Here is a 70,676-nt window from a genome sequence, read left to right on the forward strand (position 1 = left end):
TCTCAACTTGTGAATTTTCCCTTTGCTGGAGGGAGGTTTATCCCTGTTTTGTTGTAACTTTGAAACTAAGGCTCGAGGGGGTTCCTCTGTGTTTTGTTCATCTTTTGTTACCCTGTAAAGTTATCTTCCAACCTGATTTTACAGAGGGGATTTTTACCCTTTTTTTAAAAAAAAAAATTCTTCTTTTAAGAACTGATTGATTTTTTTTCAGTGTCCAAAGATCCAGGGATTTGGGTCTGTGTTCACTTTGTACCAATTGGTTAGGATATTGTTCTCAAGCCTCATAGAATCATAGAATATCAGGGTTGGAAGGGACCCCAGAAGGTCATCTAGTCCAACCCCCTGCTCGAAGCAGGACCAATTCCCAGTTAAATCATCCCAGCCAGGGCTTTGTCAAGCCTGACCTTAAAAACCTCTAAGGAAGGAGATTCTACCACCTCCCTAGGTAACGCATTCCAGTGTTTCACCACCCTCTTAGTGAAAAAGTTTTTCCTAATATCCAATCTAAACCTCCCCCATTGCAACTTGAGACCATTACTCCTCGTTCTGTCATCCGCTACCATTGAGAACAGTCTAGAGCCATCCTCTTTGGAACCCCCTTTCAGGTAGTTGAAAGCAGCTATCAAATCCCCCCTCATTCTTCTCTTCTGCAGACTAAACAATCCCAGCTCCCTCAGCCTCTCTTCATAAGTCATGTGCTCTAGACCCCTAATCATTTTTGTTGCCCTTCGCTGGACTCTCTCCAATTTATCCACATCCTTCTTGTAGCGTGGGGCCCAAAACTGGACACAGTACTCCAGATGAGGCCTCACCAGTGTCGAATAGAGGGGAACGATCACGTCCCTCGATCTGCTCGCTATGCCCCTACTTATACATCCCAAAATGCCATTGGCCTTCTTGGCAACAAGGGCACACTGCTGACTCATATCCAGCTTCTCGTCCACTGTCACCCCTAGGTCCTTTTCCGCAGAACTGCTGCCTAGCCATTCGGTCCCTAGTCTGTAGCGGTGCATTGGATTCTTCCATCCTAAGTGCAGGACCCTGCACTTATCCTTATTGAACCTCATCAGATTTCTTTTGGCCCAATCCTCCAATTTGTCTAGGTCCTTCTGTATCCTATCCCTCCCCTCCAGCGTATCTACCACTCCTCCCAGTTTAGTATCATCCGCAAATTTGCTGAGAGTGCAATCCACACCATCCTCCAGATCATTTATGAAGATATTGAACAAAACCGGCCCCAGGACCGACCCCTGGGGCACTCCACTTGACACCGGCTGCCAACTAGACATGGAGCCATTGATCACTACCCGTTGAGCCCGACAATCTAGCCAGCTTTCTACCCACCTTATAGTGCATTCATCCAGCCCATACTTCCTTAACTTGCTGACAAGAATACTGTGGGAGACCGTGTCAAAAGCTTTGCTAAAGTCAAGAAACAATACATCCACTGCTTTCCCTTCATCCACAGAACCAGTAATCTCATCATAAAAGGCGATTAGATTAGTCAGGCATGACCTTCCCTTTCCCTCCTCAGGAAAGGGGGTGTAAGGGCTTGGGGGGGGGGGATATTTTGGGGGAACAGGAACTCCAAGTGGTCCTTTCCCTGATTCTTTGTCTAAATCACTTGGTGGTGGCAGCATACGGTTCAAGGACAAGGTGGAATTTGTGCCTTGGGAAAGTTTTTAACCTAAGCTAGTAAAAATAAGCTTAGGGGGTCTTGCATGTGGGTCCCCACATCTGTACCCCAGAGTTCAGAGTGGGGAAGGAACCCTGACAGGTGTTAATCATAGAATAATAGAATATCAGGGTTGGAAGGGACCTCAGGAGGTCATCTAGTCCAACCCCCTGCTCAAAGCAGGACCAATCCCCGACTAAACGGGACATTTCAACTTGAATGGTCCCCTGAAATGTGTGTGAACTATTTATGATAAACTATCTGTTCCACCTTGTACTTAGCTGTGACACCGAGTACATTTCCCAGACTGAAGAAGAGTTCTGTGTAAGCATGAAAGCTTGTCTCTCCCACCAGCAGAAGTTGGACCAATCAAAGATAACACCTCACCCACCTTTTCTCTCTCTCTCTCTCTCAAAAAAAAATGTTCTGTTGTTTTCAGTTTTCTGCCAAAACCTTTGGAGGTGGTTTGCACTGTGCTCCTTTCTACTCAGCTGAGGAAAGAGAGAGGGGCCCAGACTCACAATCCCTGGCCCGCCCATGCGCACACACCTCCTCTCCACCCTGCAAGACTCTCACTTCCCTGTTAACCCGCTGTTCCTGGGGGGAGAGGAGCTCCTAGATACATAGATTTTAAGGTGAAAAAAATCCATTCTGATCATTTTAGTCATATTTCCCGCATAGCAGAGGCTGGAGCTTTCCAGCCAGCGACTCCCCTCTCAGGCCCATCGCCCTAGGGGGCTGGTGAAGATACCCTTTGGGGGATCTCAGCGAAATGGTCAGGCCCCACTTTCCGGTGTCGGGGTCGCTGTCTCTATCCCAGCCTGGTGCGGAGATGAGGCCCCAGCAAGTAGGGGAGGGAGGTTGGAAAGCCAGCCTGCCCCACGCTCACCCCACAGCAGCGTCCTGTGGGGCTGGGCCCGGCACCCTGCTCTGGCCTGTTGGCTCTCCCCACTCTCAGATTTGCTGGGCAGCTCCTTCCAATGAGTGGGGGCTCAGACCTCCGACCACCCCAAGGGGACAAGGAAGGGGAGGGCTAAGGAGAGGGAAAAAGGTCCCCAGCCCCACATACGGTGAAGGTAGGATGCTGGTGCCAGGGTAAAGGGGTGAGGGGCCCTGTGGGGGGTTCCGGGGTGAGCCCCAGGGGACCGGAGCGACTGAAGAAGGGAGAGGGGGGTTGGTGTAGCCAGGAGCTGGGGGCATTCGGGCTGATGGGTAGGGTAGATGGACCTGGGTGTTGGGGGCCACAAAAGGGCCCTGGGGTGAGTCGGGGAGCTGGAGCAGTGGCAGGAGGGGCTGGGGTGAAGACAGAGGGAGGGGTGGGGAAGGAAGTGGTTTGAGGATGGTGGGGGATGGGGGCGTAGGTTTTCAGAGGTGGGTTTATTAGGCAATGGGGCTGGGGGGAGGATGAGCAGCGGTGGCGGGAGGTCTGGGTGAGGGTGAGGGGGTGCTGTCAGGGTGATGTTTTCTGGGGGTGTATAGTTGGAGGGGTGTGCCATGAGGTGAATATATGTGGGAGAAGGGGGTTGGTGTAGTGTGTTGGGTGGGGGATGTGGCAGAAGGAGGTTTTGTGGGGTTTGGGTTTCTCCGGGGGGGGGTGTGGATGTGTTTATTTGGGGATGGGGTAAAAGGGGGTCCGATGGATTTAAACAGGAGCTGTGGGGAGGGTTGGGGGTTATATGGGGGTCTATGGCGGGGTATTGGCTGGGGACTGCAGGAAGGTATTGGGGGGTCAATGCAGAGGGTTGGTTGGGGGGCTATGGGAGAGGGTTGAGGGGCACTGTGGGAAGGGATAAATTGGGGGGGTCTATGATGGGGGTTTGGACAGGGAAAGGGAAGGGCGGTGGGTGGGAGCACAGGGAGCTGAGTGGCAGTGCCGATGGCAGCAGCTGGCTGTCTCTGTCTCCCTCCCTCCTCTGCAGCCCCTTCCCCCTCTCCTCCCCTCCCTCCATCTTACTCCCCACACCGGGGACAGGCCTGGCATGCTGGGCACGCTCAGGATGGACTCTGCCCGCAGCACCACACCGGGCCAAGGGGACTCTCCCTGCATGTCCTCCTGCTGGGCAGCCAGCGAGCTCTCACCAAGCGGGAGGCTCGCTCAGATCTGGCAGGGGGTAAACCCTCTTTAGCCCGAGCCCACCCCTGGCAACACCCATGGCTTGTCCCGGAGCTAGAGAGGATCTTTTAGAAGGAGGCATCCAGCCCTGATTTAAAGACTGCAAATGACCCAGAATCCACCACAGCCCTGGACAAACTGTTCCAATGGCCAATTGCCCTCACTGTTAAAAATGTGCCCCTTCTTTCTCACCCAAATTTGTCTCCCTTCTGCTGCCAGTCATTGGCTCTCATTTTGCCTTTGTCTAGGAGACTGAAGAGTCCCTGGCAACCATCAACACCCTCCCTGTAGGTACTTCTAGTCAACTCTTTGTGGAAGCTTTGCTCACCGTCTCCCTGTTAAGTTACATAGTTTGAGGTTCTTGAGTCTTTCACTGTAAGGTTGGTTTTCCAGATCCCCAAATCGTTCTTGGAGCACAGGTCAGCACCACCATGTTGTGCGACGGACACTTGACAAAATTACTGGACTTGGTGACAGACATTGCAGTAAGGGTTATGTCTTTCAGTCATTCAACCCAGATTCCAATTGCCATGGACATCACAATTTTTACTACGGACACGTTGCCTACCCCTGTCTTGGAGCAACTCTGAACCATTTACCAAGGGATGTGGTGGAGTTGCCGTCATCTGGAGACTTTACAGGAAGGCTGGAGTCTCCTTCTAAAAGCTACGCTCCAAGTAGGGTCGTAATTGATTGACTTTAAATAATGAACACGCCTTTAGAGCAGGGGGACTGGATCCAGGGTCTCCCATGTGCTGGGGGAGTGCTGTACCCCCTGAGGCTCAGAGTTACGGGGCAGCTGTGTCTGATTCAAAGAGAGGGGCTGAGAGCCCCAGTCAGAAGGATGCACCTCCCTCCAGCCAGGATTTAGGTGCTGAACTTTGTGAGGGGGCGGGTTTGGGACACACTCCTGTGCTTAGCATTACCCAGGGGCTACCTTAGGCGCCTGCCTGCAGAGCACGCTGGCTTTTGTGACTCCCAGTCTTAGCCCTGTCGCTCCCCATTCATTGTCCAGGGAGCCTGAGTACCTATCTCAGGCATTGTGAACCCCAAGGATGTCCTTGCCGCTGACAAGCTTGGAGTTGCTCCACTCTAAGTTCCTGTGTGAATCACAGAAACGCAGGGTGGGAAGGAACCTTGAGAGGTCCTCACTGCCTGGGGCAAGATGACCCCAGTGCCTTGCTATTGACACAACCTAAATCAGTGGTTTTCAACCTGGGATCCGCACACTATGTCTAAGGTTTCCAAAGGGGTTTGCACCTCCATTCAAAATTTTTTAGAGGTCCGCAAATGAAAAAACGCTTGAAAACCACTGACCTAAATGATTCTGTATTGGAACGGGTATTGACAGCACTGAGATGGGATGTGAGAGTGGTCTGCGGCTTTAATGACAGGTAGGGAAAGTACAGGGTTAGTTGGTATCGTGCATGCAACAGCGAAGGGGTTGTTGTGACACAGGGGCCCCTTGGTGCCAACTGGCAAAGAGTTTGCTGTTTACAAGCAACTCCTGTCTCAGAACTGACAAACTCACTACAACTAATACATCACTTCATGGTGTTTATCCATAAACACAGCATCCAAGGTGTCTACTGCAAGCTTGTAACGTACCGATACTCAGTTATTGCGAGGTGCACATATAGGGAATAATGTAGCTATACTAAACGTTTTGCCCTTATGGTCTTGGAGTAAGAGTTAGTCAGCAGGGAATCGTGTCTCGGTGATGGCCCATTTAACTGGGAGGGAGTTGTCATTCCTCCCTGGCTCATCTTTTATGTAATGTATCGCTCAATTGTCTACCAATCCAGAACAATCAACGGAAGCCAAAGACACTATAAACATCAAAACCCCGTGGAAGCAAAAAAGACGAAATGACAGCGAGGGGACGGCCCTGTCTGGGAATAAAGACAAAAGACTGATTCGGTACATGACAGGAGAAAGAGCCTGCACTCGTTCACTGAGGAGGTACCTGGCCGAGCAGGGGTGCTTTATGAAAGACCAGGTCCTAGCTCCGTGGGGCTGGCAATCCCTGGGACAGACTGAACTTTGGGGTGAGAATCTACTTTATTAGGTAGGAAAGGTGACCATTAATAAGCTTAGGCCCTAGTTTGTGCTTTACGATTTTGTTTTGTATGTAGCCATTTGCTTCTGTCACTCACTCTTGTTTCTGTGTGAATCTCTGTTCTTTCTTAAATAAATTCCCTTTTGTTTTACTGTGACTGAACTCAAGTGCTGTGTGACAGAGGACCCGGGGCGGAAAGATGAAACTAAGGAACCCAGCGATCGGGGTGGATGCCAGAAGGGGACACTTTGAAGGGACTCAGGAGCTGGAGGGCATCAACTGTGAGCCTGCAGGGCTGGTGGAGACCAAAGGCGAACGTCTGAGCGGCCAGTTGTGTCTGGAGCTCTCACTCAGCCAGCACAGGCAGGACTCCCAAGGTGACTCCCAGCCCTGGGCACCCCGAGAAGCATCATAGTTGTAAAAGTCTGGTTATATTTTACAGGGCCTGGCTCAGCACTGAGGGCCAGGCAGCTGTAGATATACCCGTCCATTGCCGTGACAAGGCAGAGAGGCAGCGTGTGTATTATGGTCATGGGGGCAGGGCAGTACGCAGTGAGGACAGATTTAAGGTGACACGGGCTTTTACCTTACCCGAAGTTTGAGTTTTGCTGAACGCAATGGTATGGAAGGGCTCAAGCTTTCCCCTCAGCCATACGGTTGCTCTGTGATTCCCCAGTGTTCCTCCCCATACTTTGGTTATAGTGAAGTGGCTTTCAACCTTTATTCATTTGCAGGCCCCTAAAAAATTTCCAAGGAAGGTTTGCACCCCTGTGGAAATCTTACACAGACGACAGACCCCAAAGGGGTCTGTGGACCACAGGCTGAAAGCCACTGGTTTAGTGCAATAGCAGTGCCTCGCAATGTTTGCAGTTGCTACCAGGACTGCTATGGCAAGTTTTAAGACAATCTGCATAAGCATGTGAATTTTAGAGCACTTGGAGTCATCCACTTAACAAAAAGGGCTACCCAACCTTGGCTAGGGCGGAGCTGCCCTGGCACTCCATTACTGTATGAAGCAGGGGGAGAATGAAGGGGAGAGGATCCATCCATCTATCTGCAGCAGATTGGGCTCAGAGAGGTGGGAAGTGGCCCACTCATCTCCCCGAGAGGTTCTCAGCTGAAAGAGAACACCCAGGAGGGCTCAATACAGCCTGAAAGCACAGCTCTGAGGCACCTGAACTGCCCCCATTCACTTCAGAGGGGGTTCCTCTCCCCCCACCCCAGGGCTGGAGAGTTTCTGGTGTGTCAAGCAACCCCCTTCTCAGCAGTGTGTCCTCGGTGCATGCCCCAAGCCTGCCTGTTCTCAGCTCCCCCATCCAGAGGGGCAAGGGCTCCCCAGATCCTGGCCCACAGAAAGGCAAGCTCCATCTGAACCTGATTCAGGTAGGAGGAGACTAGAAGAAGGGGTCAGACCCCCATAGGCAGGCAGGCAGGCAGGCAGGCAGGCAGGCAGGCAGGCAGGGCCCTTCCCCCCACCCCAAAAAATACTGCAGAGCTGTATGGGGACCATAAATTGGAGTGATCAGAACATCTCTGTAAATGCGCATGAGCTAGCCCTGACCTTAGTACAGACACACACAGACTTTCACTGCCATTCAGCTGGTTGTGGACATCCAAATCCCCTGGGCACTTTTGAAATCTCAGCCTGATCTCCCTGGGAAGGGAGTGACTCAATGCAGGGACACCTCCTCCTGGCTCGGTCTGGGAATGAGTTCTCACCCCATCTGGTGTCCTCTTCCTTTAGTTGCTTATATTGCTACCCCTCCCTATAACTCAGGTTGCTCCCTTCTTGTGACAGCCCTCCGGCCAGATCACTATGTTGTACCCCAGGGTAACGCAGTTCCAGCCAACAAGCTGTCCATCTGCCTTCTCAGGCAGCTTCTGTCCCAACGCCAGGTCCTGGGCCACTTTGCCGGTGGGGGGACCCAGGTACCCTCTGACTAGCACGCTAGGCCTGCTCAGTCTCAGACCCGGTTGCTGCAACCCAGCACTCTATCTCCTTGCCTTCCTCTGGGTTCACCCCTGGAGCTTCCTGCACACCCCTTAGCTACTTCACTCCTCTAGATCTCTTGTCAGACTCCCTGGCTCAGGGCACAACTCCAGGGCTTCTTTATCCCCCTAGATCTCCTCCTTGTCCCAGGCCAACTCCCTTTCTCTCCAAGGAACAACTGCAGACATCCTGCCTCCCAGCAGCTCGTTCCTGCATGGGCTTCCTGGCTTGATGATGCTCGCCCAGCTCTTCCCACAGCTGGGCTTCACCTGCCATTAGGCCCTATCAAGCCCTGGTTTCCCTCCAGGTGCAGCATCAAAGGTTAATTGGCCCCTCCCAGCCCACATTAACCATTCAGGGCTTGTGTGGGGTGGACACCCCATCACACCCACATACCCAGTGCAATTTTCTTGAGCTCAAAGTCCTTACAAAGAAAGAGAGGCATGGCTAACCCCCTTTTGCAGATGGGGAAACCGAGGCACAGAAGAGTCATGTGATTTGCTCAGGGTCACCCAGTTGGTCAGTGCTAGGCATGGAAATAGACAGCAGGCTCCCAGCTCCCCAGCCACTGCCTCCCAGGATATAAACACCAAGTTAGTGAAGAAAATGATAGAGCCCAGGATTGTCAAAGGGGCTCACGGGGGCCAGCTGAAATTCCAGGGGAGCTGGGCCTCTAAATCCCTCTCAAAGCCCTTTGAAAGTCCAACCCTAAGAGAGGGGAGATTACGTCAATGTTTGGTTTTTTGTTTATTGTTTTTGCATGTGTTTATTCTCCTTGGCATGAGACAGGAGAGATTCTCTTGCCATGAGCACCCTGACAGTGCTATGAACCAAGGTGAATGGAGCATTAACTCATAGAGATACATGTGTGATTAATTCAAAAGCTGATGTGGGAACATGCGGGTTTTTGGGGGGTTTCCCCAAGGTCAGACTGGCAGAGAGCCTGGGGGGTTTTCACCTTCCTCTGCAGTGTGGGGCAGGGGTCACTTGCTGGCTTGAACTAGTGTAAATGGTGGATTGTCTGTCACTTGAGGCCTTTAAATCAAGATTTGAGGACTTCAGTAAGTCAGCCAGAGGTTGGGGGTCTATTCCAGGAGTAGGTGGGTGAGGTTCTGTGGCCTGCGATGTGCAGGAGGGCAGACCAGATGATCATGATGGTCCCTACTAGCCTTAAAGTCAAAGTGATCTCCGGGGGGAAGACAGAGGCAGCACCCAGCAGAGCCCCGCTCAGCTGCAAGGGGTGCTGCAGGAGGCGATGGTGACCTTCTGTACAGCCTGGATCCATTTCATTTGAAACACATTAATTTCACTGACGCTCTGCTTAGGACAAAAATATTTAAAAAAACAAACAAAAAAAACCAGACAAACCCAAAAGGCTGCTTCATTCTGTGCTCATTAAAACCATTCCTGTTAGCAAAGCTCCTTCTAAAAAGAACTCTCTCCCATGAGCCTTGCAGCGTCTGTGAGTGTACCGAGACCGACAGGAGGACACACCGGTCATTACAACTTCGCATGTCTTAATGAGCACTCTGAGAAGGGCTCAGCCCAGCACAGGGCTGGGCCCGGCCTGGAGAGCTGACAACCCTCTCGAGGAATTACGGGCCAGCAGCAGAAACAAAAAGTTACTCGTTGCTTTAATGGGTCCCGCCGCGGGCCATTAGAATGGCAACACTGCCGGGAAATACCAGTCTCGGTGGCAGTCTCGTGGGGGCTGATTAGAACAGAAAGTCAGAGGCATTGATTAAAGTTAGACAAAGGAAGGGACAGGTCCGTTCCTATGGCAGATAGCCCCGATGGGTAAAGCCAAAGGAGTCAAGCCGTTCATTCCCAGTGCCCGTGACAGGTGATCCCCCCCCTTCATAAATTCCATCAGACCCTCAGGTAGTGAGGGAATGTGAAGGGCTTGGGGGGGGGGGCTGCAGTGAAACAGACATGTAAACAAACCTCAGTTTCCCACGAGGTTAGCAAAGGCGTCACGGCCCAGGGGCAGTGAGCAAAAGGCAATTCCGGGTTTCTAGGCCTCAGTGACTGACGGGCATTGCTGTCCTGCCCGCAACCCCTACCTCTGCCGATGTCCTCGGTCCTAACCCACAGCCCCCTTCTCCCCCACCCCGTTCCATCTCTGGGCTCACACACACACAGCTGTGCTGCTGCCCCTCATTCCCGACCCGCAGCCCCCTGCGGTCCCAGCCCTGACTCCCTGACAGCTCTGCTGACGGATCTCAGCCCTGACTGACAATACCCCTGTTGGGCCCATCCTAACGCTGCCCATACATCACAGCAAGGAGCTGTCATTGCTGCCCTGCCCCGAACACACAGCACTGACTGTTCCCATCCGTCCTGACCCTCTGCGATCCAAGTTCACCCCCCACCAGAGCTCTGTCAATGCACCACAGTTGTGACTGGCAGCTCTCCTCCTGCAGCGCTCCTGCCCTGTCTGCAGCACGCAGGCGAAGGAGCCTGGCCCAGGCCCTGCATCCTCAGAGCTCTGGTATTTCTGTGGAGTTCTGAGCTCCGGCAGCCCCTGCCAGGCCAGGCCCTGGCCAGAACTGAGCTGTCCCCATGCGTCACAAAGCAGCTTGCACTTCTCCCCCCTCACCCACCCCCTCTCAGAGAACAAGTGTCCTTCCTTCCAAGAGGGCACAGAAGGGAAATACGCATCCCGCCCCACACCCGAGCGAGAGGACAGCAGGGATGCATGCACCTGCACCCACACACTGAGCAGGTCTCCTTCCCTCCAGCAGGGGACAACAACAAAACACACACACACAAATACACAGGAGATCCCACAGCCTCACACACACATACTGTCCCAGATCCACAGGATCCGTGCTGCGCCCCCAGCTTTGGAACAGTCCCTTGGCGGATCCCCTTCGATGGGCCAGACCCCCAAAGGGTCTCACTCTCCCTTCAGGGGAGGCCACGTGGCCTCACCACCTCCTGGACTGACCCTCTGTGGCTCCGGCCCCCCTGCTTCATCCCGTGAGCTCTGTCCAGTGGAGCCAGACTCCTGAGAGAGACGTGTCCACTGTGCAGGGACCCGGGCGCCTCCCCCAGGATTCGCAGTGACACTCGGGCAGCGTGTGCAAACCAGCCGGGTTTATTAGTCACGTGGACACAGCCTAGGAAGCTCTTAGGTTAGCACAGAGAAATGAAGGTGAAAACGTCGTCTGTTCTGGTCAGCTCCGGGCCCCGCCCAGCCGGAGTGAACCCCATGTCCAGGCTGTGTCTGTGTGTCTGTCAAACCTCTGTAGTCAGTTCCCAGGAGAGAGAGCATCCGGAAGTCACCTCTGACCCCCCAGCTCACCCCTTCCCAGTCCTCCGTTCTCCAGCTGGCAGGTGGGTGTCTTGGCTCAGCTTCCCTGCGAGAAGGGGGGAAATCCAGGCAGCGCTGGCATTGTCTCGCTGGCCCCCTTGTTCATTTGGGTCAGTTTCAACCAGTTCCTTAACGACTCTTCATGCCACCCAAACAGGGAGCTGACATGCACACTCCTCTGTCTTTTAGCCTTTCCTGAAAACACACGGAGTCCTTTTCCCCGCACTGGGTAACCATGTGCCATAGAGGGGAAACCGAGGCACATAGTGAGATCGTAAAAATATTACCAAAAATTCCCCCTTCCTCACATATACACACACACAGAGCAATATATCACCAAAAATGTTAAACTTCTGCTACAGTTCTGGGTCTTCATAGTGTGAATCAGAATTCACCTTCCGTGACTTAAGTGGGGCTAATGCATTGGGGCACCTGAGACCCTGATTTGTCTCCAGACGTCAGTTTCTAACCTTGGTCTCACTGGTGTAAGTCTGGAGAAGAACAAGAATTCATAAGAATAGTTTGGAGCATGTGATGGGGATTCAGAGACCTTAGCTTTAATATTGGAGCTGGCCCTGACTGTCTTTGCGACCTCAGCCAAATCACTTAGGGAAAAGTTTTCAAACTCAGGTGCCTAAAGTTAGCCAGCAAAAATCCCTACTAATCAAAGTGGCCAGACTTGTAGGTGTGTTGGGCACCTGCAATTCTCAGTCACCTGTCTGGGAGCCAGGGCTGCCCAGCAATCCTGAAAAACACACCCAGACTAAAACAGAGACGTTAAGGCTAAGATTTTCAAACTGCCTAAGGGATCTGGATGCCCAATTTCTCTTCATTTCTAGGGGAGTTAGGCATCTAACCTCTTTAAGCACTTGTGAAAATTCCACAAAGCACCTAAATACCTTTAAAAACCTGTCCCTCTGGATACTAGGATTAGATGCTTTTGAAAGTGTGACCCATCTCCTCTCTGTGCCTCAGTTTCACCAAATGGGGCTGAGGTCTACGGTTGTGCCAGATGAGAGCGAAGTTTGGCACTTTGAAAGCAGCTTTATAGAAGCTAGATGTCCAAATCCCATTGAAATTCAGTCAGATTTAGGTGCCTAATTCCAGCCTAATAATTATTAACTTTAGGTCCCCCAATTTGAAAATGTTGGCCACAAATCAGTCTTCCTAAAGCTGTTCATTTGGCAAAAGCAGAGGTTGCAATTTTCATTGAGGAGCAGGACGCTTAGTGCTAAACGATTGTTTTGAACAGCCACGGATCAGTTTCGCTAGGAGACTCATAGGTTCCCAGCTGTTCCAAGGCCGGAAGGGACCCCTGAAATATAGTCTGTTCTGGGCATAGCACAGGCCAGAGACCCTCACCCACGGACCCCAGCGTGGCGGTGACGGCTGAGCGTGTGTTGGAAGCATTGGACTGGCCCTCGGAACTCCCAGCTCAGTTCCTGGCTTTGCCCCAGACGCCCTGTGTGGCACTGAGCGCGTCTCTTAGGTTGATGTTTTCAAACTAAATGTGATGGGAATTGTGTGTCCAAATCACCTTGTCAGGATTGGAAAATATCAACATTAAACTCTGGCTGCAGCTGAGGATCTGGCCCACAACCAGTCGCCGCTCCATTGGAGTCACTGGGCAGATCCCCAGGTGGTGTGACCCGGCCGTAGCTCCACTGGACTCACCTCATCCCTGCGTGTGCTCAGACACGACCGTGCTCAGAGGCATTTACCTACCGAGATGGACAGTGGGGGCAAAACCTGTCCCCGCTGAGATCAAAGGCCAACCTCCCACTGGCCCTGTCTCACCAGGACTGGGGCCTACATGCGTTCCCTGCTGGTGACTTAATACAAAGGCAAATCTCGGCGGGTGCCTGGGGCGCTGTGATCCCATCCACAGTCCAAGCGCCCCAACCAGCCCTTGCTGCTTAGGAGTTCTGACTGACAAATGGGAAGCATTTGGAAGCGATCCGGTAAAGAGAAAAGATGGAGAATACCGCAGATGTCCATGAAATTCTGGCTGCTTCATGCGGTCGCCAGAGGGCAGCAAAGGATAAGGAATGAGAGGGAAGCAGCATTATAGGGACTGGACGGGAGGGGGTGACTCCCTGGTCTCTTCTGGCCTTGGAAACTATGGGACCATCTCATCTTCCCTCGTGTGTAACACAGGCCCTAGCACTGGTCGCATTCTGGGCTGTATTAACAGGAGGGTCGTATGTAAGACGCGGGAGGTAACCGTCCTGCTCTACTCGGCCCTGGCGAGGCCGCAGCTGGGGTACTGTGTCCGGCTCTTGGCACCACACTTAAGGAAAGATGTGGACACATTGGAGACAGTCCAGAGGAGAGCAACAAAAATGACCAAAGAGTTAGAAAACCTGACCTGTGAGGAAAGGTTAAAATACTGGGCATGTTTCGCCTTGAGACCCGAAGACTGAAGGGGACCCCACAACAGGCTTCCAATAAGCGAAGGGCTGTTCTGAAGAGGATGGTGATCCATTTTTCTCCATTGCCACTGAAGGGAGGAGAAGCAGCAATGGGCTTAATCTGCAGCCAGGGAGATTCAGGTTGGATATTAGGAAAAACTCTCTCTCTCTCTCTCTCTCTCAGGGTAATCGAGCTCTGGACCAGGCTTCCAAGGGAGGTTGTGGAATCCCCGTCACTGGAGGTTTTTAAAACCAGGTTGGACAAACACCTGTCAGGGATGGTCTAGGTTTACTCTCGCTGACTCAAAGATTAAAGGATTTATTCCAAGAGGAGGTGTGAAATATACATTTGATAAGTGAAGTTTCTTGCTCGTAACTATTTCTGCTTCAGTAACTGACCAAGATGTTACCCTTCATGTATCTACCCTAGGTATTATACCGCACCCAGCACTGTCGTATCTGACTCCCAAGTATTTTTCGAGTTATCCTCATAGCACAGCTGTAAGTGGGAATATCATCATCACCCTCATCCCTATTTTTCAAAGGGGAAACTGAGGCACAAAGCAATGAAGTGACTTACCCAAGGTCACGCTATGATAAGCTGATAGAGCTGAGAATTGAACTCAGCACCCATGTTCCCCAAATCAGTGCATCACTGGGATGCTCTCTGCAGGCCAGTCTTAGATATCGCATCCCATCAATATTTTGGGGACCACACTGTATTAAGTTTATGTATCATTTTGGGCCAGGAATTGTACATAACTCCATGGGGGAGGATTATGCCAGCTCCTCCAGGAACCAAAAATACCAGGGGAGGGGTGAGTAAAGCAAAGCAACTCACCATCTATGTCTACACTGCACCCTATGCCCGGGCTCTGACTCATGTCTGAGCCCAAGGCCCCCTCCTGCGTGCACACAGGTCAGTCTGACTCAGCGCAGGAAGCACTCAGGGCCAGGGTCCTAGGATGCTGCTCGGGGGATGGGTCAGAGCCCGACTCCCACTGGGACTCGGGTCCAAGCCCTGTCATTGTGCAGTGTGGACGCGGGTCAAGCCACAGACCCAAGTCAGAAGGTCTGCACAGTGCAGTATGGACATGTTAGCACAGCTAACCCAGACCCAGGTCCAGCACTGTAAACCCAGGCTTCCAATGCAGCGTGGACACTCAAGCACGGGCTTGGAAACACCGAGTCCACAAGCCTGGGTTTACAATGCAGTGTAGACACCCCACCGCAGACTGATCCGCTCAACAGAAGTTCCACGCCCTCAGCGGGGTTCGCACACATTGGGTCAAGCTAGCTTTTCCAGAAACGAGGAAACAAAGAAAGGACTTCTGCTCTGAAAGGATGAGCTTGAACTGACTCGGACCCATCTGCGGACAGGACCTTGTGGGCTGGCGGAAGCGTTGGAAAGACTCTGACCCGCTGGGGCCCCATAGGACTGACGGGTGACTCCTGCTATGCTCAGTGTGTTTACATCGGTTTCTTCTCTTTATTATGGTTTCTCTGTGATGCTTTTACCACAGTAGAAGCCAGAAGTCCTGAGTCCCAGTCCCCCCTACTCAACCCACTAGGCCACATTTGCCTCCAGGAACCAAAACAGAACCCGGGAACGCCATGGGCCAGTCCCCTGCTCTAGTCGCTAGCATGCCAAGCCCAGCAAGAGCCAAGGAGAGGACCTAGGACCCAGGACCAGATGGGCACGGATGGGGCATTACAGGCTGGAGGGGTCATATATTAATGGGTGTGCTACAGTACGTGAGGCTGTTTATGGTCACATACATGTGAGTACAAATGGTCGTATGCTTTTATTTTGTTATTGTGTGTGGATTTTCTATCTATCTAAAGGCTCAGGTATACAGACTGGCTCTGCTTCAAAGTCCACTGGAGTTAGCTAGAAGCTGGGATATCGAAAGGCGCCAAAGGGAGCTAGGCAATCAGCTTCTACCAACGGAGTTTATCTAAAGACCACTGGAAAGACTCACGCCGGCTGGAGTTTCAGAGAGAGCTGGGGACCCAGCTCCCATTGAAAAAAGCCTTTCCTCTGACTTCATTGGGTTTGGAACAGGATAGTAGGTTGGGATTTTCAAAGAGGACAAATCCCCTGGAACTGGGTGCCTCAACCACTTCTTCCAAAATCCCAGCCACAGGGTTTAATTTGCAAAAGCCTCGTAACATGGGCTGAAATACTGTGCCCGTTGAAGTCAAAGACAAAACAGCCTCTGATTTCAATGGGCCAGGGTGTCACCGCTGGTATTGAAGTTCCCCTATTCATAGCGGGAAGTGAGAACTAAGATCTCTGAATTCCGTCTGGCCTTTGGGGAAATCTCAGTCCCAGGGCAGCATTCCTTCAGGCCTTAAGGCAATTAATCCATTACCTGGTATCTTAATCCTTCCCTGGAGTCGCTGCGCAATGTGGCTGTAAATTGAATTTGTTGAGTTGCCTTCTCAGACACGGAAAGGCTGAAATAGGGACACCACCCAGCACAGAGTCATATGGTGAAAGCTGTTCAAAGGGGGTCAGTGCTGGCTAACATGAAGTGGGAAAACTGTTTGCTTCTTCCTTATGTTCCTGCAGTTTCTTGATGCAAATAGCACTTTCTTTCCAGGGAATTAACCAGCTGAGGTCTTTCATCGTTTGCTTGAGTCCCAGGATGTCCTGAGAAGGGCCCGGTGCTGCCCAGGATGGACACAGCGTGAGCATTAACCGTCGAGATGGACGGTCAGGTTTTGAAGCATTTCTTCCTGTGGTAGAGAATTCAGCAGCTGGTGAATGGGGAGGGATTCACAACACGCAGCACGGGGCAAACTTCCTCCATCTTTCAGCCTTCACCACGGAATTGCACTTGCCAACACAGCACTGTTCAGCTGGAAAATGTCTGACCAGCTCTAGTCTGGACCTAGGCAGAGAGGAAATGAAGAATTAAGCCAATCACTGTGCTCGTGTTTGCGTTCAGGATTGTCTAGCAAAGAGAAAACTGCCATTACGACAAAAGGAGGTCGTGTTTGGACAAGCAAAGATCCGGTTGGTCTGGCTGGCTGTCCAGTAGCTGAACTCCGTGCAGATGGGACTAGGTTGACACTGGATGGCTCATGCAGGGCGAGGTCAGCGCAGCCACCTCTGGGGTGGGTGCCGGGGGCTGTTTACAGAGGGACCCCTCAGTCATTTGTAAAAAGCGAAGAAATGTGAGACATTGATGCAGGTGATCCCGAGGACTCCCCCACAATGCAGAGAGGAGGCGGCGGCTGTGAGCAGCGTAGGGGTTACTCAACAGTGGGTCAGAGTGGGGTGAAGCTGGGGGGCAGCCATCGCTCCTCTTCAGCCAGCAGGAGGCAGATGCATCCGAATTGGTGGCAGTGGTGGGATCCCAGCTGGGGGTTTGCTCCGGGCTGGGCACAGGCCGGCCAAGTGGGTCTGCACCCAGTGTCCCCTGCTGGCTCTCGGGCTCCCAGTTGGATGCCCAGGGTAGTTTGGGGAGCGGGTGCGGGGATCCCGGAGGGGGCTCAGAGCCCGAAGATGGCAGGACAAATGCTGCAGCCCAGCAGGGCGTTGGCAGCTTCCAGGGACTCGCTCAGCCGGGCCCCTGAAATGAGAGGGGGGCACTGGAGAGACACCAGCCCGGGGAACGAGGGGAGGGCCTGGGGGCAAAGGGAACAGAGCTCACAGCATGTGGGGGACTGGCGTGGGGGTTGGGAACCTGGGAAGTAAAGGTGCTGGGGGGCGGGGCATGGAAACCCCAGAAGGGTGCTGGGATTGGGAGAGGCTGGGGATGGGGGCTCTCGAGGGCTGGGCTGTGGGGCCCCCGGGGGCAGGAATCTCAGGAATGGGGGCCCTGGGACCCATGGGGCACAGGCTCTCAGGGCCCTGAAGGGGGCTGGGCTATGGGACATGGGGGGCAGGCTCATGGCTCTGGGTCGTGGGGACAGGGGCGTGAGCATGGAGGTTCCTGGGGCCCAGGCTTAGGGGCCCCATGGGGCAGGGGCTCTCAGGGTCGAGACCCTGGACCCTGTCCCTGTCCCTGCCCCCCAACCCCCAGGCCCCCTCTCACCTGCTCAGTCCCGCACCCAGCCCACAGCCTTGGCCTCCAGCAGCTCGACTCGTCGCACTGCCCCACAGCCTGGCCGTGCAGCCAGACCATGGCCAGCACCGTGGCCCAGATGCTGCGGGTCACGTCCTGTGGGGGGGCAGGATAGAGACAGCCTGAGTCAGCGCCCAGCCTGGCCCCCTCCCCTGACCTCCATCCCTCACCCAGCCTTCCCCCTTCCCTTGGGACCCCCCCACCCCGACTCAGAGGGTTCCTATCGCCCCCGCTCCAGCACTGTGGACCCTCTACCCAGAGCCATGTCCAGGGAGTAGAGAGATGGCCTGAGACAGGGCCCAACCTGGGCGCCTCCATCTGGCCCTGGGCCCGTCGATCAAATGCTCCGATCCCGTTAGGGGGTTCCCAGCCCCCCAATCTGGGCCCGTCTCGCCCACTGGGCTCCAGGTTCAGGGGTCCTTTAATCCAGTCACCCTCAGACTACCCCCCGCCCCCGACTGGGTCACCCCCAATCTCATCTGGGAGCAGAGAACAGGCCCAACCCATGGCACCTGCCCCTGATCTCTCCCCTCTCCTCTGCACCCCTCACTGGGTATCCTCCCCTCGGCGTCAGTCTCACTCACCCTCAGCACAGCAGCCAGCCGGGGGTCCAGGTTCCACGAGACGTCGGCATTTTGCAGAGACACCAGCCTCAGCAAGGGAGACTCCTCCGGTGCCCGCTCTGGGGAGAGACACAGGAAGATGGGGCTGGCAGAGGGTGGTGGGTACAGAACAGCGACATGGCCTGTCCAGGCTGGGGGACAGCCAACAACCTTAACTGTCACCCTCTGTGTGGCCTTAACTCTGTCCCTCCATGGGTGTCCTTAACCTGCTCCTCTGCACACTTTACCTCAAAACAGACATCCTTAACTCTGCCCCTTCTTGCACCCATGGGATGACAACTAATTTTCAATCGGAGATGGGCACCCAACTCCCTGTGACTGTTCCTGCCCAGCCATTAATTCCACGACCCCACGGTGTTTCTCAAACACAGTCTGTCCCCGGGACCATCCCCCACTACAACCTGCGATACAGACCTACGGCCGGAGAGAGACACAAGAGTCTAAAGGGGTAGCGGGGGATGGGATGTTACAGTCTATATGATATTATAGCCATGCATGGGCCAGGGTTAGGGGCAGAGTTAAAGTTATCCGGGCTACAGTCACTTTGTATTTCCAGACTCTCCAAATGCAGGTTTTAAGGTAACCTTCACTTTAAAATTTCTGCCTTTCGTGGGTGTCTTCATTTATAAACCAGAAGGTGCTAAGAAAGACTTTTGCCCCTGAACTCGCCTGTACAAACCTCCAAGCTCAGACCCAGCTTCACAAGGTTTTTTTGCCTGGGAATTTCCCTCTGGCTTTATTTCAGAGAAAACTGCTCAGAGACATTCCTGTTACGAAAAACTACTGACCCCACCCCCCCGCCGCCCCACACACACCCCCTTAGCTCACTGACACAAACTCACACCCCAAATTCCACCTTCACAGAGTTTTTTGCCTGGGGGTTTCCTTATTTTTTTATTCCTTTTCTTTCGAGATAATTTGCTTCACGATACTAAAAGAAACAGCCAAGAATTCCCCCTCCCTCAGCGACACAAAGGTTTTTCACCCAGGAATTTCCTTCATTTTCTATGTCGTTTTTCAAGACTTGCACGGCTCCGTGACCTTCAGGGCACATGGGTCTCTAACCCGATGAAGCGTCACCCTGGCGTTTGCCCACCCCCGGAGTCCTGACTCCCAGCCCCCTTCACCGTTCTGGGGTGCCGTCTCCGGTGGGGCCCCCTGATTGCAGGACTGTCTGCCCTTGTGTTGGCCCCCCCGGCTGAGCTTTGGGAGGCCACGGAGCCAGGACAGGCGCTTGCGAGGGAGGTGATGGCCGGCGCTGGACTTCGGGAGCTGCAGGCAGGCGTGGCCGTGGTACTCACGTACCGCAGCCAAGTCACAGGACAAGCGCCCGAAGACGCTGCGCTGGTTCGGTTCGTCCAGGCACACTCCGCTCGCTGGCCGCTCGCAGATGGGGTCTATCCAGACCCAGTCTATCACCTCCATACATTCCATGATGAAATCGAAATTTAGGAAGCAGATGGACAGACACAGAGACAGACGGACACGAAAACAGACCCAGAGAAGCAAAGGGAGGGAAGAGAATTCCGCCCCACCGCCCCCTGGCACTTAGAGCCAACGCACCGCTGGGACCCCTCCTCCATACCCCCCAACCCCTTTCCCCGAGCTGGGACCCCCCCACACCCAGCCCCATCCTCCTCTCCCCACAGCTCCATCACAGCCAGGATCTCCCAGCTCCTGCCCCTTCCTCCCTGGCTGTGACCCCCAGATCCAGTCCCCACAGCCCCATTCTTCTCCCCTCAGCCAGGACCCCTCCTCCAGCCCCAGGGGATGCAGGGGTGGGTGCTGCGCTCCATGGATGAGGGCAGGATGCTGGGGGGCGAGAGGCCCCTATTAGCCAGGTCTGCTCATGACAGCAATGTGCCCGCCCCTCCTGTCCCTGCGTCTGTCTGGGTCGGTCGGTCTGTCTGACTGGGTCTGTTTCTCTCTCTGCGTCTCTCCGTCCTGTCCCCGTCTGGGTCTGTCGGCTGATTTTCGATCTCTGTCCCTGTCTGACTCTGGCTCTCCGCATGCCTGTCTGCCTCTGTCCGTCTGTCTGGCACAGGTCCCACTCTTCCGGCTGGGGGGGTGGGGGGACACCCCCGTGGGCTACTCCCAGTCTCACCCTGCCAACGCACCTGCTCGCCCCATGTCCCGGAGGTATGGGGATTGGGGTCACCGTTGCCCTGGAGCAGGGAGGGGACAGCACAGCCCCCGGGAGTCAGGGGGGCAGGGAGAGGAGCAAAGGGACATTACCCCATAAACATGACGCCCCACGCATGCCCCTTCTGGGTCCCCCCCTCTTACACTGGGATCCCCCCGTGTGGGATCCCTCCCTGAATTGCCCCCCTCCTTGGCGCCAAGTTCCCCCCACCTCCCCCAGTGCCAGGTTCCCCCTCCCACCCGAGTTCCCCTCACATGCTGGGTCCCCCCTGGCGCCAGGAGCCCCAGTCCCTTCGGGGGTTACCTGCCAGCGGGACATCCCGTCTCACCAGCGGCCCCTGCACCAGCTGCCCCCGCTCCATGTCCACCCCCACGTAGGCCGTGAGGGAGCAGACGACCCCCGAGCTCAGGCTGGCCTCCAGTGCCCGGCGCCCGTCCCCCTCCGACCCCACGCCCACGGCCACCTCCAGCTCCAGCAGCAGCGACTTGGCTGCCAGCCGGTGAACGGGCAGCCTGTGCCAGGGAGAGAGATTCATGGGGTCATCCCTGGACGCTTGGGTTCCAGCCGCTGCGGGGAGGGGTGCAGGGTCTAGCGGGATGGGGGGGGTGCCAGGACTCCTGGGTTCTATCCTGGCCCCGGGAAGGGAGTGCGGTCTAGTGGTCACAGAAGGGGGGCTGGTCCCATCCTGTCTCTGTTCTGCTGGGGTGAGGACGTGGGGGGGGCAGGACCCAGCTGCCTGGGGTGGGGGATGGGAGCCAGGGAAGCATTGCTGTCACCTGTCTCCATCCTGTGGCTGCAGGGAGAACTGCAGCGTCTCCTTGTAGGTCTGGTCCTGGATGCGGTACTGCAGGGTGATGCCCCCCATGGGAATGTCTGGGGGCTGCGGGGAAAGAAAGGTGGTCAGAGGTGGAATGCAAGGGGGGAGAAGATGCCCTGGGACCCCTCAGACCCAGCTTACAGAACAAAGGGGGCAAATACACCCAATTAACACCACTTGGGGGGCTGGCTTAGTAAGCCCAATGACCGTCATTAGGGTCCAGAGATAACAATCCCCATTGAGCTCAATGGGGCTGGGGTAGCACAGAGACTTCCAGCCCAGGGGCCATCATCAGAGGTCAGAGTTATCAATCCCCACTTAGGTCTTGTCTACACTACTTTGGTAGAACTACATTGCTCGGGGGGCATGAAAAATCCACACCCATGAGCGGCGTAGTTACACCGACCTTAGCCCCCCGTGCAGACAGTGCTACGTCGGCAGGAGATGAACATTTGTTAGTGTAGACCTGCCCTGAGATCAACGCAGCCAGGCGAGTACAGAGACCTGCAGCCCAATGGCCATCGTTAGGCGTCAGATTTATCAATTCCCATTCAGATCAATGGGGCTGGGGTAACACAGAGATCCCTGGCCCAATGGCCATCGTTAGGGGGTCAGAGTTAACAATCCCAACTGAAATCAGTGGGGCTTGGGTAGCACAGAGACCCCAGACCCAATGGCCATCGTTAGGGGTCAGAGTTAACTCTCCCCATTCAGAACAATGGGGCTGGGGTAGCACAGGGAGCTCCAGCCAATGGCCATCGTTAGGGGTCAGAGTTATCGCCCAGGAGGGGACTGTGGGGCTCCTGCCTCAGTCACTGACCCCGAGCCCTGGGGGCATCCTAGTGTGGGGACCTCACTCTCTCACCTGGGGCTGCCTGCGGAGCTGGGCATAGACGAGGCACCGCTGCCCAGCAAAGATCACCTCGGGGTCCCAGTGCAGCGGCTCCACCTGGATCCCAGGGGGCAGATCCCAGCTCAGTGAGATCCCGGTCACCGCCGGCTGCAGGGCCCGCTTCAGAGACTGCGGCACCTGGCGGGGGACCGGGACACACAGGGTGGGCCAGGATGCCTGGGTCCTGTCCCCAGCTCTGGAGGGGAGTGGGGTCTAGTAGGCTCGAGTGGAGGAGCTGGGAGCCAGGACTGCTGGGTTCTCACCTTGGGCTGCATGCGGTCCTGGCTGGTGATGAACTCGGCGCTGCCCCCCACTGCCTGGGCGATGCCTTTGATCAGATGCCCCCATCCCCGATGCCGAAAGAGAAGCACCTGCTGGGGGGCAGAGACCGGAGGGGGAGGGGCAGAGCTGGTGGGGCCCATCCAGTGCTGGGGGGGCAGAGCAGTTGGAGAGGGGCCAGTAGGGCTGGCTGGACTTGGGGGGCTTCCCATGCTGGCGGGGCTGGGAGGCAGGGTGAGGCAAAGGGTTGGGCAGATGCTGGGCACTATGGTGGTGGGGATCCACATGATGGGAATGCTAATGGGGGCAGGGCTGGGGGGGGTTAGGCACCCCCAGTTACCTGTGGGTCCCCCGGTGACGCTGCACCTCTGCGATGATGTCCTGGGTGTTCTCTACCTCCCCGTCCGTAAACACGAACAGCTGAGGGGGGGAGAGACTCTGTCAGAGCCGGGGAGCCCAACACCCCCGGAGACACCCCCTCCCTGTTGGGAATGGGAGCAGCCCCCTGGAGAGTCTGCCCCACTGACCCTCCCAGAGATCTCCCCTGAGGGGCTGAAAGACGGGGACTGCTGACCTCCCCTATCTCTGTAATCCCCAACCCCGAGGCATGACCCTAACCCCCACCCATCACCTGTTCACCAGCCCCTAGAGACAAGAACCCACCGACTCCTGTGGGCACTTTTCCAGGAGCTCCCTCCTGACCCCCCCACGAGTGACCTCCCTGCCCCTCCGGGCTGCAGGGCACCCCCCAGAGCTGGACACAGCATAAAGCACTGCCCCCTCCCAGCTCTATACAGAGGTATCCCCCAAGGTTGCTACCTGCCACGCCCTGCTCACACCCCCAGGGGCACTGGCCCCCCATCTGGCCCAGAGCCCCAGGCCCACTCCGAGCAACCCCATGGCCCCGCTCGGCTGCCCCCCAGGGCCCCCAGCCCCTCTGTGATCCCCTCTCCCAGGGTCTCCCCCTTGAACAGCCTCCGAGGGGAGCAGGGCCGGGGGGAGGGAGGGCTGGCAAGGAGGGGCCTGTAATGGCGTATGGCCCACAGCGACAGCTGGGAGCAAACACCCCATGGGTGGCAGCGGGGCACTGGGAGTGGGGGGACGCTCAGAGTTACTGCAGAGAATCCTTCCCAGAGGGCTGGCTGGGGGGGTCTCGCCCCCATCCTCTGGGCAAGCTGACCCCCACGTGTGGGGTGGGGAAGGGATTTTCCCCTGGCTCAGACTGGCACAGACCCGAGGGGGTTGGTCTCCCTCAGCAGCCTGGGGCACTCACTGGTTTGAACCGGAGCAACTGGGGGGCATCGCTGAGATCTGACGCCTGTAACTCAGGGTTTGGGGGTGCCGGTGACTCAGCCTGAGGGCGGGGCTGTCCCCGCGGGGAGCGAGGGGCTGAGCAGTGTCACGGGGGGGGGGGGGGGTGGCGGGCGAGGAGCTGGGGCCTGATGAGATGATCATGATGGTCCCTTCTGTCCTGAAAGTCTGTGAGTCTGTCCCTGCAGGCCTGCATCCCTCTCTGAGACCCCCCACGTCACCCCTCGGCCCCACAATCACTCTCCAAGCCCTCCCCAGGATGCCCCTCCGGCTGGCCCCGGCGCCCCGGCACCTGGCGTGGGTGCCCGTCCCGGCAGGGGCTGCGGTAAATGGCTCGTAGCGGCTCCAAGATCTCGGTGCCCCCCAGGTTAGCCTGGAGCAGCTGGAGGCGCTGCAGGGACTCGGCCTTGGTCTGCTGGGTATTCTCCACGCTTTGCCTGCGGGGGGCGCCGACAGGTCTGGGGCTGGGACAGCCGGAGCCAGGGACACCCTGCCCCCAGCCAGCCCTGCCCCCTCACCCACCGACACCCCTGTCCCCCAACCAGCCCTGCCCCCTAACCCACCGACACCCCTGTCCCCTAACCAGCCCTGCCCCCTAACCCACCGACACCCCCGGCCCCCTAACCAGCTCTGCCCCCCAACCCACCGACACCCCCGGCCCCCTAACCAGCTCTGCACCCCAACCCACCGACACCCCCGGCCCCCTAACCAGCTCTGCCCCCCAACCCACTGACACCCCCGGCCCCCTAACCAGCCCTGCCCCCAACCCACAGACACACCCTGCCCCCTAACCAGCCCTGCCCCCAACCCACAGACACGCCCTGCCCCCAACCAGCCCTGCCCCCAACCCACAGACACACCCTGCCCCCTAACCAGCCCTGCCCCCAACAAACAGACATGCCCTCACCCCTAACCAGCCCTGACCCCAACCCACAGACACACCCTGCCACCTAACCAGCCCTGCCCCCTAACCAAGAGACACCCTCTGTCCGCTAACCAGCCTTGCCCCCTAACCCAGCCAGCCCCCTCCCTGCCCTTCGGACTCACGGGTAGAAGGACTCGAACTCAGACCCAAAGCCATAGATTTTGAAATAACAGCCCAGGGACAAACTCTTCACCGGGAGGACCAGGGTCTCCTGGGGACAGACAGACGGATGGAGAGTCAGCCCCACGGGCCCAGCCAGCCTGGGCTGCTCCCCCAGCACGGCCCCACGGGCCCATCTAGTGCAGCCTCCCGCCTGGCCGTCCCTTGGCGCTGTTGAGGCGCTGGCGGGACAGGTCTCTGCGTCCGTGGGGCAGGCCGTGCTGCCGGAGCGGCCCAGCAGGAGGACGAACTCCCCGGCTGGCTCTGGGCCGGCACCGCCTCGGGCACTCTGGGCAGCAGGGTCATCATCACGGCCGGGTCGCCCATCAGGCAGCCTGCGGGGAGATGGGGGCCAGCCCCCAAATGGGCTGGGCATGGGGTCGAGCCCCTGTGAGCCGCCCCCTCAGAGCCCCATGACTGCCTCCAGAGACCCACCCCCCACTGCTCGATCCCCCACCCCCTCAATCACCCAAAGAGTCTGGCCCATGCTCCCCCTTTCGGGACCCACCCCGCGCCCTACACCACATCTCTCACCCCCTGCGACCTTCCCCCTGCCCACAGCCCCATTCCCTGGAACCCACCCCTCAGCCCAGAACCCTCCCCCTGCCCCACCCCCAGCACCCTCCTCCCAGCAGGGATGGCTGGGACCCAGGAGTCCGGGTGAGCCCTTTCCTGGGCAGTGGTTAGGTTCCTGGCTGTATAGCTCAGGGGGGTGAGGGGGCAGTTGGAGAGCACGTGGTCGATGCCGTGGGGCGACTGCAGCATGGCGCTTAGGCTCAGGGTGTAGGGCAGCTCCCCCTGGAACCTCCTGGGTGATGTTCTCCCCATCCCACCCTGCAGAGAGAGACACACGGGTAAGGGCCAGGGGGCTGGGAGAGTGGGGGGAAGATGGGGGGTATGAGTTATTGGGGGGGTATTGGGCTGGGATATCAGGGGATTTGGGGATGGCTGGGGTGGGTCATATACCCTGGGGCGGGGACTGCAGACCCTGGGGGCGGGGGGGGGCACTTACCGCAGGGAACACAGTAGTGGCCTATGGAGCATTATGGGGGCTATGTGGGTCTTTCACTGTGGGATACGTAGAAGGGGCTATGGAGGTTTCAGGGGGTACAGGCTGCGGGGTCACTCACCGTGGGGTGTGTAGCTGGGGTTCTGGGGGCTATGTGGTACAGGGAGCTATGCGGGATTTAGGGCACCTAAAGGTCTGGTCTCAACATGGGGCATGTAAAAGGGGTGCAGCATGGCTGGAAGCGCACAGCTGGGGTACAGGGGAGTATGGGGGGGATCTGTGGGTCTCACCATGGGGTGCATAGCGGGGACAGGCGGATCTGTGGGTCTCACCATAGGGCGTGTGCGGGGGGGGGGGTCTGTTGGTGTCACAGTGATGGGGGTAGGGGATCTGTGGGTCTCACAGTGGGGCATGTAGCAGAGGCGCAGGGGGATCTGTGGGTCTCAGTGTGGGGCGTGTAGCGAGGGTGCAGCACGGTCAGCAGCACGTGGCGGGCGGCCCCGTCATGCTCCAGCGGCAGCTTCCAGGTGCAGCTCAGGGTCAGCATCGCCTCCTCCCCGGGGGGCAAATTCTCCAGGGAGCAGCTGAACACATCGCCCCCGGCCCCCTCCTGCTGCAGCAGGAACGAGCTCTGCCCCCCGGCCAGTGCGTCCCCGTACAGCTCCTGTGCCTGCCAGGAGAGACGGGGTCACTCCGAGATCCCCGTCCCCCAAGATTCCCTGCCCCCCCGACCAGCACATCCCTGTACAGCTCATGCACCTGCCGGGAGAGATGGGGTCACCCCGAAACCCCCCCAGACCGCCACCCTCCTCTCTCCCCCCTGGGACACCCGCCCCCAGCACCTGTCTCTTCTCCTGGAGCTGGGCTTGGATCCAGGCCCCCCGCAGCCGGGCCTGGAAGGCGTCGACAGCCACCTCGGTGTTCACGGGGAATTTGAATACAGCCTCCATGGGCCCAGGCTCCTCCTTCCTGCAGAGTAGCTGGGAGCCCACGTCCGCCACAAAGCCTCGGATCAACACCGACACCGAGCTGCGGTGCAGGGGCACTGGGGGGAGGGGGACGTCAGCCACAGACCCCCCACGGGCACTGGGGGGAGGAGCCACTTCAGCCATGGGGCCACCCTCCCCCTCACGGCACCGTCCCCCGCAGCCCTGACTCACCCGGCTCCTTGGAGCTGGTCAGGAGGCCGCAGCTCAACATCTCGGCTCCGGGGTCGGGGATCTGTGTGAGGGGAAGGTGGGGGGGGTGAGATATGGGGTTCCCATGGAAACTGATGGGCACAGGGTGCCCTGACCCCCCCCCCACACACACACACACACTCGGCGATGGCTCTGAGACCCCAGCCCCACCCCTCTGCTCAGCCAGGTCCTGTGGCAGGGAGTCCCACAGGCCCAAGCTCCTGAGATCAGTCACGGCTCTGCCCCAACTGCGCCAGCCCCCGGCAGGGAGGGGCAGGCAGGGACTGGGGTACAGCTGGCAGTTGGGGGATGGAGAGAGAAACATAGGGGGGTGTATGGGGATGGATGGACAGATGGAAGGAAGAGGAGGTGCAGGGGTCAGACGGACAGACGGAATGAAGGGGGATGGGGAACTCGTGCGTTAGAATGAGGGGGCTGGGAGCCAGGACTGCTGGGTTTTATCCCCAGCCCCTGGGGGGCCCCTGGAACAGTGACAGGGGTTGCAGGGGACCCGGCTCGGTCACTGGGGGGTTGTTAACCCAGCTAGGCCCTTCTCCTGCTGTCGCCCTGCAGAGAAGCAGACGGCTGTGGAGCAGGCTCCAGCTCCTGGCCCTTCTTGGCAGGGACACGGCCCTGCTATTTACTCAGCTTTCACCCCAGGATGGAGCAGTCGCCATAGACCCCCTGCCCCAACAGGGGTGAAATCCAGCCCTTGGCTGCACCCAGGGGCTCCCGGCGTTTTTGCTCCACGCCCCCGAGCCGTTCGGCCTGGGCCTTGGATTTGCTGCCTTACGACGGGGTAAGAGGACGGCAGCCGGTTGATTTCTCCCGCAGCAGAAATCTGGCTCTGAGGCGCGCAGGGAGTCTCCGCGGAGGAGCGGGGAGCTGAGGGTGGGATGGGGGCCAGGAATGCCAGAGCTGCCGTGAGCGAGAGGGGCTCCCAAGCCCACTCTCCGAGCCTCGTTTCTGCTCCCCACCACTCCAGCCGCCTGGAGAATTCCCAGCTGGAAGGTGGGACGGGGAGACTGGGATCACCTGGCGGGGGGGGGGGGGGATGGGAACGTAGGCAGATTTCTAGACAAACCTCCCGCCCGGCTTCACACATGGCCCAGGATGGAGAACCCACCCGAGCCCCCGGGGAGTTGGGCCAGCAGCTAATTCTCCCCCTCCCCGCCAGACAGCTGAGCCTCCCTCCTCGCCTGAATTCATCTGCCTGCAACTCCCAGCCACAGGACAGGCCACGTTCCCCCCGCAGGTATTTACCGCCTCTCTGGGCTGAGCTCCGTAGGCTGGGAAAGGGCTGAGGCCAGGGCAGGGCTCCAGCGGGGCGCGGGGGCGGGTTGGTTGTTCCCGGCACTGAACTCTGATGCCTAATTCCCCGCCCGGAGGAAGGGAGTCGGCGTGAAACTTCGGCCAAGTCACAGGCGGCGGCTCCTGCTGCAGCAGCTGCTTCTTGGGGTGCGACGGAGCCGCAGGGCGGGGTGGGGGGGGTGGGGCGCTCCGACCCCTCACGGGACCCAGCGGACCCCAGGAGCCTGTGGGGAGCAGGTCAGGGCCGGTGCCCCCCGGTGCAAAAGGGGAGGGCTGAGATTTGTGTCCTCACACCGGCCGGGCGCCACGGGGATGGCCCCTGGGAAACCCACGCAGGGAGAAGCGCGGGAAGGGAGGGTGGATCGGGGGGGGGGGCGGAGCAGAAACGTTTCGGGGTCACCTCCCTCCAAACACCCCCAAACCCGCCCCGGCACGCAGGGCCCCACAGCCAGGGCGGGGAGACTCTGCAGGGGCGAAGCCCTGAGTCGGGGGATGGGCCCAGACCAGGGGGTGGGGGGCCCTGGACACGGAGGGGAAGGGGGGGCGGGGGCCAGGCCCCCCAGGGGAGGGGGCTCGACTGGGGCCCGATCCGCACCCCCGGGACCTCCTCGCTCGGTCTCTGAGCAGCGAAGCCCTGAGCCAGGCTGGGAGGGACAGTGACCCCGCGAGCCCCGCCCCCCGCCAGGGAGCGTCTGCAAACGCCTCACCCCCCAGCCAAGCCAGCCAGGGAGCGTCTGCAAACGCCTCGCCCCCACCCAACCCAGCCAGGGAGCGTCTGCAAACGCCTCACCCCCCAGCCAATCCAGCCAGGGAGCGTCTGCCAGCTCTCCGTCCCCAGCTTCTATAACCCAGGGACCGTCTGCACAGTTCAACGCCCCCGCCGGGAGGCAGGGAGTGTCTGCAAACTCTTCGCTCCACACATCCTGCCATGTCCCCCCATTGAACTGGGGCTGGGGAGGGGGGGTCTCCAAACTGCCCCTTGCTCCTTCCTGCCCCTTTATGGTGCAAAAAGCAGGGAGGATTGTGGATGCAAATGTTTCAACTCCAAGATACTCCTTTCCCATCAGGGTATTCACCCCACACTCTCCATCCAGGGGGCAGTGGTGGAAGAAGGGGGAGAACCCATCAGTTGACAGTCACACCTGCCTCTCAGTAGCGAGAAGGCATCCGAGAGACATGAGGAAGCTCGGCCGGATGTGGGGAAGGCAAGGGGGAGTTTTTCCACCCACCGCGTTTCCTCTGGGGTCTCTGCAGATCCTGCTTTTAATGTCCCGCTGGATGGTGCTGGATCTGCCCCCCCGGCCCTGAGTCCTCTGTAGGTGGGAGCCCAGAGCTGGGGCAGAGAGAGGCCCCCCCTCCACACACAGCCCCACACCCACGGGCCTCTGGCCTGGGGGACTCATTGTAATGGGGAGGTGAGAAGTCAGTCTCCATGGCCCCTCCAGACCTCGCTCTCTCTGCTGAGGCTGCCAATGAGGTAACGCCCAGGGGGATGGGGGCATCTTCTCTCCTACGGCCTGAGCTGGGACCCACCAAATGGACCCCACAAGCAGGCGTCAGCTGAGGTCACTCTTCCACCCCCACAGAAGTAGCTCTGGACCGTAGCTGCTGCTGGGGCAGGTTCATAGGAGGCGCCTGTGAACGGGGCAGCCAGACCCACCCAGGGGATGACACGGGGGGCACCCAGGGATCCCCCTTCCTTGCAGTTCCAAACATCACAGTGTGAGAGGAGGGGGATCCCCACCCCCCACTCCCTGTTACCCTCTCACCCTCGCTGCGAGCCTCTCAGCAAGGAGAGGAGAGGTTGTTACCTGCGGGGGACACTGGCCTGGGGAGAATCTGGAGAGAGAAGAGAAGAGAAGGGGTGAGAGCTCCAGGGAGGGGATGGGGGTGCAGAGGGCAGGAGGGATGCTGGGAGGGGGGGATCTACAGACAGACAGAGGGAAGCGGACCGAGGGAGGTCACTTACCCAGCACAAGCAGAAGGAGAGTTCGTGCCATCCTGAGCTGGTTGCTCTGGGGTGGGAGCTGGGTTCTCAACTCAGCCACCGGCCCCGTCTGGGTGCAGGGAGGGGGACGGGCCCTTCCCCTCTGATGGAGGCAGAGGAAGTCACAGCCTTAGGCGCAGTCACCGCTCAGCTCAGAGGGCCATTGCACTGTAACTGCAGTCCTCTTACTTTAAAGTGTAATGTGTATCCCTCTTTTGTATTTATATAGGGCTCATGTTGAAGGAGATTTTTGTCCACCCACTCTGTTCCTGTGAGACACTAGGGCAAATTCTCCAAAGTCAAGTGAGTTACACCAGATGTGAATTTGGTCCAATGTCCCTTTGTAACATCATTACCCAAGCTTGTATCCCAACTTGATAATCACTCCATAGGAAGGCTAAATAAGTCTTTAATTTAAGTACTCAGATCCTCAAACCATGAGCCTGGGATTTATATTGCATATTACACAAAAAGCGCACAATAAAAATCATATCGTATGAGGTGATCAGGTCCCTCATTCACATTAATTGCTCTGTTTCTGTGTCTTGCTATCACTGTACGCTGAGTTGAGTACGTTGTGAAATCAGTAACTTGAATTATTCTTTTATCCTTGTGAACCATCAAATGATATTTCCTGAATTGTTTCAGGTGCTCTGAAGGTCCAGTGAAGCATAATCTAGAAATTCCATTTGAAACATCCATGTTTGCGAAGAGAAACCAAAGCTACCAGTAAAATTCTATTCAAGTATCAGGGGAAATGAAGGTGTATTAACTGGATGGAGATCACAGTTAACAAAAATTATCTCTCTCTGTCTCCCCATACACATCTATCTATCTAATCTAATTTATTGTACTATCTAGCTATTCCAACAATAAATAAATCCAGACTGATCAAGTGCATAGTGTCTCACAAAAGTAGAATTCACAGAATAAACTAAATTGGTTGAGAACGATTTGTGGACATAATCTTCCTTGTACGTATCACTTTCATAACCTTTCACATTTTGAAAACAGCCTCCACCAGGCCCAAAGTGATAGCTATCCAGAAAAGCACCACATTTCGGAGGCACTTCACTATTCTAACGCCTGTGAGTGCATGGAAACGTTAGAATTTACACTCACGAAACTCAATGGGCTCAAGATTCAATGGAAACATGGACACTGCTTATGTGAATCAGTGAGTGACCACTTACAATGATCTTTATGTGAATATTAGGTAAATCAGATGGCACAAAATCTTCACCAGTTCCATGTTATTTTATGAAGCGATATTAATTGTACATAGCACATCCTCATGTTTTAAGTACATTTGGTAGACCGGATGCTAATCTGCTGTAAATTGGCAGTTGAAGGTCTGGCCCTAGACAGCAGGCAAGCCTCAAAGGGTTTGAATGTTGGGTTAAGATAAAATTCTGGACAAGGTAGGGTGAAATCCTGGCCCCACTGAAATTAAGTTCTGTCGTTGACGTCAGTGGGGCTAGGATCTTCTTATGATTTTTAATGTCTGTCTCACAATATTTGTCGTTTTTCTTCAAATCTCAACTGCTTGAATCAACAGATCAGCTTTCATATTTTCTTTTACATAATCATTATCCCTCTCTCTTCGGTAGTTCTTTTCACCCATAGATCACAAAGCACTATATAAAGGAGGTGAGAATCATTATCCCCAGTTTACAGATGTGGAAACTGAGACACAGAGAGAAGCCATTTGTTAGGGGACTTATTCTTTCACCCACTTACTTCCCTGGTCCTTCTCGCATGAACAGAGAGCAAAAATACCCGAAGTCCAAAGGTGCAAACAATTCGATGTTTATTGGGGTGAACTTCCAGCAAGCATGATTCCAGTTTCCTTCCTTAGTGTCCCTCTTCCCAGCTCTGATACCACAGAGCCTTACACCTGTGTCCCTGTTCCCGTTCCTGCCCTTAGCTAAACATGATTCCAATTTCCCCATCCCCATTCCCTGTTCCCATTTCCCCCTGCCCACACACCCACCCACCCACTCACTTCCTGATTGACTGCAGACTATACAGCCCCCTAACACCATTACTTGCCCAAAGTCACCCACCAAGCCAATGGCAGAGCCAGGAATAGAACTAAGAACAGGAGTACTTGTGGCACCTTAGAGACTAACCAATTTATTTGAGCATAAGCTTTCGTGAGCTACAGCTCACTTCATTCTCCTAGGTTTCAGAGTAACAGCCATGTTAGTCTGTATTCGTAAAAAGAAAAAAGAAAAGGAGTACTTGTGGCACCTTAGAGACTAACCAGTTTATTTGAGCATGAGCTTTCGTGAGCTACAGCTCACTTCATCGGATGCATAGCATATCGTGGAAACTGCAGAAGACATTATATACACACAGAGACCATGAAACAAAACTTCCTCCCACCCCACTCTCCTGCTGGTAACAGCTTATCTAAAGTGATCATCAAGTAGGGCCATTTCCAGCACAAATCCAGGTTCTCACCCTTCCCCCCCCACACACACATACAAACTCACTCTCCTGCTGGTAATAGCCCATCCCTCTTTGAAACCTCTCTTTATAATGCGCATGATAATCAAGGTGGGTCATTTCCAGCACTAATCCAGGTTTTCTCACCCCCCCACACACACACCCCCCTCCAAAAACCACACACACAAACTCACTCTCCTGCTGGCAATAGCTCATCTTACAATGTGCACAGCAATAATCCAAGTTTAACCAGAACGTCTTGGGGGGGGTTTGTAGGAAAAAAACAAGGGGAGATAGGCTACCTTGCATAATGACTTAGCCACTCCCAGTCTCTATTCAAGCCCAAATTAATAGTATCCAATTTGCAAATGAATTCCAATTCAGCAGTTTCTCGCTGGAGTCTGGATTTGAAGTTTTTTTGCTTTAAGATAGCGACCCTCGTGTCTGTGATTGCGTGACCAGAGAGATTGAAGTGTTCTCCGACTGGTTTATGAATGTTATAATTCTTAACATCTGATTTGTGTCCATTTATTCTTTTACGTAGAGACTGTCCAGTTTGACCAATGTACATGGCAGAGGGGCATTGCTGGCACATGATGGCATATATCACATTGGTGGATGTGCAGGTGAACGAGCCTCTGATAGTGTGGCTGATGTTGTTAGGCCCTGTGATGGTGTCCCCCGAATAGATATGTGGGCACAGTTGGCAACGGGCTTTGTTGCAAGGATAGGTTCCTGGGTTAGTGGTTCTGTTGTGTGGTATGTGGTTGTTGGTGAGTATTCGCTTCAGGTTGGGGGGCTGTCTGTAGGCAAGGACTGGCCTTTCTCCCAAGATTTGTGAGAGTGTTGGGTCATCCTTCAGGATAGGTTGTAGATCCTTAATAATGCGTTGGAGGGGTTTTAGTTGGGGGCTGAAGGTGACGGCTAGTGGCGTTCTGTTATTTTCTTTGTTAGGCCTGTCCTGTAGTAGGTGACTTCTGGGAACTCTTCTGGCTCTATCAATCTGTTTCTTCACTTCCGCAGGTGGGTATTGTAGTTGTAAGAATGCTTGATAGAGATCTTGTAGGTGTTTGTCTCTGTCTGAGGGGTTGGAAGAAATGCGGTTGTATCGCAGAGCTTGGCTGTAGACGATGGATCGTGTGGTGTGGTCAGGGTGAAAGCTGGAGGCATGTAGGTAGGAATAGCGGTCAGTAGGTTTCCGGTATAGGGTGGTGTTGATGTGACCATCGTTTATTAGCACTGTAGTGTCCAGGAAGTGGATCTCTTGTGTGGACTGGACCAGGCTGAGGTTGATGGTGGGATGGAAATTGTTGAAATCATGGTGGAATTCCTCAAGGGCTTCTTTTCCATGGGTCCAGATGATGAAGATGTCATCAATATAGCGCAAGTAAAGTAGGGGCGTTAGGGGACGAGAGCTGAGGAAGCGTTGTTCTAAATCAGCCATAAAAATGTTGGCATACTGTGGGGCCATGCGGGTACCCATAGCAGTGCCGCTGATCTGAAGGTATACATTGTCCCCAAATGTAAAATAGTTATGGGTAAGGACAAAGTCACAAAGTTCAGCCACCAGGTTAGCCGTGACATTATCGGGGATAGTGTTCTTGATGGCTTGTAGTCCATCTTTGTGTGGAATGTTGGTGTAGAGGGCTTCTACATCCATAGTGGAAAACCTGGATTAGTGCTGGAAATGACCCACCTTGATTATCATGCGCATTATAAAGAGAGGTTTCAAAGAGGGATGGGCTATTACCAGCAGGAGAGTGAGTTTGTATGTATGTGTGTGGGGGGGGAAGGGTGAGAAAACCTGGATTTGTGCTGGAAATGGCCCTACTTGATGATCACTTTAGATAAGCTGTTACCAGCAGGAGAGTGGGGTGGGAGGAAGTTTTGTTTCATGGTCTCTGTGTGTATATAATGTCTTCTGCAGTTTCCACGATATGCTATGCATCCGATGAAGTGAGCTGTAGCTCACGAAAGCTCATGCTCAAATAAACTGGTTAGTCTCTAAGGTGCCACAAGTACTCCTTTTCTTTTTTCTTTTTTCATTCTCCTAGTTGCAGTCCAGTCCTCTTGCCACCAGGGCACGCTCATGGTTACAGAGAAAAGCATACAAACATGAAGTGCACCCTACAGACTCAAAAACCAGACAGCAAATCAAAAGAACCCAACATTTATTATTTAAAGCCAATCTCATGATTTCTAACGACGTCTCCTCTCCTTGCTGAGATGCTCGCAGCGAGGGTGAGGGGGTATCAGGGAGTGGGGGGTGGGGATCCCCATCCTCTCACACTGTGATTTTAAAGGTGAATCAGGACTAAGATTCTGGAGTCAGTTTTGACATCATCAAAATTTTGCAAGCTATTCTCACATATTTTCAGTCCAAACCAGCAGAATCCTTGTGAAATCAATCTTTCCAAAAATTTGGAATGCCCGTGTACTAAAAACAAAGCAAAAAAGAAGCCTACAAAAATACCCATCTGGGTTTTTACCCAGTCTGGAACTGGAACTTTATTCGGAATCCCCTTCAAAATCCACTGGGGTCTTGATTTGAGGTTCCTGTGGGTTTATCTTACCTCGGTTTGGAAGGGTTAAATTTTTATCAGTAAATGTCAGGAAATGCCAGTTTCGCCATGCAGAACGTCAACCGACCAAAAAAAAAAAAAAAGGTCCAAAAAACCAGTTGTCATTAAATAATTATTCTCTGACCCACCTTGTTGTGTGACACGCCACAGTAATTTCCCACAAGTGTGAAAATAGAAATAGACAATATTTTTTTTAAAAATGCTTACAAATAAACCTTGATATTCTCTGTCAAAATTATAAAAAATAAAAATTGAATTCTGCCAAGCCTATCGATATCTCTATCCTCTCCACAGGCCAGGCTTTAATATAAATAAATAATTGGCACATGTGCAATTTGTTTCATTTTAAATTAAATACAAAGTAAGAGGATAATAATGCATAAGGGCTGGATTTTGAAAGGTATTTAGGTGCTTAGTGGGGTTTTTAAAAGTATCTAGGCCCTTAAAACTCATAGAAAATCCCATTAGGCACCTAAATACATTTAACGATCTGGCTGTAAATGTTCAAGGATGTGAGACACTAAGGACCAGATTGTAAAAGGTATTTAGTCACCTAACTCACATTGATATCCATTAGAGTTAGGCATCTAATTACCTTTAGACTTCTGGCCCTCAGGGATTATTGCTGTTTTTTCAGTACCCTATCAACTTTGGTATATCTTCCATGTGCAGACTCATTTTTCTTTCACCACATTTTCTGTGACAGCCAATGACCTCCAGCACATTCTGAAAAACATTGCTTCCCTGAATACATGTCTCAGGGCTTCTTTTACCTCTGGGTTCCTCAGTGTGTAGATGAAAGGGTTCAACAGGGGTGTGACAATAGTATTCAAGACGGTGACTATTTTGGTCAATTCCAATGAGTTCTGCATGGAAGGGCTGACATGTAGGAAAATGGTCGAACTGTACCAGATAATCACAACTGTGAGATGGGAAGAGCAAGTTAAAAAGGCCCTTCTCCATTCCTTATCTGATGGGATTGTCAGTACAGTGGAGATGATGTAAAGGTAGGAGAGCAGGGTTATGACACAAGAGCCCAGGATGACGATGAAGGAGATGATAAAGGCCACCAGATCAATAAGGTAGGTATATGTGCAGGAAAGAACTATCCACGGTGCTATGTCCCCAGAAAAGTGATGGATGACACTAGGGCACAGAAGGACAACCTGGTGATCAGAAATGCTGGGACAGAAATAGCCAGGAAACCACACAACCAAGAGCCAACAGCCAGCTGAGCAGTCAAGGTGCTGTTCGTGGTGGAGCTGTAGAGCAAAGAATAGCATATAGCCACATAGCAGTCGTAGGCCATGAGAGCCAAGAGAAAATCTCTGTGCATCCTAGGGAGAAAACAAAATACATCCGTAGGACACAGCTGACGAAGAAGATGGATTTGCTTTGGGAAACAAGGTTGGCAAGCATCTTTGGGATACAAGTTGTGGTCTACCATACCTCCAGGAAGGAGAAATTGCAGAGAAGGAAGTACATTGGGGTGCGAAGGTGATGGCTGGTTGCCACTAGGACTATGATCGCCACATTTCCTGTGACAAGGAAGAGCACAAAGAGCGAGATCTGCAAATATTGGGTCCCAGGGAATCCCAGAAGAATAAATTCCTTCACCCTGGTGTGATAGCCCTTTTCCAGTGCGGTCAGCTGTTTTACCTGCCAAAACAAATGAAGACATGAAATTAAACAGATTAAACACAACCGTGGCTTTGTGGGATACAGATGATTTTGATGCACAGAAAGAGCAGATAATTAAAAGAGGCAGGAAATAATGGTTTAAGGCTGAAAATATCCTATTGCTATTACATTTCTGGAGCCTTCCTGCTCACAGGGTGAATTTAAGCTTGTCCTAAATTTTCCTGTGGAAACTTTTTTCCAGTGGAAAGTGGCTTTTGGACCAAAAAGAAGCTTTCAGGATAGAAATTCCATTTTCAGGTGTTCCTTGAAAAACACAATTTTTAATTTTTGTCACTGAAACATGTTTTTTCCACGGTCAGCATCCAAAGCCCAAGATTGATTTTATTTTAATTGATATTTTTGTTGTTTTAAATTGAAAATGTTCAAATAAAAAGTTGTTTTCTGGGTGTGTGTGAGGAGTGGGGGTTGTCCTTTTGACAAAACCCTGAAAAATGTCAACAGAAAAAAGAACATTTTTCCTGTAAATTATTCAGGATTCAGGAGCCAAATCAGTTTCAAATGAGACCTATGGGTGTTAGGCATTCAGCACAATCTGAGATTCCTTTAGAAGTGAACAAAACCCCATCGTCTCTTTTGAAAATCCCTGCTAAATAGGGTGAGCTTTTCAAAAGTTCTCAGTATAGGCCTATTTCTGCTCCTGAGGAAGGAAGTCAATAGGATTTTTGTCATTGAGTCAGTGGGAGCAGACTTAGGTCAATACTGAACACATGAGATTTGTACCTGTCAATTTCCTTCCTACCATGCAAGAGGACATTTAATTCTTTTTGCGCAGAAAGTCTCAGGTTCTAAGCCTGCTGAAGTCCCAAGCTGGAGTGGGGATGTTATACAAAGTTGCAGTTCAGAGGACAGCTACTCAATTTTGGAGCATAAATAACCATTTACATCTATAAACCAGCATTCATTTTGGGTGGTTGAAAATGAGTCAGTTGCAACCTCCTTTGACCAATTGATACTGAGGTGTGCAAGGCCATGCAATGCGCCAATTACAGCAAAGCTCAGGGCCAGAGAGGACCAAAGAACAAAGGAAGCAATTTCCCTAAAAAAAAATCACAAAAAAGTCATCCCTTTTTAATCAGAATTTTAAATTCTGATGAAGAATTTCATCAAAACTGTGAATTTCAAACATTTTTGACCAGCTGTGCCAGGAGTCTGCAATTCTTCTCCCCGTTTAGTCAGTTGAACATACTTCTCAACCAGAACCGTTAATAGAACCCAGGAGCCCTGATTCTCAGCCCCTGCTCTGCTCCAACCACGATCCTAACTTCCCTCAAAGAATGGGAATAGAACCCAAGTGTACTGATTCCTGTTCCTTTGATACAACAGCTATTCTATGCATCCCTAAAAGAGCTCGGCAAAGAATCCAGGTACCCTCACTCCCACACAACAGACCGCAAGCCCCACAAATACAGCAAAACTGTAATATGCCGAGTTTTTAAAACACCTTCTGAAAAAAATGTCAGGTTCCCAGTGCTGGCCAAAAGTTTCCTTCACAGATGGATTAATGCTGAGGTCTCAAATTTGAGGCATTCAGAATTAGAAGCCACTTTTGAAAAAGTTGTCCCTAACTTGAAATCTACCAATGACTTTTACAGTGAATGTTCTGAATTTTTGTTTGATTGCTTGTTTTGGGTGTTCTGATTTTTCATTTTTCATAACCTAAATTGAGTCCCCCTCCCTATTTGGATTTGAATTTGCAAAGGATCCAAAGGGAGTTATGAAATGTAATGGAGTTGAAAATCCCAGCCTTAAATATTTTGTATCAAAGTCTAATCAACGCAGGCAATCAACAATTATATTTTCTCCCTCTTCAATATAAACCATTTATTTTGTTATGAATAATATCCTATGAATAACATCTAATGCCCTGATTCTGCAAACAGTTAATACATAAATAAACTTGCACATATAGACATATATAAAATAAAAATGCCTAAATTTACTCACATGAATGATTTCTTTGAAGTCAAGGGTTCCACTCACATGAGTAAAGTGAGGAAAATAAGTAACATTTTTAAACATTTTTAAACAATGGAACTTACTGCAACTCATCATTCAGCAAATCTTCTCACTGGGCAAACCTTCAGCTGGTGTGAATTATCAATAGACAGGGCTGATGAGAGAGGGAAGGTGGAACAATTGTACTGAGGTCCTGAGCTCAGTGCCCCTGCAAAACTATCTATTTAGGGTGAAATGGGAGGGGGAAAACATAATTTACCGGGCCTCCAAATTTCTCTCAGCAGACCTCTCAATGGAGCTACGATTATTTAGACCAACTGCGGATCTGGCTCTTTGTATTCAGTCTCCACTGATGGAAAGAGCTGAACCTAGCAAAATTTCCAGAACAGTTAAAACACCTGATTGACAAAATCTACTTGCCTGCCCTTTATCATGATGAAAATGATGAAAACAGCCATGATATTCTATTTTCTCCATAAAAAGAAGGACTCATCTCAGCTGAATGGTAGAGTTAATCTTTTCAAGACTTCCCTCCTACTTTCAAGACTTTCAAGACTTTCCTTCTACCAACGAGACCTTATTGGCTTGCAGGGAACTGTATGCCTTTCACTGTAAATTATGTTAAAAATATTGAATTCCTTTAAAAAAATGCCTCGTTTGTAAGGTAGTGAACTGTAAGCACTCAGAACAAAGTTGGACACTAAGAACACGATTGATTAGATAGATAGGATAGGATTAAAGTTCAAAATGATCTGGACAAACTGGAGAAATGGCCTGAAGTAAATAGGATGAAATTCTGTGAAGACAAATGCAAAGTACTCCACTTAGGGAGGAACAATCAGTTGCACATATACACAATGGGAAATGACTGCCCAGGGAGGAGTACTGTGGAAAGGGATCTTGGGGCCATAGTGGGTCAGAAGCTAAACATGAGTCAATAGTGTAACACTGTTTCAAAACAAAAAGCAAACATCATTCTGGGATGTATTAACAGGAGTGTTGTAAGCAAGACACAAGAAGTAATTCTTCTGCTCTATTCCGCGCTGATTAGGCCTCAACTGGCGTATTGTGTCCAGTTCTGGGCACCACATTTCAGGAAAGATGTGGACAAATTGGAGAAAGTCCAGAGAAGAACAACAAAAACGATTAAAGGTCTAGAAAACATGACCTATGAGGGAAGATTGAGGGGGGAGGGGGGAGAGGGAAAGGGCTTGTTTAGCCTGGAGAGGAGAAGACTGAGGGGGGACATGATAACAGTTTTCAAGTACATGAAAGGTTGTTACAAGGAGGAGGGAGGTAAATTGTTCTCATTAACCTGTGAAGATAGAACAAGAAGTAACGGGCTTAAATTGCAACAAGGGCAGTTTAGGTTGGACATTAGGAAAAACTTCTGAATTGTCAGGGTAGTTAAGCACAGGAATAAATTTTCTAGGGAAGTTGTGGAATCCCTATCTTTGGAGATTTTTAAGAGCAGGTTAGACAAACACTGTCAGGGATGGTCTAGATAATACCCTTTTAACAAAGTTAGAATAATTTTCTAACCTCAGATCAAGTTCGGTGGTTGCTTCAGATATTGATGGAAAATACAAGGTCTCTGGGAGAGGAAGAGTTATTTTGTAGATTTGGAAACTCCCTTATGATTAGTTCTCCACAGAATGTTTACATCCTTTCTGAGGTCATATGAAAAAGTCACACATGAGCTACTTTCTGAGGAACAGTTTATGATCCCGTGGGTGGCTGTCACAGTTGCTATCATGCATTATATTTGTTCTTGTTCACATTTGCTTGTACTAACAGAAGAAACTTCCAGTATGGGCAGGCTGTTCCCATAACTGCTTCTGCATGTGGCCTCTTACAGCTCTTTCTGAAGGACGAGCATTTGGTGAGGATTACCATACACTCGAGACTGAGACAGTCAGGTTTATTCATTCAAACCTTTCTTTGAACCAAATGCAAGGCCCTGCATGTTACAATTACCATAAAAGCAATGAATGGCAGATATACAGAAAAAGATATTGCCCAATTACCTTCTCTTGGGGGCGTAGTCACTGTCGATTTTTCCTACGAGGATCTGACTATTCCCTTACACTCTAGCATATTTATACCTTTACACGTTATCTGACTGTCCAACCAACATTAAGCATTGTGTCTTACCTTACCCATAGTATATACATGTGCAGGCTTCAGTTTCCAAACTTTTTCTGTCCAGGCTACTTTCGTGTCATCCTGTCCCTTTTCCAATTGGTTTATTTACTTGGATGGTACCACTCAAATATAGGGACTTTTCTGTTTTTCACAATACAGGGACTTTTTGCAATACCTTTTATGTATTGTACTGATTAACTTCCTTTTATCTATGTCCTTCAACACAGTACAAAACACCTTTGTCTTACCCAGCCGCTGTAAGCATTCTTTAAACAAGTCTCTCCACAGGGTTGAATTTCGCAAGCAACACTCATTTCAAGCAAAGACTTGACTGAAGGCAGTGAGCTTAGCATAAGTATTACCCTGGCCTGTCCACATTTCTTCACCAGACTAGACCCATGTGTAGGACTCTTCCAACACCAGGCACTGGTCACTGTTACAGATGCTTTCCTTAGACTCCAACAACAGGGTGCAAACTGGTGACAAATGCAATGTTGATATTTCTCCACCACAATGTGGGCAAAGACTTACTAATTCATACCATACAGGTCATCAACTCACTATATCAGCTGTAGATTTCTATCAACCTATGTCTTTGGTCCTGTGTCCCATGCTGAGATGAGGAATCGAATTCAGCCGGTGCACTACTGAAGACCTCCTCAAGTGATACTGTGAGAGTTAGGTGTAAGGTAAGTACTTCTCTGCACAGGATGATTTTCACCCTCAGGCGTACGGAATCTGTCCACTGGCTCTGAACTGGAACAAATCACAATTTCTGTATTCTACCCACAAACACACATGCTCTCATCTTTGCAGCTCATTTACATTTAGGAGCTCTGACCTATCATTTAGAATGGGGTGTCCATGCTGCCAAGTCTAGCGATGTCATCATGAATCTCTCATGGAGTTGAGGGCCATAAAGTCACAGATCCTGATTCTCTTCTCACATGCATTACACTATTATGGGGAGTAGCTTCTGCCTCAATTAAGTCCATGCCAAAGTGGACTGGTATTTTCAAATGTGCCTAAAGGAATTTAGGTGCCCAAATCTCATTAATTTAAATGGGAGTTGGAAACCTAACTCCCTTAGTCGCCTTTGAAAATCCCAGCCTAAATCTCTGGAAGGGGAAGGGAGATCAGGTGCATAATTTCAGCAATTATTTTACCCCTGACTTAAATTTTATTCAGTCCTTAGCCCAGCAAATTCCCATTGTATTTACCGGGATGATGCCTGATATTGCTCAGTAATTTTCACACCCATGTGGATGGCAAATGCTCTGAGCAGTTCAGGATTTCATGAGCACAATGACAACCCGGTGGAACTGAATAGCTAAGCAGTAGGGCTGAGATCCTCCAAGGTATAAAAGTGCTAAAGAGACAAACAGGTGCCTAGCAGGATTTTCGAAAGCACCTTGGTGTCTAACTTCCATTGAAGTCCCTAGAATTCAAACTATACTACATTCAAGCACACTAGGGAGCCTTAGGGTAAAATTTCCTAAAGCACCTAGGTGACTTAGGAGCTTAAGTCTCAATGGCTCTTTAGTCAATTAGCTGCACTTGAAAATTTAACTGTCAATCCTATTTTCAAAAGTGATTTAGGGCCAGATTAGTTGAGGTGTTTAGGCACCTAGTGGGATTTTTAGAAGCATCTCGGTACCTAAAAATCCTTGATTGCAATGGGTATTAGACACCTAGCTGCTTTGAAAAATCCCACTACGCACCTAAAAGACTTTAAGAATTTGCTCCATAATCCCTTAGGCAGCTTTTGAAATCTCAGCTGTAGCCTGGTCTGGTAGATGGGATATAAGGAGTTGGAGTTTGTCCCAGCTCTGTCACTCATTTACTGTGTGAAAGTCAGATTAACTGTCTGTGCCTCAGTTTCCCCATATGTAAATGAATGAAATAATACCACTCACCCACCTTGGTAAAATGGTTTGAAATCTACAGGTGAAAAAGCACCATGAATTTCTTCCCAAGTCTACTAGAGTGAATGAATAGAATAACTTTGACTTCCTCTGTCATTGGATTAGGCCCTTTGTAACTATGAAGTTTAGGGTATTAGAAGGCAGGAGATCCTGGTCTCTGTTCCGAGCTTTTCCCCTGACTTCCGATGCATCCCTAAGCAAGATCCTTTACCCCTCTGCCCTAATTTCTCCTCATATGGCAGAGGATTGATAATGATTAATTATTTACTACAGAGGGGCATTGGGCCCATTCCAAACAACACTGAAGTTATGGCTACAAAGGGAGTTCTTTTCAACCTGTTGTAGAATAAAATAGCTTATGACTGGACAGTGATTTGAAGATGTAAAGAGGTTTATAAGTACAAGGTATTATTATCTTTGCCAGACTAGCTCAGATTAGCATAAGGAGGATAATCATTATGGGTGCGATTTTTAAAAGAATCTGTGGGAATCAGGCATTTACATTCCACTGAATCACAATGAGATTTGAATTTTTAATTGCTTTGAACTCCTTTGAAAATCCCTTTGCACAGTGACAATCAATCGTTTATCCTTGAGGGCAAAGTCTTATTTCTGTCTCAGCTGAGCATGGAATTTGCCTCTAAGGTCCGGCACTGCAAAATCAGGTACATTTATTTTGGTTTATAATTTCTTCTTTTGTAAAATGGGGACAATGACCCTGACTCCGGTTGTAAAATGCGTTGAGATCTACTGAAGAAAAGCATTGCACAAAAGCTAGGGATTATACTTAATGAGCATTGACAATTAAGCACTGTCTGCTACATAATTCTGTATGAAATTCTTGTTCTGGTCTCACTTATACATTAATATGTCATGGATAGGCTTGGCAGCATTTTATTTTTATTATTTATAATTTTGATGGGTACTGTCACTGTTTATTTTTAAGCATTTTCTCCACTTTTTATTTATTTCAGTGTTCATAGTTGTACAAAATTATGGGGGTGGGGCGTGGGAGATTGTCAGACAAATGATAGTTAACACTGAGATTCAAAAAGTGAAAGCTCTATAAACCATTAAAACACAAATTGTCAACATCACGTGTTAAACTATAGAAAGTAAATATCCTTAATTCAACAGATCATACCTGTTTTTACTGTTCATTCACTAATCCATTTGTAAGCCAAATTCAAAAGTCTAAATCACTGGATTTTGACTCTAATAAGTTCTCCCGCAGTATTTTTCTTACTTTGCCTATCTGTAAATTTTGAGTATTATCGATGGAAATACATTTTCATCAGTTTGTGTGTGTGTGTGGTGAAATCGACATTTACCAACATTCACCAATACAAATCTAATCCTTCCAAGCCTAGTCATGACGTCTGTTCCTTGGTTGTTAGAATTTGATCCTGGGCAAAAAGTAAAATCAGTTTTCATGTTCGATACAAAGGGGGAGATTGTCAAAGGATTTTCAATGGGAGTTGCCCTCTTTGCCTCTGAAAATCTTCACCAAAGACAAAAATCATGATCCTGGGCTCAGAAGAAGACACATAAATAACCCCAGCGTTCCAAAGGTGTGTATTGGGAAGGGTAGCTGAGTTCTGAAATGAGCTGGAGAATGGAAAATGAGGGAGGATCTAGGAGAAAAGATTAGGAGTTCAAGTTTGGCAATGTTGCGCTGGAACTAGAGATTAGGATTCTCTTCCTTGGAATATACCAATGTAAAATGTTCATCGTAGAGCCTTTGAGGAACAAAGACAAATCCTGACTGCCGCAGAGCACAGCAGAGATTCATGAAGGAGAAAATAGCAGAGGACAAGACTGACCCATTTACCTTAATATTAGAAGAAAGGAAATTTTCAGGGAAACTGGGATATTTTTCTTCCTATTCTTCTTCATGCTAAATTCCATAGATCTGTTAAAATGGGATTTGTATATCAGTGATTCTCCAGAGTGCAAGTCAAGATCATCCCTTAAATATGGACATCCAGAATCAAGGGAAATTCTACATGCCGTGTGTCCATAACCTAATGGAGTTCAATGGGTATTGGGTCCCAAACTCTCTTAGGCCCCTTTGAAAATCCCAGCTAACAGCATGGAGGGACTTTTGACAAGGAATAGCACTGGCTGAAGATTGAATGAACAATTAGTAGATCAAAAGTGCCATCAACATTTCCAATGTCAATGGGAAAAATGATGAAATGATCAGGATCCCCTTCCCTTCCCTTGCCCTGTTTCTTGACAAATTCTAGTTGTAAGTCGTAGCTGATTGAGGCTTAGGGAGATAGGGGAGGTGGTAATAATTATTCAGGCACTAGGATTCTGACTTGAACATTCAAGGAACATCCAATAATGCATTTTAACTGTTCAACTCCATGAGCATCTCTTGTGACCTACAGAATTCAAGACTGGGGTAGAGATGGAAAACTGATTTGGTGTGTTGGTTTTCACCCTCTGAGTCCTGGATTTCCCTATTGCTGCTATTTGCATACAGAAGGAAGCGTCCACTCCCATGGATGATGAGATTGTTTCTCATCAGGAGGACTGAGAAGAACAGAATTCAATACAAAGTATCCTTTGTTTCTCCAGATGTTAGAAAATCTGTGGACCAAATGAATTTGGTCACTGTGTGGGGTGAGGTAAAATTTTCAACAGCAGCTAAGGGCCAGATTTTTAAAGGTATTTAAGCACCTAGTGGGATTTTCAAAAGGCTCTAGGTGGCTAAAACCCACTCAAATCCACTAGTACCTCAGGAGGATGTTAAACAGAAGCTACTAAAGTTAGACATTTTTAAATCAGCAGATCCAGATAACCCGCATCCAGGAGTGTAAAAAATGCTAGCTGAGGAGCTCACTGGGCCTTTACTGTTGAAACGCTGGAAGAAAGCTCATGTTGTGCCAATATTGAAAAAGGGTAAATGGGAGGACCAAGGTAATTATAGGCCTGTCAGGCAAGATAACGGAGTGGCTGATTGTGAGGTGATTGACATAAGCTGGGACCGTATAGATCATTGTTGCAACTAAAGTCCTGTAGTGGCACCAAATCTTGTATAAAGGGAGTCAACTAAGGTGTCAAAGACAAGGTTATGGTTTGCTGGTTCTGATTATGCTGTCTATTTGTGTGTATTATTTCTGTAGGTAAAGTTATGAATATTGGCTCTATACTGTCTGTAGTTCAAACTTATGCTACGCTTCTCCGTGACACCCCAGACAAGTTGGTGTCAGCTCTGCCTAGCCTGCTTGATGACCCATTAAGGACCACCAGATATACAATTGACCCATTGAGAGAAGGCAGACATGCCTTGGGACTCAGCAAGGTATGCAGGGACCTGCCTATGGACAGAACTCTGAGGTGTTTCCAGGCCAGGTGATGGACAGCTTGTCTTTGGCACAAAGAAAGAAAGACCACATGGCAAGAGGCTGTAAAAAGCTGCTGCAGCTCCTCCATCTTGTCTTCAATCCTGCTTCATCCCTCTGGAGGGACTTTGCTACACTGAAGCTTTGAACCAAAGACTGAAAGACCCATCCCAGCGGTGGATGTTCTCCAGAGACTTGATTTGAACCTGCAGTTTATTCTCTCACTGCTGCAAGCCTGAACCAAGAGCTTTGCCATCACTGTATGTCATTGATTCCATTTAACCGATTCTAGCTCTCGTCTATATCTTTTCTTTTTATGAATAAACGTTTAGATTTTAGATTCTAAAGGATTGGCAACAGCGTGATTTGTGGGTCAGATCTGATTTGTATATTGACCTGGGTCTGGGGCTTGGTCCTTTGGGATCGAGAGAACCTTTTTCCTTTTACTGGGGTCTTGGTTTTCATCACCATTTGTCCCCATAACGAGTGGCACTGGTGGTGATACTGGGAAACTGGGGTGTCCAAGGGAATTGCTTGTGTGACCTGTGGTTAGCCAGTGGGGTAAAAGCAAAGTCTTCTCTGTCTGGCTGGTGTGGTTTGCCTTGGTGTGCACAGAAACCCCAGCCTGGGGCTGCAACTGCCCTGCTTGAAGCAATTTGTCCTGAATGGGCACTCTCCGTTGGGTCCCGCCAGAGCCAGCATCGTTACACTGATAAGGGACTCAATTAATAAAGAAATACAGTAATATAATTAATGTCATTTAACATGGGTTTATGGTAAATAGATCCTGTCAAACTAACTTGGTATCATTTTTGATGACATTACAATTGTGATCGGTAAAGGCAATAGTGCTGATATAATAGACTTCTCTATGGCATTTGACTTGGTACTGCCTGACATTTTGACTAAACAACTAGAAGGATACAAAAATAACATGGCACACAATATTTTCGAAGATATTTAGGTGTCTAAAGATGCAGATAGTTGTTTAGTGGGCTTTTCCAAAGCACTTCAGCAGATGAGGCACCAAAATCCCATTGATTTCAGCGGTAGCTACAAATACTTTTGAAAATCTGTCCCTTAAAATCTCTCGAGAGGTCTCATCAACAGCCCATTGGCATCAATGAACATCTTTCAACTGAATTAAATGGCCTTTCAATCAGGCCCTATGTGGACATTACTTTTAGCAATTCACATTTAGGCCCCCATCCTGAGATCCTTACTCAAGTGCTAAATTATATTATTTTGAGTCGTCCAGTTGACTCTAATGGGACTACTCACACTAGGAAAGAAAGCTTGTGCATAAAGCGTGTGCAGGATCAAGACCTTAGTGACACTGGATCTGCACTCAGAAGTTTGTTCTAAGTTTAAATTTGTAGCAACTCCAGAGTTTTCATTAGCTGTGATGTATGACTGGTTGGCCAACTCACACGACATTGTGTCTGTTCCCTGATTCAATAGCTGAAAAATTATTAAACAGCAGACTAAAGAACAACATGCAGGAAATACAGAATGATGAACAACGATGGTGGATTTTTTTTTTAATTAGTGAAGAATTTCAAAAAATCAAACTTATTTCCCTTTTTAAGGGTTCTAAGTTTGGGGGTCCTACATGTTGGTAAATGGAAACAAGTCAATAACGTTTTTTACAAAGTTTTCCATTTAAATGTTGTCAAAAATTGAAATGAAAAATTTAATTAAAAAAAGAAAACAAAAATTCACTAAATCAACAGTTCTTTACAAAAAATTTCATTTTTGAAAATGGTCATTTTTCAACAAAAAGGAATTACAAGGGAGAAAGTAGTTCAATTAATGGTGATCAATATGTTTTCACAGACTGTTTTTTATCAAATGAACTTGATTTAACTGTGACATTTCTGATTGATAAAGGCAATGGTGTTTATGTAATAGACTTGCATTTTTCTAAAGGTTTGATTCAGGGTAACATCACACTATTTAAAAAAATAACACTACACAAAAACAACAGTAAATTGATTAAAAACTGGCTAACTGATAGTTCTCAAAACATAATTGTTCATAGAATCATAGAATATCAGAGTTGGAAGGGACCTCTGGAGGTCATCTAGTCCAACCCCCTGCCCAGAGCAGGACCAATCCCCAACTAAATCATCCCAGCCAGGGATTTGTCAAGCCTGACCTAAAAACCTTCTAAGGAAGGGGATTCCACCACCTCCCTAGGTAACGCATTCCAGTGTTTCACCACCCTCCTAGTGAAAACGTTTTTCCTAATATCCAACCTAAATCTCCCCCACTGCAATTTGAGACCATTACTCCTTGTCCTGTCATCTGCTATCACTGAGCATAGTCTAGATCCATCCTCTTTGGATCCACCTTTCAGGTAGTTAAAAGCAGATATCAAATCCCCCCTCATTCTTCTCTTCCGTAGACTAAACAATCCCAGTTCCCTCAGCCTCTCCTCATAAGTCATGTGTTCCAGACCCCTAATCATTTTTGTTGCCCTTCGCTGGACTCTCTCCAGTTTTTCCACATCCGTCTTATAGTGTGGGGCCCAAAACTGGACACAGTACTCCAGATGTCACCAATGTCGAATAGAGGGGAACGATCACGTCCCTCGATCTGCTGGCAATGCCCCTCCTTATACACCCCAAAATGCCATTGGCCTTCTTGGCAACATCGGCACACTGTTGACTCATATCCAGCTTCTTGTCCACTGTCACCCCTAGGTCCTTTTCCGCAGAACTGCTGCCTAGCCATTCGGTCCCTAGTCTGTAGCGGTGCATTGGATTCTTCTGTCCTAAGTGCAGGACTCTGAAACTTGTATTTAGCTGTGACACCTTTCCCAGACCCGAAGAAGAGCTCTGCGTAAGCTTGGAAATTTGTCTCTCCCAACAACAGAAATTGGGCCAATACAAGATGTTACTTCACCCATTGCTCGGAAAACCCCATCAAGGAGATGACATATGGGCACGCCCAATAAAGGAGAAAACACTGACAACACTGTCTACCCAAACACTCAGCATCTCCCCAGGCAGAGGAACCAGAATGGAGATGGGTGGGGGCAGGGGGCCATGGCCCCATCACTTTTTAAAGTGGGAGGAGTATGTTCTCCCACTTTTTACTGGCCTTAAGGGTGAGCGATGGTGGGGAGGGGGCAGAAAGGAGCAAGCATGGGGAAGGGCCTTGGGGGGGAGAGGCGGCACGAGGGTGAGGCCTTGGGGGAAGAGGCCGTGTGGGGGTGGGGCCTTGGTTCAGGTGTCGGTGGCCCCCCCACTTCTAGGGAGCTTCCAGCGCTGGACAAACTCATCAGGAAGAAGTACATGGGGGTGTGAAGGTGGTGGTCAAGAGCTATGGCTGTGATGATGAGAAGATTCCCTGTCAGGGCTGCCAGGTTAAACAAAAAAACCCGTAAAATAAAATTTAAAAAATCTAAGAAAGAAGCAAGAACCAAACAACTGCACTGATACCACAATCATAATTTTTACCCTGAGGGGAAGGGAAAAAAAGGAATGGAGTCTCTGGCTCCTTAGGGTCTACTAGGGGCTTTGCTATGGCTCCTGATTTTATGTGGAAGGTGCTCAGATAGCATGGTGATGGGTACAGTGTGGGATCCTATGATAGATAGATAGATTAGATTAGATAGAACGAACTCCTGCAAGTCCTTCTTACATGGGATTATGGTTGGCACCTGACACAGGGTAGGACTCTGCACTTAAATAGGTCACCTGTCTCTTTGTCATGTGCTAAAATGAAGACTTCCAGACCCACCAGCCATGACCCCGCCCTTCCCCCGCATCACTTCCAGACTCCCTATACAGCAAAAGACTTGTTCCATGCAGCAGGGCCTTTAGGTGAAAGGCAACAAAAATCAAAGGCCCCAGACTTCAGTCTTGATTCCTCTGAGGGATTTCTCTTCTTTCTTCAGCAAAGTAACATGCACCTTTCTCAGGTAGGAGAGCTGCCATGAACAAAGAGCGATAGACTGCTATTGAGCAAGCCCAGGCTTCTGAAGTCACCATGTCAATATTTACCCAGATAGCAAAACACAGAGTTCATGATCTGATACTGCCAGATCCCACTCTGTCACACCAGCAAACAGAAACCCAAAAGCCATCATACCCCAAGCAAAGTTTTGACCCCCAAAAAGGAGAAGAACCAGAGACTCCATGAAGTCCACTGGGTACTTTCTAATGGCTACTGATTTTATGTGGAAGGTACTCAGATAACATGGTGAGGGGTGGCAATATAAAAGCATGAGATCGATAGATTTTCATCTTACTTATACTGGTATAAACCTGGAAGAACTCCACTGACTTAGTGGAGTTAGTGTGGATTTACCACTATACATACAGCATTTTGCATAAAAAAATCACACACCATATTCTTATGGGGACAGTAAAGTCATCAGTTGATTGTATTTGCTAAAAAAACACAGATAAAACCATGTTCATCAGAGAAACGCAGGCATTTTATTCTTGTTGAATAACCTCCACCCAGTCAGTTTCCTCAGGGAAGCTTTGATTTCCTTGTTCCTTATGCTGTAGATGATTGGATTCATCACTGGCGGCAGCACGGAATAGAGAACAGCCACCACGAGATCCAGAGCTGACGGAGAGCTGGAGATGGGTTTCATGTAGGCAAAGACACCAGTGGAAAGAAACATGGAAATTACAATGAGGTGAGGAAGGCATGTGGAGAAGGTTTTATGTCGGCCCTGCTCAGAGGGGATTCTCAATACCGTGGTCAAGATCTGAACATATGTCACAATTATAAAAACAAAGCAACTTAGGGTTAAACACATACCAAATGCAATAACCCCAACTTCACTGAAGTATGAGTTAGAGCAGGCGAGCTTGAATAGCTGGGGGATTTCACAGAAGAACTGATCCACCATGTTGCCTCGACAGAAGGTTATCGAAAACGTGTTCCCGGTCTGCAATGAAGAATAGAGAATTACACTGATCCAGGCACTGGCTGCCATTTGGACACAAGCTCTCCTGTTCATTATAGTCTCATAGTGCAGTGGTTTGCAGATGGCAATGTATCGATCGTACGCCATGATGGTGAGTAAGGCGAAGTCGGCTACAACAAAGAAGATGAGAAAAAAGACTTGGGCGACACATCCAGAATAGGAAATGGACCTGGTGTTCATAAGGGAATTGGCCATAGATTTGGGGATGGTGACAGAGATGGAGCCGAGGTCTAGGATGGACAAACTCATCAGGAAGAAGTACATGGGGGTGTGAAGGTGGTGGTCAAGAGCTATGGCTGTGATGATGAGAAGATTCCCTGTCAGGGCTGCCAGGTAAAGCACTAGAAACACCATGAAGTGCAAAATCTGCAGCTCTCGAACATCAGAGAATCCCAGGAGAAGGAACTCGGTCACGGTGGTTCGGTTGGACATTCTCTTTCTTGGTTTATCGTGTGATGGCTGTGGAGGGAAGGACAAGAGCAATGTTCAGGGTTATAGTGAAAGAGGGAATGACTCTGATTCCCCTCTCCAGGATTTCTCATGGTGTGAATGTCAAAGGTGCACAGCACTTGTCACTTCCATTGACTGGTGTAGTGAGAGCTCCTCATCGCTCACAACCAGAGCACGACTCTGGTGCGTTATCATGGGAGTGTAAATTGGCATCGCTCCCTTAAAGTCACTGGAGCTGGGTCAGTTTACACCATCTGAGGATCTGGCCCAAGATGTGGCTTGATCAAATGCAGGATGAAAGATGGAACAAAGTACAACCCAAATCCAACAATTTGAGCCAAAATTATGCCCCTATTGCTACAGACAGCAGGCTCACAACTTGGCCAACTCAACTCAACTACTAAAATGCCAGCACAGTCTGATTCCCACTTAACTGAGAAATACAGCACAGAATCACCCAGCTTCCCGCATGGCAGCTTTTCTGTGATGATTCCACCCCAACATCCCACATACCGCCTGATGCCTACTTACACGTTGATTTATGGCACCAGATCCCAGCTGCACTCCCATTGCTGGGTGATGGTGGGCTGGTCGCATTGCTCAGTTCCTGCTAGGTTGTGTGGTTCCCCTCTGTGACTTTATTTCTGTGCTGTGTGAGTCAGGAGACTTCGGTTCTAGTCTTGCCTCTGTCACTTTGTGACCATGGAGCAGTCACTGTTGCCTCTCTTTCCTCCCCTTCCCTTTGTCTGTCTTGTGTACTTTGAATGTGAACTCTTTTGGGGATGGATTGTGTCTTCCTATGTGCATGTTCTGTGCACATGTTGACAGTATTTTTGTTTAGCAGGCAGCGGTGTGGGACAGAGGCTATGATGGTAGAAGTGGAGATCTGGGTTCTAGTTCCATCAACCTCCTGCCTGTCCTTGGGTAGGATAAAGAGAGACAGGCTTTGTCTGGGAGCTTCGACTCTCAGGGCTTTAGTTTAGAGAGGTTAGTATGTTTAAAACACATTCTCTGGGCGACCAACTTTGCTACTTACTCAGTTTTATTATCCTGCAGCTACCCCTTTGAAACAGACAAACACGGTTGCAATAGAGGGAATGGGGTTGGAAATTATGGTGTTATTGGACAATATTCATGTTCCCCACCCTGGCGAAAAGCTAAGTTTCCAGGTAGGAGTAGTCAGACAGTTTCTACTTTATTTCAAAGGAAAATTCAGTTTTCAGTTGAATATATTTTCATGGAAAGTCTCTGATATGCATCAAAATGAAAATTTTTTTTGATTATGCCTAAAAATTTTCAGGTTCCAACAGTTTTCGGCTGAAACTGTTTGGTTCTCACAACCTCAATGAAAAGTTATTTTTTTCTGGTGGAAAAAAAAATCTGATCATCTCTATATATCTGCATAATTTGATCGTAAAAGGCTTAAAGAGTTCTAATTGCAATTCATATTTCTGATATTAAATTTGCCCCATATATTAATACTCTAACATATTTAATTGAAATAGAAAACTTACTTTGTTGGTCTTTATTCCAATTGGCGATGCATTTGATCCGACTGTGTTAGGAATCATTGGTCATTATCTATCTATCTAATCTATCTATTCACCCACTGCCAGGATTGTTTGGTTCTCTCTCTCTCTCTCTCTCATGCCCCCATCACTGTAGTATCCACCAGCTGTTGTCGCATCCCTTCGCTGGATGTCCTGAGTTGCAGGGATCTCTCTGCAGTTCCTAGCACAGATGGGCGCTCCCTGCTTCCCTCCTAGGGCAGGCTTGGGTGAAAGGTGATGGACTAAATGGGATCAGGGACTGAAAGACAGTCCCAGCTCTCGAGCTGATCCTGGTTTGTGCCGGCTTCAAACAAGGTCACAGCCCAAGATATCCCTGCTCTGGGGCTAAATAGCTGAATCTGGTCTCCAGGGCTGTGAGCCCAGCTCTGCTCTCACCTCAGGAGCAAACCATCCTGACAACCTGCCCTAGCTGACCCTAACCCCCCTAGAGGGGGAATAGCACCTGCCCTGCATCTCACATGATGACAGCATCTCTTGAAGGACCTTTAGCTAAAAACAAGGCAGGGCTGGATCACAAAGGGGGTCCCCACAGGATGGCAAAATAAAACATATATTTGTAGCACAGACATGGGATCTACAATAGCTAAGAGCCTCTTGGCACCAGAGTCTCAGTTGGCCTGGAACAGCCTGTTCCTTCATTAACTCCACATAGTCACCTCTAGGGGAGCAGAGATGTTTTTCTCCTTCATTGCACCAGCAGCTCTTGGGATGCAGCCACCAGAGGAACCCACAGCTCAGGCTGCCCTGGCTGCTTGAAGTTCCTCACTAAGAGACAAACACTAAAAACTAAGGACCAGGTCCTGGGCTGGTGTAAATTGATACACTTCCATTGACTTCAGAGTAGCGTGGGCTATTTACACCACTTGGGGATCTGACTCATTGACTTCCAGGGAGCTACATCCATTTACACCAGTTGGGGATCTGGCCCATGACGTAGTTTCCAACCCATATCCTTTGCCTGTGAAACTGAACCAAAGAAGAGTCAAACATTCGTAACCAGGCTCCTCTTTCCTAGCTCTTTGTCCACTGGGATGAATTACAAGTATAACTTGTAAGGGTGACAGAGCGATTCATTCCCACTTGGGACAGAACTGGGGACAGTGTCGTGGAGATTTTCTGCATCTGATCTTTAACTTTTATTGGGATGAATAGCCCAGGTCTTTTCCTTTCTTTCTTTCTTTCTTTCTTTCTTTCTTTCTTTCTTTCTTTCTTTCTTTCTTTCTTTCTTTCTTTCTTTCTTTCTTTCTTTCTTTCTTTCTTTCTCAGTAGTAACATTGTTTTCCTTCCGGCAGACAACATTAAAATAAAAGGCTCCTTTGGCTGCAGATGCACTGTTTAAAAATGTGTAATTTACACGAGACATTCATGTCAGAGAAACTGATGAAATACAAAGAGCCAGAGAGTAGAAATCAGCCCGAGACCTATTGGAATCAATGGTTCCGATCCTCAGCAAGTTCAAATCAGGGTAGCTCCACTGGAGTGAATGGGTCAGTGCCCCAGTTTCTGTAAATCACCTCAAGCTCCTTGGACTCAAAGGGTCCAGATCCCCAAACAGCTGTTGTGTAAATCAGCCCCAGCCCCACTGAAGTCAACTAGACCAGTTCCTCAGCCAATGTAAATTGGCAGAGTGCTATGGAACTCGGCCAAGTTACATGAGCTAAATATCTGTGCCGTGATGTCGAGTTTTTTGTTTGTTCCTGTCTCTGAGATTCTCATTGCTGAACATCACAACCCCATCTCAATGCTCCTGGAATATTCCAATAGCAGGGTTCATAGAAACCTGCAAGATGGGTACCCAACCAGTAAATGAACTGATGAATATTATTACCATCACAGCAACGCCCTTCTAGTTAAGGTTGCACCATGACTTCTGTTTAAAAGTCCTCCTTTCTTTAAAAAAAAAAAAAAGGAAAAAACAGAAGACAAGCTTAGTCAGATTCTTTTGAAATGTAATGTGCCTTAGGAGGGTGCAGGGTAGGATTAGTGACCTAAATGTGGGGTCATTTGAGCGAAGGGTTGTGGATATATGAGCCCCGTTACAAGTTTCTAGGTTTTGTTTATTTTGCTCAAAGCTAGAGATCAAACTATTGATGTGATGCAGGTCAAAATGGTTTCAATCTGTCTCATTTTACCCAAGGTAGTGCATGGCCCCCACTAAATCTTGGGGGACCCAAAATGAGAATGGAATTTAAGAAAGTCTGCATGTTTGATTGCGCGCTTGTGCCAATACAGAAGGAGGGCTAGAGGATTTCCATTCCCGCCATTTTGTATGGTTTAAAGCTCAGTTTTTGGAAGTGCACTAGAAGCTGAATGGTTACTCGGATAGCTTTGAAATTTGGGTGCCTCAGGCAGGCCCAGGGTATCACTGGGGGGACTCTCCTGTCCTTCCCAGGAGTGATAGCAGAGCACCACATCCTAAGAACAGAAGCCCATGAAGTCCAGAAGTCCCCACTAGGCTCCTTGCTCCCAGGCCAGTGAATGGCGATAGGATGGGAATGAGGCCCTGGGCCCCACCCCAAGCTCCTGAGTCTATTGCAGGTGCTTACCTTGTTCACCATCAGTTGCTGAGCTTTCCCCAGGAGGGAGTAGACTAGCACCAGCCCAGCCTGGCTGACACGCAGCAGGGGGTCGTGGATGGCCAGCACTGCTCTCTGAAGGAAGGATCTTTTCTGCCCCTCCGAGAAGAATTTTCCAAAGACCTAAAACCAAGAGGACACGAGGCTCGAGCAGATTGCCCAGAGCCAGCCTCCAAGTCCTGGAGATACAATAGCATTACCGTCCAGTGCCCCAAAGGGCGGGTAAGAGAGCTGCTGTAGCCAAGGCAGTTCATTCCCCAGGAGGCTTTCAGGGTCCCAGGGCTCAGGGAAGCCCCTTTATTTAAAGGTCGCAGATGCTTAGGGACCAAAGCCTCCAGTGGCTCTTTCGGGAAGGCAATTTATGGCAGGGGCCAGGATGGGCTGGAAATGGATCTCTAATGTGTGTGAGCAGGCCCACTCTGCTGTGCAGGGCACAGAGACGACAGGGGACCCTGTGTTGCTTCCAGCAGAGCGATCTCCTGCACCTCAGTGGCTAGAGGAGTGTGCATGTGTGTGGGGCGAGTCGCGGGGGGTTGGAGCTGACAGACCAAAAGTCTCTTCCCCGCAACTTAGTGCTTTCTCTAGTCGCTGGGTATGGCCTCTACAGATCCTTGGTTTCTTCAAGGGGAATCCAACCTGCAACCTGACAAGGACAAGAAGACTCATGTCCCCGTCCCCATCACAGACACTCCTAGGAGACTTTTCTTCCGCTGCAGCAATTCAGCTTGTGGGAGGTGGGAGAAGCTCACACAGTCTCTCTCACGGGGCGTCTGTGGAGGAGCGTTCTGTAGATGCCCTTGTCGATCCAGGAGCCATTCCAAGGCCTCCTCTGTGATGTTGTGGAAATCACCCATTTCACCTTTGACTCCAGTCTGGGGGCACTGTGTTACGGTGTGTTCGAAGGTTTGGATATTCTTACCACAGTTGTGAGACGGGGGCAGGGGGGTGTCTTTGATTTTCTACTTGTGCAGCAAGTAGCCGCAACTTGGCTCAGTGACAATGTGCTTCTTTGGAACAGTGGCTGAGGTCCAGATACTCTGCCATTCCCTGGCCAGGTCTGAAGACGTGAGGGGGGCGCATGTGGTCCATATTGGCTCTGGAGCTCACTATGTCCCCTACCCAGTTCCCAGGTCGGGGCATTCTGCTTCCTGACTGGCAATGGAATTGGGCAAACCCCACCTCCTTTCTCTGCTTCTACAGGGTGCAGGGAATTAAACAAGGGTCTGATCAAGCAATCGTGACTGACTGACCCAGTGCTCTCCTCTCAGACACTTGGGGATCAGCCAGGGGACAAGGAGCAGAGAGACACCCAGAGCCATAATCCTATCTTAACTCACCCACGGGGGATTCTCCTCAAATCACGGCAACTAGCGAGGTTCCAATGTGGGACCTTAAGCACCAGCCTGTCCCACTGGTTGCTGGATGAGGAACTCTGAGCTGGAAATAAGGAGTGGGCTCTTTTCCTGTCTCCAGGAGGCATCCACTGCAGGGAACCCAGCCAGCCACACTCCCTGAGCTGTGTCAGGCCCTGGCACAGTGCCCTTACCTCCCCCACTCTGGCTGTGTTCTTGTAGCCCAAGAGCCTGCTGTCCTGGTGCCAGTCATAGCACGAGAGATCTTCCGCCTCATGTATGGTCAGGCCTGGAAGAGAAAGAGAGAGAGAGAGAGACTTTTCTCCTCATTCTGGTTGCAGTTTCTGTGTCCTTCTAATCCCATTGGTGGCTGCACAGTGGAGTGGAGAAGAACAGAGGCAGAGAGAGACTTGTCCTCCAGCTGGGGTCAGTCTAAGAGAAATTGTCTGGGGTCCCATTATCCACTCTCAGTGGTCACTCTCAGTCTCCTATTGAGTTCTGTGTCCCAGCTGGGTTCCTTACCCCTCTGTTGGAGCAGCAGCTGGTAGAGCCGGTAAGTCCCCTCTCTGGCCTGCCAGCTGATGTCCTTGTCTGGCTCGCTGACAAACAGAGCCAGCTGGGCCACATGGTGACCCATCCGAGGGAACTCGGCTGAGATCTAATGGAAGGGAGAGCAGAGGGGACTCCATCAGCATTTTCCTGTCAGCTCCCTGTCCCCCCTGGGCCAGAGGCCTCCTTCCCCTCAGCCCCTCTGCAGGAGTTGCTGGGGGAGAGGAGCTTGAGATCGACCCTTCATTTGCTCTGCTGCCAAGGGAGCCCGCAGCTGCTTTGGGATGCCAAGCAGGGGCTGGAGCATGGTCCCCTTAAAGGCCCAGGGACAACACTGAACCAGGACAAGAAGAACTTGACTCAAGCCTAGCTCAGTCCTGCTCTGACTCTGCCTCCCCATGAAGAACCCTCCTAACCCACAGCCCCTGCAGCAGCAGATCCTGCAGCCTGCTAGAGCCAGCCCGCCTACACCTGGAGTCAGGAAGCTGTCACTTACATCAAACTCAGGGAGGGTGACTGTGTATCTCAGCAGGGCTGTGCTGCTCCTGATGGCCCTGGCTCTCTCCTGGGACACCCTGGACACGATCCAGAAGTTGACATGCTGTGGGGAAAGGAGGCAGGTCAGACTCAATGGCCAGGTGCACCTGCTTTGCAAATGAGCCCCATGCCCCCAGCCCCAGGGGCCTGAGACATTTGCGCAGGGGGGAATATCTGAGTCATTGATGGCAGAGCTTTAGAAGGGGATTCTTTCCCCCAGGACGCAGCTTGTACCCTTCAGGTCACAACTTCTCAGTGTCTTCTCAGTGTCTCACTTCTCAGTGTCTTCTCAGTGTCTTCTCAGTGTCTCAACTTCTCAGTGTCTCACTGTCTTCTCAGTGCTTCAATGGGGGATTGTGGGGACCCTCCTATTGTCCAAATCCCTCATGACTCCTACACAAGCAGGATCAGGAACTGGAACAGTACCTGTGGGGGGAGACGACCTCAGCTGTTGTGGGACAAACACCCCCATCTTGGGGGTCCCACATCATGGATGTAAAGGGGCCCCATTGGGGTGGTGGATCAGGAGGGACAAGACGCTCGGCAGGGGGTGGGGATGCTGGGAAGGGACAGGGCAATCTTGGTTCCAGCCCAGGTGGGGAACATTTGTACCTTTTCTCTGCACTGGAGCTGCTCTCAGATGACCTTGAGAGCAGCTTCATCTTTGGCCATGTCCACCCCTTCCTCCTGCTCTGAATCCAGGGGGGTCCCTGCACCAGGGAAACAAGGTAACAGGGGGATGCCTGCTGCCACTTGGGGGAAGGACAGAGGCGTGGTGGGGAGAGCAGGATTAAAGACACCCCTTCCCACCTCAGGCACCCATGGCAGATTGGGCCCCAAACCTCCCTCTCAGGGATGCCTTCAGCCCCCAACAGCTTCAGAAGCCCAGAGCAGAGCCCCCGCTCCACTGGCCAGGACTCCAGGGGAGGTGCCGATTCCCCCAGCCCTGGAGCAGCAAGGACCAAAGTGGCAGCAGCTCTTCATGCCCCACCCCCAGGTCCCCGTGCGGAAGGGGCAGCTGTGTGACTGCTGCTGCTCTCAGTGGGGTTCGCGTGGCTCAGGCCAGACACCTGGGCTGGGGACCCACCCCCCATATCCCTGGGAGAGCGTCTGGGCCCAGGGTGTTCACATCCCGTCCTCACCCCTCCCTCAGCCCAGCCTGGCTCCTCACCTGGAACAAAGCAATGGCCTCCATCAGCCTGGCTGCTGCCAGAGGCCCAGGTGCTGCCGCTGTCCCCTGCTGAGCTGCCGGTGCTGGGACAGGGACCTTCCACCTCCTGGCCTGCGGGGGCTGGAAGGTCCTCAGTGAGCGGGCAGGGCGATGCCTCCTTATGGGAACGAGGGCTGGGCTCCTGGGGCTGCTGCTGCCCACACAACATATGGATTTTAGCCCTTGAATGCACTACTCCTAGTGACACCCTCCAAAGGATCCCCATCCTCCACCCACCGTGAGGTAGCTAGGAGTGGACCGTTATTATCCCTACTTGAAAGAGGGAGAAGCTAAGACTGAGAAAGGAGAATTGACTTGTCTTAGGTCACACAGCCAGTCAGTGGCAGAATTGGGAATAGGACCCAAGAGCCCTGATTTTCAAACTAACCATCGGATCTTGAATTTCGTACACTGAATGACCTGAATAAAGTGCTCTCCAATGAGCTCCAGACCAACAACAGTGCACAGGAATTATTCAGCAAGTCTTTGAGGAGAACTGGAATGTTTGAGAGAATCATGAACTGCTCCGAGACAATTAATGCAGAGGAGGAGGGACCTGGAGGGAGCTGGGTCCGTAGGGAGGGGGGTAAAGGGGTGCGGAGGTTATAGCAAGTGTGGGTCAGGGGTTCCTTAGGTCAGTAGCGGGGACTGGGGGTGCATGTCAGACTTGTGTCATCCCCAGTGAGAGGCTGACGGGTGGGGACGTGTAGGAGAGGTAGGGAGGCAGGAGCAGCCACCCCAGGGGAAGTAGCAGAGGTAGCAGAGAGTTTGAGGGGGGGCAGCCTGGAGGTGAGGTTGGCTCTGGTGCAAACTAGTGTGTTGGGAGGAAGAGAACGCACGTTTAAACACTGAATAAGAAAAAAAAAACATGGTTTTACAAAAGGTAGATCGTGCCAAACCAACCTGATCTCCTTCTTTGAGAAAGTAACAGATTTTTTAGACAAAGGAAACGCAGTGGATCTAATTTACCTAGATTTCAGTAAGGCATTTGATACCGTGCCACATGGGGAATGATCAGTTAAACTGGAAAAGATGGGGATCAATATGAAAATTGAAAGGTGGATAAGGAATTGGTTAACAGGGAGGCTACAGTGGGTCCTACTGAAAGGTGAACTGTCAGGCTGGAGGGAGGTTACCAGTGGAGTTCCTCAAGGATCAGTTTGGGGACCAATCTTATTTAATCTTCTTATTACTGACCTTGGCACAAAAAGTGGGAGTGTGCTAATAAAGTTTGCGGATGATACAAAGCTGGGAGGTATTGCCAATTTAGAGAAGGACAGGGATATCCTACAGGAGGATCTGGATGACCTTGTAAACTGGAGTAATAGTAATAGGATGAAGTGTAAGGTTATGCATTTAGGGATTAATAACAAGAATTTTAGTTATAAGCTGGGGATGCATCAATTAGAAGTAACGGAGGAGGAGAAGGACCTTGGAGTATTGGTTGATCATAGGATGACTATGAGCCGCCAATGTGATGTGGCCGTGAAAAAAGCTAATGCGGTCTTGGGATGCATCAGGCGAGGTATTTCCAGTCGGGATAAGGAGGTTTTAGTACCGTTATACAAGGCGCTGGTGAGACCTCACCTGGAATACTGTGTGCAGTTCTGGTCTCCCATGTTTAAGAAGGATGAATTCAAACTGGAACAGGTACAGAGAAGGGCTACTAGGGTGATCCGAGGAATGGAAAACCTGTCTTATGAAAGGAGACTCAAGGAGCTTGGCATGTTTAGCCTAACTAAAAGAAGGTTGAGGGGAGATATGATTGCTCTCTCTAAATATATCAGAGGGATAAATACCGGAGAGAGAGAGAGAGGAATTATTTAAGCTCAGTACCAATGTGGACACAAGAACAAATGGATATAAACTGGCCATCGGGAAGTTTAGACTTGAAATTAGATGAAGGTTTCTAACCATCGTCTAAGTTTTGGAATAGCCTTCTAAGGGAAGCAGTGGGGGCAAAAGACCTATCTGGCTTTAAGATTAAACTCGATAAGTTTATGGAGGAGATGGTATGATGGGATAACATGATTTTGGTAATTAATTGATCTTTAACTATTCATGGTAAATAGGCCCAATGGCCTGTGATGGGATGTTAGATGGGGTGGGATCTGAGTTACTACAGAAAATTCTTTCTTGGGTATCTGGCTGGTGAATCTTGCCCAAATGCTCAGGGTTTAGCTGATCGCCATATTTGGGGTTGGAAAGGAATTTTCCTCCAGGGCAGATTGGAAGAGGCCCTGGAGGTTTTTCGTCTTCCTCTGTAGCATGGGGCTTGGGTCACTTGCTGGGGGATTCTCTGCTCCTTGAAGTCTTTAAACCACGATTTGAGGACTTCAATAGCTCAGACACAGGAGAGAGGTTTTTCGCAGGAGTTGGTGGGTGAGATTCTGTGGCCTGCGTTGTGCAGGAGGTCGGACTGGATGATCATAATGGTCCCTTCTGACCTTAGTATCTATGAATCTGTGAATCTATAAGAATGGATTCTCCTGTCACCCACAAAAGGGGTTCCTGCAGGGCAGGACTGGCTCACATTGGCAAGGGGCAGGATGTGGAGGAAGTGTATCTAGCCACAATCTCTGCTTCTACATGTTCTTTTGAGAAATAGACTTCAGGCTGAGGTTTTCAAAGGAGCCTAAGGGATTTAGGCACCCAAGTCCCACAGTGTTTCAGCTGGAGTTGTGCACTCCTTTAGGCACCTTTGAAAATTACAGCTTTCTGCCTCTTCAATGGGCTGCTGATCTGGCTGTTTGACGAAGAAGGAAAACAGAACAGGCAGGGGAGGGGACAAGGAAGAAAGCCCTTTGTCCAAAAAGCAGGTCATTCAGTGTTATCAGTGTATAGTCTGCAGCCAATAAAACATCTTGTTTCAGCCCTGAGTGTACAACATGCTGCATACAATTTCCTCCATAAGCCCACAGAGCGAAATCCATTCCTGGTGTAACTCCCTGGAATCCAGTGGGCTCTCACCAGATGAATTTGACCCAATCTCAAGTGTTTTACTACTGAATCCTCTGCAATGCCCACTGGGGATAATCACAGCTCTGCGCTCCCAGTCGGCGTTGTGCCCAGGGAATTCTCCACATGGCCTGCGTCCTCTATTCTATTGACACCTGAATCCCTGAGCCTTTATACACTCTGCAGAATTTAAACACGGAGACATGAATGGGAAGAGATTGTGTCTGATAAAGTGTCCTGAGGAATGATGACACGTCCTGATATAAACCTCCACTGGGTCAATGGAGGAGATGAGGAGTCAGATGTGGAAAACTATCTAAAGTTTTAGGTATTTAGAAACCTAAATATTCATCTAGGTTCCTACTGGGGTCCTCAGATGTGCCTAACTCCCATTGATTTCATGATTTCCACTCATCTGAGCTGTCACTAATTATCTCCAACTGGGCAGTCTTCTGAAGGACCAGTAAGCCAGCTCGGACCTGTGAAGCCCATCTGGACAGTGCAAAGGGGAGTTCAGTCTCCAGAACATACTCATGACCTGCATCTTCAAAGAGATTGTGCCAACCTGCAATGGGGACATTGTCTGTCCATCCAGCTAGTGGTGGGTTTTGTAGTGACAGGGCAGATCCATGACCTCAGATCCAAAAGCTCCTCTCTTGAATGTTGAGGAATTTGGGATCCCAGCGTGGATTAGAGTCTTGATTTGGGCCCATCTCTGCTTTTCTGTGATGTGAATGCATTCTTGCTTAGGGGAATATTTCTTCTTTCAGCCTGAGTAAGCCTAGATGCTATACCCCAGCAATGTCCCAGTCTTCTTCCCACTGGAGTCCATAGGCTCTCCATGAGTTCTGGGTACAGCTGGTTGGGAATTCTCCACTGGAACAATTTTCTAATGTGAAATTCTCTTTCACAAAATCAAAATTTTCCATGAGAATATTCTCTAGTGGCACCTTGGTCACTCCTGTTCTCTGCCTGTGGAACACAATGGTTTAGTCTCCCAAAGACTGAAATGCTGAGTTTAACTAAGTCATTTGACTCAATGCAGGGGTATGTGGGTGAAGATTAGTGGGCTATGGCATACAGGAGGTCAAAGTGGATTATCTGTCAGTCCATTCTGGCCTTGAACACTATGAAGCTATGAACACTGGATCATTGCTTTCAGAGATGACTTAAGGTTGCCTGGGGCCCTGGGACGGAGCAAGTGGGGGGCCCTGGAGCCGGAACCATGGCCCTGTTCCGCCCCTTCAACCCATGGCCCCACCCTGTTCCACCCCTTCCCCCATGGCTACAACCCCTGCTTGCTCCTTTTCGGGGGCTCCCCCACTGCAGCCACGAGACTGGAGAAGCTCTGTGCCAGTGCCACGACGGGGAGCAAGAGTTCCCAGGGGCCACAGCGGGGGGAGATTTTTCCGTGGGCTCCAAATTGGCCGGGGGCCAGGGCACGCCACTTGATACCAGCTGCCAACTAGACATGGAGCCATTGATCACTACCCGTTGAGCCCAACAACCTAGCCAGCTTTCTATCCACCTTATAGTCCATTCATCCAGGGCACAGGCCACCGTGAGGTAATCTGCCACTGATTGCTTTCACAATATATTTAAATTGCATCCAAAACCCTGTTATTATACATATATATATATGGTGAAAGTTGGAATATGCCCGATTTGTGGTTGCTTACACAACCCCCCATGCATCAATGTTGTGCCCTGCATGAGGGAGGGGTCCTGGCAAATCGTGCTTTAATGGAAATGGCACAATACAAACTACCCGCATTGCTCAAGTGTAATTGAAGATGCAATTTACAACTGGCATTAGATCATAGTTGACAGAACTGCAGTTGACTCTCCAGGGTGGTGTTGTCTCTGCAGGAGTAAGGGAAATTAAATTCAATAGGTATGAATGACACTGAGTATACACTTTGGGACAGATTTTACCACCTTTCTTCATGTTGAGTAGCTCTATGGATTTTAATGGGACTGCCCATGGAAAAGGGAATTCTCAATGTGAATAATGGTGTCAGACTCTGTTGGTTAGTAGATAAAAAGAGATACATATTCACAGCATCACAGCACTGTACGCTGTACACCATTCACACTCAGTGCTCAGTAAAGAGAACTGTCAGTACCTGAAAAACAGTCACACCTATGGCTGGTTAAACATTTTCCATCAAAAGATTTATGGTGGAAAATTGGACTTTTTACTAAATGATTTTTTTTTCAGAAAGTGTCTAATTTTCTCTTGAGAATTGATTTTTCACTGGAAAACTGAAATCCTAAAAACCAAAAATTTTGAGCAAAAAAAGAGAGAGTTTTTCTAAAGTTTTTGGCAGACTTTGACCCCCAAAAATTGGGTTTGGGATTTCAAACAAGCAAACAAACAAACCTGTTATGAGGTTTTCTTTGAAAAGTCTAAATTTTTCATGAGAAAATTATAACACACACACACACACACTCAGAGATGACAACTTGTGACTAGCGCTGGTATCAGAGAAAGGAGACAAAACTGGTATGTGCCAACACAAGGAGAGGAATATGAGTTTTGATACATCCTGAAACTACCAATCGGTCCCCATTCACATCTAGCTATTTATATATACTAACCACTAGGCTGCAGAGTTATTCTTTCCTCTCTCGCTCGCTCTCTCACCCAGTGACTCCTTATGTATTTATCCAAAGTGTAACAGGTTCAATGGGAGAGACTGGGGAAGCTCCACATCAGAATACCCCACAGCTCAGGGGTTAGACACTCAGTGGTTAGGACACAACCCACATTTTGAATGGGAATAGATCCAATGGGTGGTCTCTGAGTACACGTACCCATTGCGCCCCACACGAGTTAGCAGACAAAACCCTATCTTCCCTCCAGATGGTGAATTGCTCCGGGACTGAGGTGGGAGACAGGTGTCTGGACACCTGGAGCGTGGCTGTAGTTTTATTTTAGCTTTAATATAATTAAAAGATACCTATCCGAGGCCCTAGGTGCCCTAACATGTCGTTACTAATACAATACAATCCCAGCTGCCTTCAAATAATAATTTCAGCAGAAACTCAGTCATCCAGAGAGCTACAGAACTCTTTCTCACCCCTTCATCATTGTGGGAAGCAAACAGTCAGATCTCTCAGAAAACCCAGTCAAAGAGAGAACACACTGGCCTCCCAAATACATGGCAAACTGCTGAAACAGCCATGTAACCAATCATTTCCCTTCCCCCGAAGAAGGGGGAAAGAACAACCCTAAAGCCAAACTGACCAACTGATAAAACCAAACAAAAGCCAGACGAGCTAGCTTTTACAACCTGGCCCGGTACCCACTTATACAGTCACCCATCTCGTGAAAGCGGACCCACACACTTCCAAGGTAATTGCGTCTGGGTAGAGTCTCATCGTCACTAGCTCTGGGGCTCTAGGAAACACTGCCAAACTCAGACCTCTGGTCTGACGCCCTTCCTTTGGCCATTGGAGGCCACTGTCCAGCTGCCTTACAACTCAAAACCAGTGTCTGAGTTCTCCCAAGCCCCCAGACATCTACACACACTCTGCCAGAGCTTCACCTAGGCTGTGCTCATGCTGGGCTTCTAGTTGAACCCCTTTAAGAAGAATGTGACAGGAAGGCGAGGAACGTGTGTTGAGCCAAGGGATTTCTTAACCACAGAAACTATGCATTAAGCCCTCAAGAGTTACAGATCTTCAAAAAGAAGACGGTCCTGAGACATGCGTTCCCCTCGTCTGATCTCATCCATTCTGTAAGTCCAAGGTTGCAGGCTGAATCCAAGCAGAGTTTATGCCCCCCAAAAGAAGAACACACAGAGACCTCATGAAGTCCACAAGGGACTTGATTATGGCTATTCATTTGAGGTGGAAGGTGCTCAGAGAGTATGGTGATGGGTGGCAGTACAAAAAACTTGATAGATAGATAGATAGATAGATAGATAGATAGATAGATAGATAGATAGATAGATAGATTCTAATCTTATCTACACTGGTGTAAATCTATAGTAACTCCACTGACTTGAGTTGTGTTTGTCTGCATTTTTACCAGTCTAAATACAGCTTTCTGCATAAGTAAATGGCAAAGCATGTTCTCATGGAGATAATAATGTCATCAGAGGATTACATGTATAAAGAAACACGGAATGAAATCACAACCAAAGGGAAAAAATGGACAGATTATTTCTGGTGAATAACCTCCACCTTATCAGTTTCCTCAATGCAGCTTTGATCTCCTTGTTCCTCATGCTGTAGATGATCGGATTCATCACTGCTGGCAGCACGGAATAGAGAACAGCCACCACGAGATCCAGAGCTGAGGCTGAGCTGGAGGTGGGATGACTGTAGGTAAAGGTGGCAGTGCAAAAGAACAAGGACACCACAGTGAGGTGAGGGAGGCAGGTGGAGAAGGCTTTATGCCGGCCCTGCTCAGAGGGGATTCTCAGCACTGTTTTGAAGATCTGAACATAGGACACAATTATCAAAACAAAGCAGCTTAAACCTAAACACACACTGAAAGCAATAGCACCAGTTTCACTGAGGTACAAGTCAGAGCCGGTGAGCTTGAGGAGCTGGGGGATTTCACAGAAGAACTGACCCACCACATTGCCTCCACAGAAGGAGATTGCAAACGTGATCCCAGTGTGCAGTGCAGCGTAGAGAAAAACACTGATCCAGACACCAGCTGCCATTTGGATACAAGCTCTCCTGTTCATCACTCTCTCATAGTGCAGTGGTTGGCAGATGGCAACGTATCGGTCATACGCCATGACGGTCAATAAAACAAGATCTGCTGAAACAAAAAAGACAAAGAGAAAAACTTGGGCAACACATCCAGAATAAGAAATTGACCTGGTGTTCATGAGGGAATTGGCCATGGATTTGGGGACAATGATAGAGATGGAGCCGAGGTCTAGGATGGACAAATTCATCAGGAAGAAGTACATGGGGGTGTGAAGATGGTGGTCGAAGACAACAACTGTGATGATGAGAAGATTCCCTGTCAGGGCTGCCAGGTAAATCACTAGAAACACGATGAAATGTAAAATCTGCAGCTCCCGAACATCAGAGAATCCCAGGAGAAGGAACTCGGTCACGGTGGTTCGGTTGGACATTTTCTTCCTCAGTGTGATGTCTGTGGAGGGAAGGAGAAGGGCAATGGTCAGGATTAGAGTGCCAGAGGAATTGATCCTGATTCTCTCTCTGTAATATCTCATGATGTGAATGCCAAGGGTGCACCACACCATCACTTCCATCAGCCAGAGCACTAATCAGGTGCATTATCACATTAGTGAAAACTGGATTATTTCACTTAAAGTCAATGGAGCTGGGTCAGTTTATGCCTTCTGAGGCTCTAGCCTTAGATAAAATGCAGTATGAAGGATGGGACAAAGTACAATCCAAATCCAACAATTCTAGCCCAGATGGTTCCCTATTGTGACAAACAGCAAGCCCACAACTTGGGCATGAAACTAACATACTAAAATGACAACAGCCTGATTCCCACTTTCCAGAGAAATACGACATTGACTCACTCAGCTTCCTATGTGGCAGCTCGTCTGTGATGATTCCTCCACACAGACGGCCTGCTACCTCTTTCCAGATTGATTCATGGCACCAATTCTAGCTGCACTTCCACCTCTGTGTGATGATGGGCTAGGAGCATCGCTCAGTTACTGCTAGGTTGTATTGTTTTCCTCTGTGACTTTGTGTCTGTGCTGTGTAGGTCAGTAGCAGTCAGGAGACTTGGGTTCTGTTCTTGGTTCTGCTGCTGACCTGCTGGGTGACCTTGGGCCGGTTACTTCCCCTCCCTGTGCCTCTGTTTCTCCTCCCTCCCTTTCTCTGCCTTGTCCATTAGGACTGGAAGCTCTTAGAGGGGTGGACCGTGCCATACTATGTGTATGTTCTGTGCACCGCTCAACAGCACTGCCATTTAGGTGGCAGCAATATCGGACAGCAGATATGGTGCTAGGGCAGGAGATCTAGGTTCTAATCCCATTGACCTTCTGTCTCTCCTTGGGCAGTGTCAAGATAGAACGGTTTTGTCTGCGGGCTTCAACTCCGTCTTTTAGCTTCACAGTGCTTAAAATATATTCTGTGGGCTATCGACTTTGCTTTATTCAGTTTAACCATCCTGGAGCTATCCCTTTGAAACAGTTGCAATAGAGCAAATGGGTTTGAAATTGTGGTTATTAGTGGAAAATCTTAATGTTTCCCACCTTGGTTCAAAGCTAAGTTTCCAGTTCTGGGTAGACAGACATTTTCTGCTTTAATTATTTCAAAGGCAAATTGGGTTTTCAATTGAACACATTTTCATGGAAAGTCTCTGCTATCCTCAATATATATTTTGTTTTTCCAAGGATAGCAGAGCTTAATTTTTGTCTTAATTAAAGTTTTCAGTTAAAATTGTTTTCTTCTTCAGTGTTAATTTGTTTTTCCAAGGATGGCAGAGGTTATTTTTTGTGTTAATTAAAGTTTTCAGTTAAAATTGTTTTCTTCTCAGTTGCCACGATGAAACAAACGTTTGAGTTTTCACAATTTCTATGGACAATCCATTTTTGCTGCTGAAAAATAAGCAAATAAAAAAGTCTGACTGGTGCTCGGGGTATTTGATTAAATTGATAGTAAAACTCTTCAAGAGTTCCTATTGTCATGCACATTTATGTTCTCACATGTGCCTTGTATATTAATGCCCTCACATATTTAATTGAAATAGGAAACTTACTGTGCTGGTCTTTGTGGATTTTTTCCCAACTTGTGATGCATTTGATCCTCCTCTGTTCAAATAATCCCATCTGTCTATCATGCCCCCATCACTATATTATCCAGAAGCTGTTTCCTGAGTTGCCGGGTCTCTCTGCAGTTCCTAGCAGACAGCAGACTCCACAGATGTGTGCTCCCTGCTTCCCTCCTTGGACAGGCTTGGCTGAGAGGTGATGGACTAAATGGGATCAGAGACTGAAAGCCCCTCTCAGCTCTCGAGCTGATCCTGGTTTGTGCAGGCACCAGACATGGTCACAATCTGGGATGTCCCTGTTCTGGGGCTAAATAGCTGAATCTGGTCTCCAGGGCTGTGAGCCCAGCTATCATCTCACCTCCGGAGCAAACCACCCTAACAACCTTCCCTAGATGAACCTAAACTCAGGGAACAGCACCCTCCCTGGATCTCACACAATGGCAGCATCCCTGGAAGGACCCTTGACTAAAATTAAGGCAGGGCTGAGCCTCAAAGGGTGTCCCAAAGGGATTGCAGAATAAAAGATATATTTATAGTACAGACATGTGACCTACAATCGCTAAGCCTAGTGGCACCAGAACCTCAGCTGGCCTGAAATAGCCTGTTCCTTCATTAATTCCACATAATTACCTCTGGGTGAGCAGAGATTGTTGTTGTTGTTTTTGTTCCCCCCCTCCCCTTTCTCCTGCATTGCATCAGCAGCTCTTGGAGTACAGCCACCAGACGAACCCACAGCTCAGGCTGGCTGGGCTGATTGAAGTAGGTCATGAAGAGGTACTCAAAGCAAACACTAAAAACGAAGGACCAGATCCTCAGCTTGTGTAGCTAGGGCTATTTTTGCCAACTGGGGATCTGGCCCTTTGATTTCAATGGCGCAATGGCTGATTTACACCAGCTGGGGATCTAGCCTGTTACACAGTTTCAAATCCATATTCTTTGCCTGTGAGTTTTTAAACCAAAGACGAGACAAAAGTTCTGAACCCGTCCGCACTTTCTTAGTTCTTTGTTCCATGGGATTAATTACAAGTGTGTAACTTTTAATGTTAAGGAGCGATTCATTCCCACTAGGGACAGAACTTTGGAGGATTTTCTGTATCTGAACTTTCACTTCTATTAGGATGGATGGACGAACTTTTCCTTTCTTTCTTTCTTTCTTTCTTTCTTTCTTTCTTTCTTTCTTTCTTTCTTTCTTTCTTTCTTTCTTTCTTTCTCAGCAATTACATTTTTTTTCTTACTGCATTCAACACTATAATGCAAGGCTCATTCGGCTGCAGGTGCAAAGCTGCATGGCATTTTAACAATGTTTAATTCACACTGGTTGTGGGTATATCAGGGAGATTGAACAAATATGAAGGGCCAGATCCCCAGCTGGTGTAAATTGGCATAGTGCTGTGGAGCTGTTCCAGTTTAC

General features: G+C 50.1%; 4 protein-coding genes and 1 pseudogene across 4 annotated transcripts in view; all 5 read right to left on the reverse strand.

Moving 5' to 3' along the window:
- Positions 1 to 10,932: 10,932 nt before the first annotated feature.
- Positions 10,933 to 25,213, reverse strand: LOC141998459 (von Willebrand factor A domain-containing protein 5A-like). The gene is given in 11 exon segments (XM_074971310.1): positions 10,933 to 16,461; positions 17,611 to 17,736; positions 18,225 to 18,322; positions 20,710 to 20,918; positions 21,183 to 21,286; positions 22,089 to 22,253; positions 22,379 to 22,455; positions 22,458 to 22,486; positions 22,735 to 22,814; positions 23,998 to 24,142; positions 24,753 to 25,213. Coding segments are annotated over 11 exon segments (1,482 nt in total). The 5' UTR covers positions 25,166 to 25,213; the 3' UTR covers positions 10,933 to 16,425.
- Positions 25,214 to 25,250: 37 nt separating this feature from the next.
- LOC141998913 (von Willebrand factor A domain-containing protein 5A-like) lies at positions 25,251 to 28,522 on the reverse strand. Its single transcript, XM_074971876.1, has 5 exons — positions 28,240 to 28,522; positions 26,959 to 27,019; positions 26,202 to 26,468; positions 25,402 to 25,623; positions 25,251 to 25,283 (listed from the first exon to the last, which is right to left on the reverse strand). The coding sequence occupies exons 3-5, from the start codon at positions 26,343 to 26,345 to the stop codon at positions 25,251 to 25,253; spliced, it is 399 nt and encodes a 132-aa protein (XP_074827977.1). The 5' UTR covers positions 26,346 to 26,468; positions 26,959 to 27,019; positions 28,240 to 28,522.
- On the reverse strand, positions 26,550 to 41,127 carry LOC141998914 (olfactory receptor 6F1-like; annotated as a pseudogene).
- Positions 41,128 to 50,816: 9,689 nt separating this feature from the next.
- On the reverse strand, positions 50,817 to 51,770 carry LOC141998915 (olfactory receptor 14A16-like). The gene has a single exon (XM_074971877.1). It carries the CDS (start codon positions 51,768 to 51,770, stop codon positions 50,817 to 50,819), a length of 954 nt encoding a protein of 317 aa, XP_074827978.1.
- Positions 51,771 to 66,680: 14,910 nt separating this feature from the next.
- LOC141998560 (olfactory receptor 14A16-like) overlaps positions 66,681 to 70,676 on the reverse strand; it is an 8,453-nt gene continuing 4,457 nt past the window's right edge. Inside the window, exon 2 of the mRNA XM_074971430.1 lies at positions 66,681 to 67,668. Coding sequence (XP_074827531.1) covers positions 66,681 to 67,643 — 963 coding nt within the window. The 5' untranslated portion in view covers positions 67,644 to 67,668. The remainder of the gene's footprint in view (positions 67,669 to 70,676) is intronic.

The sequence above is a fragment of the Natator depressus genome, chromosome 14 (genome assembly GCF_965152275.1).
Source record: "Natator depressus isolate rNatDep1 chromosome 14, rNatDep2.hap1, whole genome shotgun sequence".
Lineage (NCBI taxonomy): Eukaryota > Metazoa > Chordata > Testudines > Cheloniidae > Natator > Natator depressus.

Coding starts and splice junctions, on each gene's coding strand:
- LOC141998913 (XM_074971876.1), bottom strand. CDS start 26,345: ATGCTGACCCTGAGCTGCACCTGGAAGCTGCCGCTGGAGCATGACGGG. Junction 25,624..26,201: donor CCTCTGCTACATGCCCCACT/GTGAGACCCACA, acceptor CTCTCTCTGCAG/GGTGGGATGGGGAGAACATC. Junction 25,284..25,401: donor CTGGGAGGAGGGTGCTGGGG/GTGGGGCAGGGG, acceptor GGGTCCCGAAAG/GGGGAGCATGGGCCAGACTC.
- LOC141998915 (XM_074971877.1), bottom strand. CDS start 51,770: ATGTCCAACCGAACCACCGTGACCGAGTTCCTTCTCCTGGGATTCTCT.